Below are 72,089 nucleotides of genomic sequence, written 5' to 3' on the forward strand. Positions count from 1 at the left end.
AGTTGTTGAGAATGGTTAAATATAATGATTAATATTTGTAATCTCATTTTATTATCAATAAAAAAAAATAGAAATCATTTTCTGACTTGGTCAATCACCTTGCTCACATGTTTTATTTTCATGATTATTTGTTTAATATAAACTTCTATTAAATCCCGAGCATATGGCTAATCCTATTTATAGTGATGTAATCACAGTGGAATATAAATATGATTATATGTTCAAAATAAGTTAGTCCTAAGATTAGTCAGTGCATAGGATTTACACTGACTTGCCAATCTACGATATGATCTACTTACACATTGTAGTATTATGTTCTTTCCAGAACATTAGCAAAGTAGATAAGATCGTTTATATTTGTTACATCGGACTTGACCGATATTGACAGTTGATAAGATAAGTAAACATACTGTTATTATCTATTCTAGTCATATCATATAGTTGACCATAGGTCAATTCAATCTCAATTCTGAGTGGTTAGCATTCTAACTGATTGTATTATTTGAGTTCTTTGACTTGTTCGTTACCAGCTTACCCTACGGACTAGCCCATACTTACATCTTGGGAACTCGGTAGTATAATTGAGTGGGAGTGTTAATCATAGATATGAACATCTATAGCTTCTGATGAAGAAGTGAAACGATGGTTTCCTTTTAGTTTAGTTCAAGGTGTTAAATGATAGAGATCTCATTTCAGTAATTAAATTAGTTTACTGAAATATCATTTACAAGGAACTAAGTATTTTAAGGATAAAATACAATGAGGGGTAAAACGGTATTTTAGTCCCTTCTCATTGTAGACCTGATAACTCTACAAAATAGAGTTATTTTACCACATTTTATAAGCCAATTGTTGCTTAGTTCTTGAGTTTTTAATTAATTTATCAATTTTTTAAGTAATTTTGAATTTATTAGTTTTATTTTGATTTTATGTATTTTTATTTGTTTTTTGTATTTATTTTGTTTAATTATGTTGTTACTAATTTATGTGTGTTTAATTTCTTTATGTAGGTGTATTTGTTGGGAGCAAATGAATTGCTGATAAAATGTTGGTATAAAGAAATAAAGAAATCAAGCCCAAAATGAAAGGCCCAATCCAATTCTTGGCAATGCCATGTCATCAATCCATGTGCTTCTTTCTCCACCATTTGATTTGTAACTATAGGAAAATATGACTATTTTGAGCATGAATCCATGTGCTTTTTTTTAGACTAATAGGAGTGTTATTCTTTACCAAAGAATTTATCTATAAATAGGAGTCTCATTTCACAATTTCAAACACACCTTCTCTTACACCACTTCTTCCATCTCTCTATTCTCTCCTTCTTTTTCTTTTCTTAGATTAGTTTTTATGTATTTTTAGAGGAATAATTTGGAGGCTCCTCCTCCAAATTTTCCTATTTATGTTGTAATTTTTATTTTGTTTTTGATAGTTATGGGTTTCTAATCCACTTAAAATTATTAAGGTGGAGGATGAACCAAGATATAACTATATAGTGTTTATTTTATGTTGACCTCCCAAAATGAGCAATAAAGTTTATGATTTTTCTTCTTCTAAATATTTCTTTCATCTATAATATCATGTATTTTAGATTGTTAGAACATATTTTACTTGGTTCTTAATTGTGCAAAAATATAGTATTCTTTTATTAAGATGTGTCATTAAATTTTTCACATCCAATTCTTAGAACAAAAATACTATATTTTGCTTTAGAAATAACATTATTTGATTTTTTTTGTAGTTTCATTAAATTGATTCACAACTAATGCTTTGAAGTTATATTATTGAAGTGAAGGAAAATCTATATTTAAAGAGAGCTTAAAGGAAGTATAATGTTTTGGAAAAGGTAATTAGATTGATTTCAATTATCACTAAAAATTGGGAAGTCAACATATTAATAAATATTATTATTTATATTTTGTGGATCCTAAAATCTTAATAATTTTATAAATAACTATTAAAAACAAATCTTTTTAGTTTATTTTTTTTTTTTAGTATTTTCTTTCTTTATTTTAAAACAAAACACATCAATCTTTGGAACTAGGTTAGAAATTTATTTCACTTTGGTAAAAATAGTTTTCTCTTTTGATTTAAGTCAACTCCTTTGGGTTCGACCTCATGCTTACACGACACTATTCTATAAATACGATTCGTGCGCTTGCGAGTTATAAATATTTAAAACATGCCCGTTTTGGGTCCATCAAGACCGTCTATAGAAGATTGAGTGACAATTATGGTTGCAACAATGGTTAATTAATAGTGTATCTATATTTATTATAGTGCATTCTATGAATTCAAGAGTGCAATTCTGAATCTATAGTGGAGTCACGAGGAATTAATAAGTTAGTAAATTTATTTGTTAGATTTATGATAACTTATTGGAGCTTGATTTCATAGGCCCATAGTCCCCATTGTACCTTGGATAAAATCATCTAGATAGTCTCAATTAATTGATTTAATTATCAAAGTTGATCAGGTCAATTTTGGATAACTTCACAGTTATGTAATTTTGAGAAGAAAAGATAAATTAGGGCAGATTTATCAATTAAGATAAATTGGTATCTAAATTTAAAATAAGTTTAAATCAAGGTTCAAATTATTAATAATTATTTAATTAATTAAATCAATAGAAAATAATATAGGTCTTGATTTTAAGTCCAATGGGCTTATAATCAAATGGGAAATTTCACGGGCCTAAAGCCCATTATAATTTCAACCTAGGGCTTCAAATTGGCTATTATTTTATTGATTTTTTAATTAAATTAAATGGCCTAATTGAGTCTATAAAATGAGTACTTAGAGAGAAGTCAAAAAACAAGTTCATAAGTTCAGAAGTCAGATTTTCTGATAAGTTTTAGATTCTCTCTAAACACAAGTCATTTTTTAAGCCTCTTTGTTATTTTCTCTTGTTCTCACTGTATCTATCTCATGAGTTGAGAATTTCCCACTCCATTCTAGGTGATTCTAAGGATACTTTGGAAGATTGTGAAGATTATAGAAGATTGGTTTAGTTTCTTGATAATACTCTGCGACAGAAAAGATACAAGGGTTAGAGAAACTGAAGGAATGACTCATTCATTTTGCTGCGTATACTGTAAGTATTCTTATCATTGTTTCTCTTTGAATTCAATTTTAGAAATATGTTCTAGTTTATCTCATATTAATTTTTTTAATATTAGATCTACATGAAAATAAATAAAGAACTTGTATAAGTTTCCTAGCAAGAACATGAGATTGTGTAGTAGGCATCTAAAAGTGAATCTTATGGGTATAAAGTGACAAAAAGAGGTAACTAAATATTCTCAAAAAAAATTGGAGGCATTTGGATACATTATGGGGTCATGCTCAGGGCATTAAAATAGAGGCATCTGTGTTGCATCGCCTGTGGGAGGTGATGCATTGCCTAAAAGTGCGTAGGAGGAAAAACCCACAACAGGCGACAAATCGCCTCATACAGATGTGTGACTTAGCTCCAAATGATTTGTTTAAAAGCTCTAATCATATTGGTTGGACTTAATGATGATGCATACACTATGAATAAGGGCTATTAGAGTTGAAAAGAATTGATCACACTTTTCAACTCTCTCTTTAACCTCTCTCTCTATCTTTCAAATACCATAAGTTTTCTCAAAGAAACTTGTCAAGCATTACTTGACTTGCATGAGTTTCAAGACTTGTTAAATCCCAAATCTCATTCTACTTTGTTGAAGCTTCAAGCGATAAGGGAAGGCTCATAATAGATATTTTGGACAAAAATATTCTTATTGTGTATAAGCCTTAGATGTTCCCTAAGTTTGAAGATTCAAGTTGCTCAAAACAAAAGGTTGCATCTCTCTAAACCTTAACTTTGTATTTGTGTCATTCTATTGTGTTTATGTTGATATTATTGATGATTAAATATTTCAAAGTTTATCTTATAATCATTTAATAACTTAATCATTTATTTTCAAGAGTTGCATTCATATCATGAATATGGTTCTTTGATGATCAAGATTTGCATTCATACTTTAAATAAGTTCTTGATTAGCATCTAGGGTTTGTAATTTTGAACTATTTCTATCATGTATTGTTGATTAAGAAAGTGTAAAGCCATAAATTCTCAACAATAAAAATCTCTATTCTCTAATTACTTTCTTATTGTATTTTGCATAATCTACAATGAGGAAAATGTGTTCATCTTCTACAGCCTTCAAATCCTTGCTTTAGGATTTGTTTTGTATTGAACACAATACCACGAGACATCAAAGAGAATTCTATTTGGATATTCTCTACTTGAATGTGGATATGGATTCAAAGCCTTCATCAACAAAGGATGAGACAACTCAATGGGATTACATACTTAAGGAGATTGGCATCATCAAATTCCTTATTTCTAAATGTGTAGATTTCAAGAATTTGAATAAAATGTGTTTGCTACCATATTTTTGTGAGTTTGAGTTTATTGTTTATGTTAAGATTACATTGGTAAATGTTAATGAACAATTCAAGGGTTATTATTATACTTGTTTTTTTTTTATGTAAAATTATTGATCATCATGTAAGATATGGTAATTGTAAAATTAACCTTAATGAGATTAGGGTTAAGGTAATTGATGATAAGATCATTGCTCTTCTAAATGACTTTAAGTAAGTTACTTTAATTGATGATGAGATCTTTGTGACCCTAATTAAATCTAATGTATTCGATGAGGAATGCATTGTAACCTTATAGATTATAATGCATTCAATGAGGAATGTATAATAACTCTAAAGGATATTGACATTGTTTATGCATATAGTAATAAGACTAATGCAACCTTAAGAGAAGGTAAACATGTCAATGCAATTGATGTTGAGATCATTGCAACCTTGAGTGAAGTTAATGAAACCCAAGGAAAGGTTCAAGAATGGTGGTATGACACGTGTGCCACCATTCATGCAACCTATGATAAAAAAAAAATTAAAAACCTTTGAAAGTGCAAAGGTGGGACATGAAATCCAAATGGGAAATGAAAAGAAATCCAAGGTACTTGAAAGGGGCTACATTGATTTGTTCTTCAATAATGGAAAGAAAGTGACCCTAATTAACATTTTCTATGTTCATGATATGACTAGAAACATTAGAAGTGAAAGTCTATTGAGTAAATCTGGTCTCAAAATAGAGTTTGAATCCGGTAAACTTATTTTGACTAAATTATGCACTTTTGATGGAAGTGGTTATTCATGTGATGGGATGATCAAACTATGTACTCTTGATAATGACAACAATAATATGACATCTAATTCTTGTAATGTGATTCATTCTAGTTCTATTATATTGTGGAGTGATAGACTTGTTCATATAGGTTATAGCACAATTAAAAGAGTTGTTAAATGAAGATTAATAAATTGTGATGTGAATGAGCATGATAGATGTGAATTATGTGTTAAATCTAAAATGATTAATAAACCTTTTCCAAGTGTTGATAGATTTTCAAACTTGCTAGATTTAATACATAGTGATTTATGTGAATTAAATAGCATGTTCACTAGAAGAGGAAATAGATACTTCATGACTTTTATAGATGGCTGCTCTAGTTATACTTATGTGCATTTACTTTAGAGTAAAGATGAGGCATTTAATGCATTTAGAATCTATAAAGCTAAAGTATAAAATCAATTGGAAAGAAAAATAAAGACTCTTAGAAGTGATAGAGGTGGTGAATACTTTACAAATGATTTTAATGAGTTTTGTGAACAACATGGTATTATACATGAATGAACTGCACCATACAATCCACAAAAAAATGAAACAGCTGAAAGAAAGAATAAGACTTATCTTGAGATGATTAACTCTGTGCTTTTATATGCTAAATTGTGTAATAATTATGGGGTGAACCTTTGCTTGCTGCGTGTCATATATTGAATCGAATTCCTATGAAAAATAACAATGTATCTCCATATGAGTTATGGAGAGGAAAGAAGCCTAACCTAGGTTATCTTAAAGTGTGGGGGTGTCTTACTTCTTGCAAGAGCACAGAGCCTAAAAGGACCAAGTTGGGTCCAAGGGCTGTAAATTGTGCATTTGTTGGCTATGCCTCAAATAGCAAGGCCTATAGGCTATTAGACTTGGAATCTAATGTGATAATTTAATCAAGAGAAGTGGAGTTCTTTGATAATATGTTATATTGTGATAGAAACTCTTAAGAACCCACAAGTGTTGGAGAATCTCGTACAGAGAAATATCCAAAGGTTGATGAGCAACCTATATTTCCTCAGAGAAGCCAAGGGCTTAAAGAGTTGGAATCAATTGAGAAATGTTCTCAAGTAAAAATACTCTACCTAGTAGAGGGTAACCTTGAAGAAGTCACATGGAAATTTCCTATGGTTCTTCAAGTTAAGGATGATCCCGAAACATTCCAAGAAGCAATGTCTTGGAGAGACTCTGCTTTTTGGAAGGAGGCAATAATTAATGAGATTGATTCAATTATGTCAAACCACACATAGGAATTGGTAGGCCTTCCACAAGGTTCAAAACCAATTGGGTGCAAGTGGGTATTTCAGATGAAATATAACATTGATAATACCTTACAAACTTTCAAGGCTAGATTAGTAGCCAAAGGGTTTAAACAAAAGGAAAGAATCGATTATTTTGACACATATGCACTGGTTGCTAGGAAAGCCACTATAAGACTACTACTTGCCTTATCATCAATATATAACCTCTATGTTCATCAAATGGATGTCAAAAGGACATTCTTAAATGGAGATCTTGCTGAGGAGATCTATATGGAACAACCGGAAGGTTTTGTTCTAAGGAAAAATGAACATAAAGTGTGTAGGCTTGTTAAATCATTATATGGTTTAAAACAAGCACTAAAACAATGGCACGAGAAGTTTGATAAAGCCATAGTTTGAAAGGGTTTAGACATAAAAATGTGGAAAAGTTCTTATAATCTAAGATTTGTGATGGCTATGTCATCTTAGTGTGTCTATATGTTGATGATATGTTGATTTTGAGTAATAAGATGAAAGGCATAATAGAAACGAAGAGGTTTCTTTCTTCGACTTTCAAGATGAAAGACCTTGGAGAGATTGATATCATCTTGGGTATAAAAGTGAGAAGAAATTGTGGGGGTTATGCCTTAGGTGAAGCTCTCTGTGTTGAGAAAGTGTTTGACAAGTTTAGTCATCTCAAAATCAAAGAGGAAAATACAACATTTGATTCAAGCATAAAGCTTGAAAAGAATAATGGTAGAGCAGTGGCTCAACTTAAGTATACATGTGCATTAGGGAGTCTAATGTATGTCGTTCATTGTACAAGAGTGGATATTGCATATGTGGCTAGTAAAATAAGTAGGTTTACTAGCAATCCAAGTATGGAACATTGGAAAGTAATTGAGAGAGCTCTAGGGTACCTTAAGGTGACTAAGCAGCTAGGTCTCCAATATTCAAAGTTCTCGAAGATAATTGAAGGATATTTCAATGCAAGTTGGATATCGAGTGTAGGAGATAATTTCTCAACAACTGGTTGGGTGTTTATGCTCAGAGGAGAATCAATTTTTTAAGGTTCTAAGGAAAAAAATACATGTATTTCACACTCAACCATGGAGGCCGAGTTTATAGCTCTAGCGGCAACCGGCAAAGAGGCTGAGTGGCATAGTGTAACGTCCTCCTGATCTGGGACCATTACACTGGTACTTTAAATAGTGACAGACTTGCTAATCAAGTCCATTGGTTATAAACATGTAACTAAGGTTAGTGACAAGAGTTAGGGTTAAATTTTTTGGTTAAAAATGAATAACCATTTCATTAAAATATTTACGTTCGTACGTGGGATCCCAAAATAACGTTTAAAAGGTTAATACAGTTCAAAATATAAGCTAAGCTGACACAGGCGAAAAAATTAAGGGATACAACCCTAGTTCCTTCAAGATAACCCCGTCTATGGTGGTCGAGTAGTCACATATGTGCATGCCACCACCGAAGCTCTCCAACTCATGGCTAGTCCAACTTCCCTTTCCCTTTACTAGCACCACATAGCACCTGTGAGCCGAGGCTCAGCAAGAAAACTTAAACATGTGCATGAACAGTAAATACAAATTCCAGATGCATATCTAGCTTGCCCAGCAGTAATAACTTACTCATGCATGCATACAATTACAAATAATTGATTATATGATCATTATGGGGACCGCTACCCTGAATAGGTGACCATAGAGTCAACCTAGGGCCCTATGTCCTAGCTAAGTGACCATAGAGTCACCCAAGGCCCTTTGCCCTAACTCTAAGTAACTAGCCATAGAGCTAGCCAAGCGCTTTTATTTTCAAATGACCATAGGATCATCCAATGTAATAATACATCCCTGATTAGGCCTAAGCCTCTCGACCAATGCATAGCACGCTATTACCGTGCTTGACTAATAAAGTCGATGTCTTAACTAGATATTCAGACAACCAAATAAACAGATAACAAGATACAGACATGCATACTTCAGATCATACAAGTATGCACACATATTAATCATATATCTCAGCCAATTAAATACAAACTCAGTAATAACCATGTTCCTTAACGGTGCTGAGCCCTAATTACACAAATAATGCAAACAAGCGTATATCATTTAACAATTATCTAGATACAGAGCATTCAAGCATGCTTAATCAACGATCACAGGCATAATCTTAATCATGTTCATTCTCAGAGGCCCAAGCCCTATTCATAATTATATTTAACAATCGGGCCAAGTCCTAATCACATATATCACGTATTGGGTGCAGTTTTCTTACCTCAAGTCTAAGTGCAACGTATAATAAGAACGACCCTTGAGCACGATACTAAATCTGAGCCCATAACGGTAACATAGTCACAACCATAATATAGAATCCCATCAATAATGATTGAATAAAGTAACTGAGCCTAGCCTCCAGGACATCGATTTCTACTAAATCGGGTAGTAAAATCGATTTCGAGCCCCTAAGTCTGAGTTCCCGCACTCAAAACCTTCCCGAGGCTCAAAATCCCTTTAAGCGTCGTAGCCCAAGGAAAAAGAGCCATGGACTGCCCCTAGTCAGAGAGCCCAAGGGCTCTCCCCTGGACACACGCGTCGCAGCCCATCCCTACAAGCATCGCGGCTCAAAATGGAGATTCAACACCTCTTTCTCCCTTCGTTCAAGAGAGTCACGACGCCCCAAGAATAAGGTCGCGGCTCGACATGAAAATCCAATTTTCCCCCATTTTCTTCAAGCCAAAACTCACCAAAAACCCAACCAACACATAGCCAAATCCCAAAAACAACTTATCACTTCATAAGCCTCAAAACCATCCCCAAAAACCAACTTAAAACCGCTCACAAAACCAAGTTCAGATTTGAGTTTTCAAAACTCTAAAACTCAACTAAAACAAGAGAAAACATATAGAATTAAGGCTAGAAATCGATACATCTGCTCCCCAAAACAACGCTAAGTCTTTACCCAAGCAATCCCGAGCCTAAGCTAGCTTCGATTACCCTTAGATCGAAAGAAATTCCAAGGAATTGAGAGAGAGAGTGTGTGTGTGCACGAGTGAGATTTGGGAGAGCTGATATTGTTTTTTTCCCTTTGTTTTCTGTTTATGTGGAGGTTACTTAGAGTTCAAGTAACTCTAAACAAATCTCGAATGTAGAGTCCAAGAACTTTACTTAGCTAGTTAGATAGTAGTAATAATAGTAATAACTAGTAGTAGTTATAGTAGGTTTATTACTGTGGATATTGGTTCAAGCCGAGACTTAGTTGGACACTCATAGTAACACTTGTAGATTTTATAAGTTTAACCTATAGTTTAATAATATTAATTATAACCTAAGGTTTGATTAATATGACTGATTATGAAGATGATAATTATTATACTATAAGGTTTAGATAGACCCAATAAGATAATGACATTTTTCATGTGCATGTTTAATGTGAAATTAAGTATTTGAGGAATAGTTTATTAAGAGTAATATTTGAAAATCTCAGAGTCTGCCAGCAGCTTTGAAATCGTTATAGGACTCAGTCAAAGTTGTTTACTCAATTCAAATTAGGCTGAAAAAGTGTAATTACGTGTATAATATTTCAGCGTATGCCGATATATCGCAGCTCTAGGGGCGATATATCGCCACACGGGGATACGAAAAACACGTAACTTCGCACGACCACTTTGACGAGCCTTGGGAATATGAGCCCAGGCGATATATCGGCTCTAGGGCTGCATTTTCAAATGATTTTGAAACCGAGCTCATTTTATTCAATAAACCTCTTGATAAGCCAAAATATTTTTTACCGAGTCTTCAACCTCTGCTGAAAAATTATTCAAATATCTTTCAATTAAAAAGCCATTATTTTATTTAAGCTAAATGAAGATCTTTTCATTCTTGAACTCTATAAATAGGACATAGTACCCAGCCATTTCTTCATTCTTCAACCTGAGTTCAAAGCTTACAAGCTGCTATGTTTACTTTAGAGTGTTAAACACTTAAATTGGGGTTATAAGCTTTATCATTATAAGCTTATCAAACACTTGGGAAGTAAGATTTATAGTGTATTTCGGTTTTGATGTATAGTTCGGTTATAAAGCAATCAAAGGTATTCCTATTCCTAGTTCATCTCTGTATATTTCCTTAGTTTTTTTTTTTATATAGTTTTTCTTTACTCAAATCCTAACTCAGTATTCTTTATTCTTGGTTAGGCATCTAAGTTCTTTGAACTTGAGGTTCTTGTTGGTAAGTATCTTCTCAATGGTTTAGTTCATTCTTTTCATCTCTTTGCTTTTAGAATACTCACCTCTCTATTAATGGTTTTTATGAGTGTTCCAAAATCCCGACCTTGTTCTCACATCCCAGTATTTGGTAAGGAAAATAGGATAGTTCCTATGTGATATGTGCTATGTTTATATAATATGTTATGATTATGCTATAGTATGATTTATATGCTATGATATATGTATGTTTTGGGGCTTATAGTTGTTATATAACAAACCCTAACACTTTTATGTTTTGGGCTTATAGTTGGGATATAGCAAACCCCAACACTTTTATGTTTTTTTTTTTGGGCTTATAGTTGCTTAACTAGCAAACCTCATTGTAGTTTGAGGCTTATAGTTGCTTAGTTAGCAAACCCCAATAGTTACCATGTACATGGGTTAGAATTATGATATATGTTGATAGAATATGTTATATGTTTATAGCTTATGTTTATGTATATGATTCATGCTTGTAGTAGATTTTCCTTGCTAGGCGTTAGGCTCATTCCTTTGCTTTATATGTGCAGGAAAATAGTATGGTGATGGGAAGATTCTTGGCAGCTTGGGATTGTGTATTGAGGGAGAATGGAATCGGTGGACTACGCGAACGATTCGAGGATAAAGTTTTTTAAGTCTTTTAATTATGATTTATATGTATTTTTCCGCACTTTGTTTTGTAACGAATTTTAAGATTTAAGTCATGTTCTATTTTATTTTCAAAACAATGGGATCCTATATCCTACTCTGAATTTTATGTTAACCTTTGTTTTACAGTTTTAATAAAGTTATGGTTATTTCATATGTATGTTTTCTTAAGATTAGTGTCTCTGTATAGTAGTAGTTTTTAATGGTCTAAGGTCTAGAATAGTTGGGTCATTACATCGAAGCTCGGGGTACCAAAAATGTCCCTGAGGGTAAAATGGTTAATATTCTTGAAATTCCCTCCTAATCTCACTAACTCTGAATATGTCCTCAATCATTTATTCCCATTACTTGATATCCCAGTAATTTACTAAATACCAAAAATACCCCTTGACTCACCCTGAGTCGGGTATTTGGCCCCGTTTTGACTCTCCGGCTAACTTTCTCCCTAGGATTGCCTCGTGTCGAGTAACCCAAATATATCTACATAATAATGTGGTCTCACACATATCACATATATACACATATATTTCAAATATACCTATAATGGGCCAAATTACAAAAATTACACTTCTAATAAGAAACAGGCCCACATGCATATTTAATACACCGAAACATGCATATCTAGTCATATTATAATATAACTCACGTAATCATATAATGATACACATATATATCACATAAACGCATATTTCATAATTAAATCACATATATTCAAATAATTCCCCATAATTTTCCATCCTGGCCCCCTAATCAAGGCCCTAAGCCTTATTAGGTAATTTGGGACATTACCATTAGAGATCTCATGTTGGATATCTCAATTATCGCGGATGAGGTATCGATGATCTCGATATATTTTTATAATCAAGCCACGTTAGCTAGAGCATATAATGGCATATATTTCTAAGACATGAATATGTGAGACAATTGATTCAAGATGGAATCATATCAATCTCATATGTTAAGACAAGTGAGAACTTAGCGAATCCATTTACAAAAACTCTTGCGAAGAGGTTAGTAAGCTCCACTTCAAAAGAGATGGGACTGAAACTCCTAGAATAATATATTCATCAATGATGGCAACCCAACTCCAAACTTGTATGCATCAAGGGCAAGAATTCAATGGGTAAGAACAAGTCATTATGTGAATTGTTTCAACACTAACATAGTCGTGAGTTCCATCCAATAATGGTTAGTGTTGGTTGCTACCGAGTGGGGGTTAAGCCTAGGGCTTTTAATGAAGTTCAGTTGTGTACAACAAGCATCTCTAAAGGTAGCAAAAATATTGTAAGAACTTCACCTATGTGAACTTAGAGGTGGTTCCACCTCTCATTATGTAGCATCTTGAACTTCACCTATGTGAACTTAGAGGTGGTTCCACCTCTAGTAGTAGTAGTAGTAGTAGTAGTAGTAGTAGTAGTAGTAGTAGTAGTAGTAGTAGTATTTAAGCTTTTTTTATTATTGGTTCAAGTCGGGATTTATTTGGAAACTCATAGAAATAGTTATGTATTTTGTAAGTTTAACCTATTGTTTAGAAATATTAATTTTATCATAAGGTTTTATTAATATAGTTGGTCCTAGAAATATTATTTATTATAACCTAAGGTTTAGGTAGAATAATTAAGAACAAGACACTTGTCACATGCATGTTTATTAAGGATTTAAGGATTTTAGACAAATAAATTAATAAAAGATAGATCTAGAAGCTCTAGAACCTTCCAGCAGCTGCTAGGATCACATTTTACTCAGTCAAAGTTGTTTTACCTAACTTCAAGTGTGCTGAAAATGTGCAAAAACGTGTTTAAAATATCAGCATATGCCGATATATCGCAGCTATAGGGATTGATATGTCACCTAAGGTTGATATAGAAAACATGTCGACTTCGCACGAACGAACTACGAAGGCTCAGGAATATGGGGGAGCCGATATATCATCTATAGGGGGAGATATATCGGGTCCAAACACATATTTTGAAACTTTGTGGAATCGAATTAGAAACAGCCCTCAACAACCTAGATTTGCTCCTGAACGTTTTTGACCGAGTTCTGGGCATCTGTTGAACAAAAAATTCAAATTTATTCAATTTATATTCATTTATTTATTCTTTTTAAAAGGGGTTAGTTTCACTCCTTTAACTCTATAAATAGGACCTAGTACTCAGCCATTTCATTCATTATTCAAGCTATGTTCAGAGCCTTCAAGCTGCTAGGGTTACTATAGAGTGATACACTTGGGTTTGGGATAAAAGCTTTATCATCTCAAGCTTTATAAACACTTGGGAAGTGAGATATAGTGTGTTTTCAATATTGACGTGTAGATCAGTTCTAGTACATCCAAAGGTATTCATATTCTTAAGTTTATTTCTATATGGTTCTTTAGTTTTCTTTAGTTTTCTTTACTCAAATCCTAACTTGTTGTTTTCGATTCTTGGTTAGGTATTTAAGTTCTTTGAACTTAAGGTTTCTTTTCGGTAAGCTTCTTCTTGGTGGTTTAGTTCTCTTCTTTATCATCTCTTTTCTTTAGAAATACTCACCATTCTTATTATTGGTTTTAGGAGTGTTCCAAATCCCGTCCTTGTTCTCAAATATCCCGGTGTTGGTAAGGAAAATAGGATAGATTTTATGTTCTTTTATGTTTTGATATGTATATGTATGATATGTTTTTAGTCCTTGAGTATATGATTTTTTTAGATAACAAACATATAATTTGTTTAGATAACAAGCAAATAACTTGTTTAGATAACAAGCCCCAATAATATATTCCTTGGGCATATGATTGCCTAACTAGCATGCCCCAAGAAGAATGATGGCCATTGTAGTCCTACGTGATATATATGTTTTTTTTTTATAGTCATATGTTTTATAGTATATGTTTATGAAATAGTTTTATGCTTATATGTGTTAGTAGATTTTCCTTGCTGGGCATTAGGCTCACTCCTTTATTTTTAATGTGATGCAGGAAAATAGATATGGAGGCGGAAGGATTCTTGGTAGCTTGGCTTGTGTATTAAGGATGAAGGGATTCAATGGACTGCGTGACGATTCGAGGACAACATTATTTTTAGTCTCTTAAAATTATGCTTTTATGTATTTTCTGCATTTAGCTTTGTAAACAAATTCATTTAATTTAAAGTTATATTTTATTTTAAAACAATGGGATCCCATACCACTCATTTATGTATTTCAATATTTACTTTTGAGTTTTTAATAAAGTTATGAATATTCCTTATGTATGTTTTCTCAAAAATAGTGGCTATGTCTAGTAGTTTTAATGGTCCAAGGTTTTAGAAATAGTTGGGTCCTTACACCAACTTGACCTGGAAACAACAAAAGTTCAACTGGACAGATAAATGTCAAGAAAGCTTCCAGTTGCTCGAGGATAAATTATGCTCAGCACCAATACTTTGTGTATCAACACCCAATGACAAGTTTGTAGTATACTGTGATGTGTCGAAGCAAGGGGTAGGTTGTGTGCTGATGCAAAATGATAAAGTAATAGCCTACGCCTCAAGGTAGCTAAAGGAATACAAGCAACGCTATCCAATACACGATATGGAGTTGGTAGCGATGGTACATTGAAAAATCTGGCACCACTATCTTTATGGAGAACGGTGTGAGATTTATACGGACTACAAGAGCTTAAAATATTTTTTCACGCAGAAAGAGCTCAACATGAGGCAGCGCAGGTGGTTAGAATTAGTAAAGGATTATCACTGCGAAATCCTATACCACCCAGGAAAGGAAAATGTAGTTGCAGATGCGTTAAGTCGGAAGAGTTACAGAAATCTAGCAGCATTATCCGGAATAGAAAATCCGCTTCAGCAAGAGCTGATTAATACCGGAATAGAACTAGTCAGGGGTCAACTGGCTAACTTGTCCATCCAGTCAAGTCTACTAGAAGATATACGGATCGGGCAAGGGCATGATGACACGTTAGTATCACAAATGGTTGCATTCAAAGAAGGCAAGACTACGGATTTCCCCATATTAGGACAGAGGTTCTTGAGATATAAAGGACGAGTGTGCGTGCCGAATGATTATGGAATTAAGATGAAGCTTTTAGAAGAGGCATCCACTACCCCATACTCAGTTCACCAAGGATCGACCAAGATGACTCACGACCTTAAGGCACTATATTGATGGTCAAGAATGAAGAAAGATGTAGCAGAGTATGTGTCCAAATGCCTTATATGTTATATTATTTTATAATATAATGTTTTAGATTAAATAAATGTGACAAAGTGTGCCACATATTGTAACATATAATAGAGATTTACAATATTTAGATATATGAGATATATCCAAATAATGTAACATATTTGGTGTTACAAATTTGTAACCTCCAAATATTACCCTTTATTGTGTAAATTGTTGTTACATAATATTGAGATGAATTTCATAAAGCCATATGTGATATGGCTATTAGATATATGATTTTAACCCCAATAATGTGTTTTGGGAGTTACAAAATCATATGGGAGGGTTTGGAACCGTTTGGAAAAACAGCACAATTTTTTGTGCTGAAATTGGTCAGTGGCCGCGGCCTGTGAAACAGAGACCAGTGGCCGCGGCCACCATTGTCTTTGGTCGCGGCCACAGGCCAAAAAACTGACCAATTTTCAGTTTTTTCAATATTTGTTGAACGGCTCAAAAAACTCAAATAACTCCCAAATCTCTTTTTTAATTCCATATTAATCCAATTAAACATTGGTAACAACCATGGGGGTTGGTGGAATTTGAAATTCAAAGGGTGTCTCTAAACTCTATAAATAGGAGCCTATAGCTCACTTGTAAGACACAACTTTTCTATCCACTAGAGCACTTGGCTAGAAACACCTTGAGGCTTGATAATTCCAGAAAGCTTTTCCAATATCTGAGAGAGATCCCTTAGTGCTTGAGTTAGGGGGAAATAAGCTTTTGGACAAAGGTTTTAAACCTTGTTTAAGTTGGTGATCCCCAATCCTCTTCGCTTAGGTTGTGTAAGTGAGAGTTTGGTTGTGTTTCTATTCTTCTTTTTATTCTATTGCTTTTCTTCTTATTCTCTTGTTCTATTTACTTGTATATTTTGTTTAAGAGTTGTAATCTTTTCATTTGGTCTAAACACTTTATTTTACTTGTAATCTTTTGCTTAGAGTTGTATTCTCACTATTCTCTTCTTCATCATCATCTTCTTCTTTTCTTTAGTTTATTTGTATTTTCAGTTATAGAGTTGTAACTTTATTTAATCAATCTATATTTACTTGTAATATTATTTCATAGAGTTGTAATATTATAATCATTTCCATTGAGGCAAAACAATATTTTCCTAACATTATATGCCAGCAAGTGAAAGTGGAGCATCAGCGACCTACAGGCTTATTGCAACTACTTAGTATTCCAGAATGGAAGTGGGAAGACATAGCCATGGACTTCGTGACAGGATTTCCATGAACAAATAAGCAACATGACTCGGCTTGGGTTGTTGTAGACAGACTCACCAAGTCAGCTCACTTCCTGCCTGTCAAGACTATGTACACTACTGATCAGTACACAGACATCTATATTCGAGAAATAGTACGACTGCATGGAATCCCTAAGACCATAGTATCTGATAGAGGATTGGTGTTTACATCGAGATTTTGGGGAAGCTTGCAGCAAGCCATGGGTACCAAGCTAAGTCTCAGTACGAAATTTCATCCTCAGATCGACAGTCAGTCCGAGCGTACCATACAGATTTTAGAAGATATGTTGTGCACTTATGTACTAGACTTTAGAGGATCGTGGAGTAAGTATTTACCACTTATAGAGTTCTCCTACAATAATAGCTATCAGGAAACGATCGGTATGGCACCCTATGATTTACTTTATGGAAGGAAGTGTCAATTGCCGTTACATTGGGATGAGGTAGGAGAAAGACAACTTCTTGGACCCAAAGCTGTTAAAGAGGCTCAGGACGCAGTGGAGCTAATTAGAAAGCGTATGCTCACTGCTCAGAGTCAGCAAAAGAGTTATGCATATTCCAAGCGGCGAGATGTGAAATTCAAAGTCGGAGATCAAGTCTTTTTAAGAATATCTCATATGAAGGGAGTGAAGCGGTTTGGGAAGAAAGGCAAACTTAGTCCCTGATTTATAGGTCATTTGAGATATTGGACAAGGTGGGAATAGTAGCATATAGATTATCCCTACCGCCAGCTCTAGAAGATAGCCACAATGTGTTTCACATCTTGATGCTACGTAGATATGTGTCAGACCCATCTTACGTTCTAAAGTATGATATGTTAGCACTCCAGAAAGACCTGAGTTACGAGGAACGACCAGTTAGCATCCTAGAGAAAGGGATGAAGGAATTACGATCTAAGAGTATTTCGATAGTCAAGGTCCTATGGAGTAATAGTTTAGAACGGGAGGCAACGTGGGAGTTGGAGGAAGACATTTGAGCACGGTATCCGAAATTGTTTGGTAAGTAAATTTCGGGGACGAAATTCTTTTAAGTATGGGAGAATTGTAGCATCTCAAATTTTTGCTTAGTAGCTTGTAGTAATTTAGTTTTCATGATTATTGGTTCAAGCCAGGATTTAGTTGGAAACTCGTTGAAATGGTTATGGATTTGATAAGTTTAACCTATAGTTTAGATATATTAATTTTAACATAAGGTTTGATTAATATAGTTGGTCCTAGAAATATTATTTATTATAACCTAAGGTTTAGATGGAATAATTAAGAACAAGACACTTGTCACATGCATGTTTATTAAGGATTTAAGGATTTTAGACAAATAAATTAATAAAAGATAGATCTAGAAGCTCTAGAACCTTCCAGCAGCTGCTAGGATCACATTTTACTCAGTCAAAGTTGTTTTACCTAACTTCAAGTGTGCTGAAAATGTGCAAAAACGTGTTTAAAATATCAGCATATGCCGATATATCGCAGCTATAGGGATTGATATGTCACCTAAGGTTGATACGAAAAATACGTCAACTTCGCACGAACGAACTACGGAGGCTCGGGAATATGGGGGAGGCGATATATCGGCTCCACACACATATTTTGAAACTTTTTTTAATCGAATTAGAAACAACCCTCAACAACCTAGATTTTCTCCTTAACGTTTTTGACAAAGTTCTGGGCTTCTGTTGAACAGAAAATATATTCAATATATATTCATTTATTTATTCTTTTTAAAAGGGGTTAGTTTCACTCCTTGAACTCTATAAATAGGACCTAGTACTCAGCCCTTTCATTCATTATTCAAGCATTCTTCAGAGCCTCCAAGCTGCTAAGTTTATTCTAGAGAGAAAACACTAGGGTTTTGGGATTAAAAGCTTTTCAATCTAAGCTTTTCTAAACACTTGGGAAATAAGATAGAGTGGCATTTCAGTATTGAGGTGTAGATCAAATTTCTAGTCTATCCAAGGTATTCTTATCCTCGGGTTTAATTCATTATAGTTCTTTTATTTTCTTTCAGATCCTAACTCATTATTATGGCTTTTGGTTAGGTGTTTAAGTTTCTTGAAACTTAAGGTTTTTGATAAGTTTCTATCTTGGTGGTTTAGATCTCCTTTTCATCTTTATTTCTTTAGAAACTCATGATTTTTACTGTTGGTTTTAGGAGTTTTCCAATCCCATTCTTGCTCCAATACCCCGATTTTTGGTAAGGAAAATAGGTTAGATTATATGTGTATGATATGTTATGTTATAGTGCTATGTATATATGTATATGTTTCATGTTATAGTCACTTGGGTATTATAGTTGCTTGGATAGCAAATGAATCCCAAGATTTTTTATCATTTTCGTAGATTAGAGTTATGATTAAACCTACCTCGATTAGTAGACTGAGGACCTAGATGGTTTATCATATACTATTTAATGATCTAACCTACCTCGATTAGTAGACAGAGGACCTAGATGGTTTTATCACATACTACGATAATGAGTTAATGACCATTAATATTGTAGTCCTATGTTTATATGATATGCGTTTTTACGTTATATGTTTTATAGTATATGTTTTTAGTCTTATGATTTATGTTATGTTTTAGTAGATTTTCCTTGTTGTGCATTAAGCTCATTCCTTTTATTTTAGATGGTGTAGGAAAATAAGCTTGGAATGCGGGATGGATTCATGGAAACTTTAGCATGTGTATTGGGGATGGACTGTTGGAAGATCAAGGATGAAGTTTATATTTTTGAGTCTTTTCATTTATGTAATTATTTCTGCATTTAGTATTTGAACCAATAATTAAAGGTTTATGTTTTCTTTATGTTTTTATGTAATAACAATGGGATCCCGTACTTTGGATTTTTATAATAAATTTCTATTATTCCTTGAGTGTATTCCAAAATAATAGCTATGTCTTAGTAGTTTTAATGGTCCGGTGTCTTAGAATAAGTCGGGGCATTACACATTAGAGTTGGAGTTTCTCCCCAGAAAATTCATGAAATGGATGAGCACAAGGGCATGAAAAGTGCTAAGCGTGACAGTGGAAAAATGAATGGTCAAGTGAAGGTGTTTGAGGTGTTACTGGTCTTATCATTAAGGGTTACTTGGTTCAATCTTTAAGACATCAATGACTTCGATAAGACTTTGTAATACTTTCACTAAGGTAATGTTCAAATCGAAAGATAGTTTATTTTATGCACCAATAATGTATGAGCTAAGAAGATAGGATTATATTTAACCAAGTGGGGGAATGTTGAGATTGGTTAAATATAATGGTTAAGATGTTTATACGATGAGGTGCAAAACACTTAATAATTTTCACTTAAGTTGAAGTGAAAATATGAGATTGTGTAGTAGGCATCTAAAAGTGACTTTATGGGTCTAAAGTGACACAATGAGGTATCTTAATATTCCCAAAAAGTTTAGAGGCATTGAGACATTTTAGGGTCATGCCTGGGCCTTAAAACAAGGGCATCTGCGTTGCATCCCCGTGGGAGGCAATGCATCACCTAAAAGTGCCTAGGAGGAAAAACCTTCAGCAAGTGATGCATCGCTTGCTGGGTGGTGATGTATCGCCACCAAGCAAGCGACGCATTGCCTGGACAGTTTGTACAGGACTATACAGATGCGTGACTTAGCTCCAAATGATGTGTTTAAAAGCTCTAATCCTATTGGTTGGACTTAATGACGATGCCTACACTATAAATAAGGGTTACTAGAGTTGAAAAGCCTTGACCACACTTTTCAAATCTCTCTCTCTCTCTCTCTCTCTTTCAAATACCATACGTTTTCTCCAAGAAACACACCAAGCATTGCTTGACTTGCATGAGTTTCAAGGCTTGTTAAATCCCAAATCTCATTATACTTTGTTGAAGCTTCAAGCAATAAGGGAAGGCTTGGAATAGAGTTTTTGGACAACAATATTCTTATTGTGTATAAGCCTTAGATGTTCCCCAAGTTTGAAGATTCAAGTTGCTCAAAACTAAAAGTTGTATCTCTCGAAGCCTAAACTTTGTATTTGTGTCATTCTATTATATGTTGTTAGTATTGATGATTATATGTTTCTAAGTTCATCTAATAATCATTTAATCACTTAATCCTTTATTTTAAAGATTTGCATTCATATCATGAATATGGTTCTTTGATGATCAAGATTTGCATTCATACTTTGAATAGGGTTCTTGATTAGCATCTAGGGTTTGTAATATTGAACTATTCCTATTATGCATTGTTGATTAAGAAAGTGTAAAGCCATAAATTCCCAACATAATAAACATAATTAAAGGATGAAATGACAACAATTACAAAGTTAGGATTTTTGAGAGATACAACCTTTGTTTTGGAGACCTAGGCTTGCCACAATAAGTATATTGTTGTTAAAAATCTCTATTCCAAGCTTTCATAAAGTTGGTTGAAGCTTCACCAAGATGGAATGAGAAGTGAGATTAAACAAGCCTTTGATACTCACACAAGTCAAGAAATTCTTGGAGAAAACATATGATATTTAAGAGCTAGAGAGAGAAAGAGAAATTAGAGAGAGAGTCGAAAAGTGTGATCGAGAATTTCCAGCTCTAATAACCCTTATTTATAGTGTAGGCATTGTCATTAGTGTTAACCAATGGTTTTGGCACATTTAACTTGAGTTTTGGAGCCAAAAATACGTAATTGTAAGGACTCGTACAGACATGCTAGGCGATGCATCGCCTGACACTAGGAAACACACTACCTCACAGGTTACACATCGCCTAGTGACAGGGGATACATCACCTATTACTATTTCTCAATGGCTTTTAGCCCAGGCGATGTGCCGCCTCTAGGTTTTACCCACAAGCTCAAAATATGTCTTAAACACCTCCAAATGCTCCCAAACTTATTGGCCACCGTTAGGTGCCTGAAGTCATCACTTTAGACCCAAAAAGTCAATTGTAAATGCTTACAACAAAAACTCATTCACTTCAACTTAAGTGAAATCGTTGTTTTGCACCTTATTGTGTAAACATATTAACCATTATATTTAACCAATCTCAACAATATAAGTCTTAGACATGAGTATGAGAGACAATTGATTCAAGATGGAATCATTTTGATCTCTTATGTGAGAACTAGAGAGAACTTAGTGGATCCGTTCACCAAACCTCTTACTAGAGAATTGGTAAGTTCTACATCTAAAGGAATGAGACTGAAACTCGTAGAATAAGAGATTCACATCAAACTCAAGAGTTTAATGGGTAAGAACAAGTCAGTGATAAGTGGATAGTTTTCAACACTAAACAAATGTGAGTCCTATGTGAGATGGTTAATGTTGGTTGCTATTGGACATGAAGGTTAAGCCTAAGGCTTTTAATAAAATTCAGTTGAATGCAACAAGCATCTCTAGAGGTAGCGAAGATGTTGTAAGAATTTCACATATGTGAACGGTGATGTCGCCATTCATGGGAGTTGGAGTTTTTTTCCCGGAAAGTTCATGAATTGGATGAGCACATGGCCATAATAATGATAAGCAAGAAAGGCGAGAAAATGAATGGCCAAGTGGAGGTGTGTGAGGTGTTACCAGGCTTATCACTAGGAGTACTTGGTTCAATTTTTAAGACACCAATCACTTCGATAAGGATTTGTACTGCTTTAACTAAGGTAAAGCTAAATAGAAAGATACTTTACTTTATGCACCAATATTGTTTGAGTTCGAAAAGAAAGGATAATATTTAACCAAGTGGGGGAATGTTGAGATTGGTTAAATGTAATGGCTAAGTAGTCTTACACAAGGTGATGTAAAACACTTAACAATTTCACTTGAGTTGAAATGAAAATATGAGTTTTTGTTGTAGACATCTATAATTGACTTTTTGGGGTCTAAAATGATACAATGAGGTATCATAGCATCCCTTAAAAGTTTGAAGTCATTTGGAGGTGTTTAAGGGCGCTTTTGGACACCTTAGGCAGTGGGATGGCGACATGTCACCTGTTTCCGTCAAACCATTAATGGCTACAAGAGGTGACATGTCACCTAGCACTGAGAAATTAATGTGCATTTTGGCTCCAAAAATGTGTGTTTAAAAGTTGTTATCCTATTGGTTAGTCCTAATGATGGTGCCTACACTATAAAGAGGGGCCTTTTAGAGTTGTGAAATCTTGATCACACTGTTCAAATCTTGATCACACTGTTCAACTCTCTCTCCCTCTCTAACAAGAGGTGACATGTCACCTAGCATTGAGAAATTAATGTGCATTTTGGCTCCAAAAATGTGTGTTTAAAAGTTGTTATCCTATTAGTTAGTCCTAATGACGGTGCCTACACTATAAGGAGGGGCCTTTTAGAGTTGTGAAATCTTGATCACACTGTTCAACTCTCTAACCCCCCCTAAGTTTTCTAGGAACATTCACTTTCTCCAAGAAACTGACCAAAAATTGCTTGACTTGTGTGAGTTTGAAAGACTTGTTAAATCTTACTTCTCATTCCATCTTGGTGAAGCTTCAAACAACTTTGGGAATGTTTGAGATTTTGGCCAGCGATACTCCTCGTGTATAAGCTTTTGATGTTCCCCCAAGTTTAAAAACTCAATTGTTCAATTCAAAGGTTGTATTTCTCTAAAACCCTAACTATTTGAGATAGGATATTTTGATATTGCTTTTTATTTTCCTATTATATTTTTTGTTTTTACCATTGATAGTTCTATCATATTTTATGTGATGATTCCATTTATCTAGGTGGTGTAATCTCACTCTCATTTTTACATCATTTTTTAGATTTTGCCTTCATACTATGCACGTTACTCTTGATTAGTCTCTAGGGTTTGTATTATTGAGTTTATTACTATTAGTCATTGTTTATTTAGAGTTTGTAAGCCATAAATTCTCAACACTTTATACTTACATTTACTTTAAAATATAAATATATGATGATTTCACACAATTTTGTCACATTACTTTGGTTTTCTTCACAGACAGCTAATAGCAAGTAGCCTTATAATGTTTCATGTATGAGTATTGTAAAGGTGTCCAACACTACTTGATTCAGTATACATTTATTTATGCAAATTAATATCGAGTCCTACATATCTTATTTTGAATTAAAACTATGTAGAATTCGATTTGATTTGCACCAACAACAATATGTTGCATCAAGTGGTATTGAGCACTTTAAGGTACCAAATAGCAACTTCATGTAATGGTTTCTCAAATGAAAAAAATCCCATTTATACAATAATTGCCTCATCTATCTTCTTTATCAATCTCTCTTTCTTCTCATCTTCATCTCTCTTTTTTCCCCTCCGATCAACTGACCAAGTTTCTATAAACAAGCTTTTATCTCCCTTTTTTTTTTTAATTTATTCTCTCCCCATGGCGTTTCTCTTCACCCATTGTGCTTAAGTTGGGCACTTAGTCATAAAAAAAAAAATTGGAGATTAAGGCATGCTGTATTTCAGATTTCTCCAAAATTATTATTGACGAAATAATACTAACATTTTATATATTTTTTTAGAAGAATAAATTTTACAACTAGATACATTACAATTAAGTACGGAACATGTTAAATCCCAATTTCACAATAGTAGTCCCCAAGCCACGCACTACCCACCAATAAAGGTACTTCTGGCGACTGCATTTATGATATTTGCTCTACACAGTTGATAGTACATCTTTTAGCACATCTAGTGCTGAACAACTCCCAATAAAGGCGACGAAATACACCCACAAAAGGAGGCCACAAACATAACTCAACCCAACCCAAATACAATACAACACAATAACATACATACACAATATTATATACATATATAAATATACTTCCAAATGAGGGTGTAATATTTAATATGCTTATTTTTCACTTTCTCATTATAAAAGTAAATATTTCATGTAAAGAACCCAAAACAAAAGATGTTAATAAATCAAAATTAAAAGGACGACGAAAGAAATACTTCAAAAGTAATTATAGTAGCAGCGTAAGCTCACGATAATATAGTGAATAATAAAATGTTACAATTCAGTCGAGTTAAATTGAAACTTAAATTAGAACACTAAAACAGAGCAAACTACACAATTTTCGTAGGAAAGCCTATGAAAACGACTTGTGTAGGTTAATAATGATATAAGAACAATAAAAGACTTTACTCCTAATGAAGAATTCCTCGTATTATCATTGACAACATTCAATTAACGATTTAAACAACACTCACTGGAAAATATTCAAATTTTCAAAATTTCTATATACACTTTCATTTTTTTTTTTTGGGTGACATGACCAGTATAGTACTTTTTACTCTCACTAGAAAGGAAAAAAGAAAGAAAAAACAAAATAAAACTGTAGTTGGAACCAAAATTTTGAAAAACCTCACATCATATATTGCTCAGCTCTTACTCATTGTCATCCTTCCCAGTACTACATAGAGAACAAAAGATACAACATAAACTACAGATTAGGGGAATGTGGAGAAAAATGGCAAGTTTTTCCAAACATAGACTACAACAAATCTCCTCTCCCTATGCAGCTACACACAACTTCAATTTCTTGCACCGTATCTCACCATGGTGAAGAGCAACAATGCAAATGGGAAGGTTTTCTTTCTTTCTTTTTACTCCACTTGTTAGACACCGTCACAAAATAACTGATTTCCTTAGTTGACAAGACGATAAAGATAAGTTAAAAGGACTGCACTGATCATGCCAAATGTGGATTTCAAGCAAAAAGCTACCCCCAGCGGTTTGCAAACTTCTTTGTACTATGATCGCTCCTGCATTTTGGCTCTAGCGAAAAATACTCCAGCCAAAAGCCCTACAATTTGCAAATTAAGTTGGTAAATACTACAAAAGCAACTCAAGGTGTATCCTTTTTTAGTTTGTGAGAATTATACCACATTCCAAAGACTATTTATTGGAGAAACTTACCAAAGAAAATGCTGGCAGAATTCTCTAAACTGGTTGGGACTTTAAAAAGTAGGATACCAGCCACAGACAGGGGTATCTTATTTAGTGACCCAACAAGGCTGCAGATATTGATGAATTCAGGATTGTACATTATACACACATAAATAATCAGTTCAAAATAAATTAAAAGACAAAAAAAATCCTATACAACCAAGTTTTTAAAAAAAAAACAAAAAAAAAAGGGTCAAATTGCCACAAACATGTTAAATAAAATCAGAAACTAGCACAGTACTTCCCAGTAAATAGCCAGACATGAAAAAGCATAAATCAGACCCTCAACCTGTGAAATTATATTTAACATAAACCATAGTATCCAATTCAAGTTTCTTATTTGAACTATAGGGTTGGATAATTTAAAAATAAGCATCCATCCACATGTTCTTATGATGCTTTTCGACTGTTAAAGAAGGATTTTTTTAACTTAATTTGCATGCTTACCTTTCAGAAAAGAAAAACTTTCAAACTGAACCCAAATGACTCGATAAAAGTAGGATGGACGTTGAGAAATAATATAGGATACACTAATCTGTGTTACCTGTACGTGGTAGCACCCGTTTGATGAAGAAACCACATAGAAGTGAAACTGATTGCCAGACCCAGAAATCCACTGAGTGTCATTACCAACCAGAAAGTTGGTACCCTCAAAAGTGGTCTGCCATTAGGTTGAGAACTGTTAGATTCAAATTAATTTATACATGTGTCTCAACTTATGACCAGCACAGTTCAGAAACACCTAATGTATGACAAAAACGTTTATGAATCCCATCAATACTGTTTTTACAAAAGATAGGTTTTATGGATAGTACTAGAAAGTCAACTCTTTCATTAGGGAGTTTAAGGTTTCAAAAAAGCTTATTTCTTACCGTGCAAATATTTAAAGAATAATAACATACTATTTTCATCAAGAGAAGGTAAGGCTAGATAAGTTGAATGTCGAAGGCATCATGACCAAAAAAATGTATTGGAAGTGTGTAAATTAAGTTGGAAAAAATTAGCATCTAATGAAGGCACCTATATATCGTAACCTAGCAAGAAAAGTTCATGAATTCTGACTAGAAATACGAGTATGGGTGAATGTTTTAGCAGTGCAGCTTACTCATTATGATTATAAGGTACTTAGGTCACATTTGGACAGTGAGATTGGATTAATATTTTCAATATCCTCTCTAATTTGATAACAAAATTACACTATAAAAATTATCCAATCCTACTTTCCAAACGTGACCTTATAGAAAACAGAGAGATACGCACTTGAATGAAATTCTTTATTAATAAACTAAGGCTGGTCTTGTGACCAACCCTACAATTAACAATGTAAATTCAAGAGATCTCACTCTACCAAGTGAGAACCTTACTCCACAAAACTGCTCAAATTCATCCTTTCTCTTAGCCACCTATATATACAACTATTTCAGTGCCAACTCAGCACTAAACCAACCTGTAGAGACCCATAAACGAGCTAACTATCCCCTAACAAACATAAACCACACTTAGACACACCTTCACTTTGGTTTTTCATATCTCACATAGGAAAATGGATGGAGGGCCTATTAAATGACTACTAGTACCTATTAATATTTTCTCTAAGAAACTCATTCAGCCTGTATTCAAATATATGCAAGCAAAATCACTTCTGACGTGAATATCCAAGAGAGCTGAAGAAAGAGGAAAAACACAAATCAATAAGTTGACATATGTCTGCCTATTAACTTTGGGATTCATTATGTAGTTTTAAATCATGGACCATAGAGCCCAAAATCTAAAGCCAAATTTAGTTTATGTTTTAGGGAATTAAAGGATCAAGGGAATAACAAGAAGAAACAATCAAAAATTCTTTATGGCCATTATCATATAAAAAAAAAAAAAAAAAAGCTTCAATGAAAGCCTGCTACGCAGACTGATCATTATGTGTGAGAAGTTCGTTTTCTTGCTCTTACAAAAGCCTTAAAGGAGTGCAGTTTACCTCTCCAGCATTAATTAACGAAAATGGTCATTACAATGACCAAATCACAGTAACGCTGGAGAGGAAATTTTAAAAACTACAAGTGCTTGATGCTTCAAGAAAATAATTAGTTCCAAGAAGGTAATTTATATATTGATATAATATATATAATGTCAATTTTTTTTTTGTAGCAATAAAATGGCAATTATTTTATATCAACTTATATATCTTATTTCCTTTTTTTTTTTCTTTGAAACTAGGCTCAATCCTCAACATCAGTAAAATAATGTATCAAGCACAAGAGAGAGAGAGAGGGACCCACGTTTTTAAAAGATAATCCACCTCATTGAAAATGAATATAAGGAGAATCCCCAAAGGCAAAGAAAGTGTGTTATTTAGCATAACCATAGAAAATTCATTCAAGTTCCCAGATTTGGTGTATTGTTTTGCTGTGTCCATCACCCTACGTAGAGTCAGCTGCACAGATAAATATAGCATTAAACACTAACATTCTAAGCTAAATTAACACAAAGAAACCAACCTGAATGTCAGAGTATTCTTAGATGCATTCATAAAATGAATTAGACAAAATTACAAGCAATTACTGGTGAAGGAAAATACAAGGACCGGTTTGCGTTAATATCTTTCTCTCTTTGGGTTGTCGAGCTTGAACACCTACCCAAAGTTAAAATTTGTGTTTGTTCATTAAAATTTCTACAGGATCTAATGAAAGATTGACTACTCATCATTTTGAATGTAAAATCTTAACTTTACCATTCAACACCAAGGTCATTTCATAAACATATTTACGGTATTTACCACAAACAAGGAAAACTAAGGGTCAGCTGACTTATAACGTGTCTTTTAAAGTAAATAAAACTATCTACAAAAATAGATATTCTGGAAGTGTACAAAATTAAACAGTAACAACATCAAGACTATGAACTTACAGAATATGATGCAGTTAAAAAGCAGTTAGCAATCTGCCATGCATAGCCAACAGCATGAAACGTTAAATCGGTAACTCCTCCAGAAATTGCTGATATGATCTGCACAATGCAAAATCAGAATCATAAAAATGTATATATAAACAGTGCAGTGACAATTTCAAAGTAGTAATTGTGTGACTCGCAAAAATGCCTTCCAATAAATGGAGACTCAGAGTAGCTAATGTCACCCTAATAAATTAACAATATCAAGTGTTTATAAAATTTAAATTTTTTTTAGCACTTAGTCATTGGTCTCCGGGTTAACAGAAAATTTCTCCTTTTAATACCATATAAGAGTAAATCCCATTCCTAATGAATAATGGTTTGGTTTTAGGTCCTCTCATTAAGTTGTGCTCAGCTACATACATAGATAAAAGGAAAAAAAAAACAAGTACCACAATATTACTGAAACAGCCAATGTCTAACTAAACATTTAAGTGATAATAACTCAAAACTTAAGAAATAAATATAAGGGAGAAGTAAAGAGAATGAAGATGCTCTGCGAAAAAGGAAAAAAAAATGAATGAAAGGCAAATTGATTAAAATGTATTTTAATTAAAGGCAAATTCATAACAATAATAATTTTAATTAAAAAAAATGTATCTAAATCACATTTACATCTTAAAACATACCATCAAGAACAAAGCAGTCCACACTCTGCTCTCGTGATGCTTGTTAAATAAATACATTTCCCCAACAGCAGTTATCACATTGGTTACATTCTTTAGGACTGTGACCATGGCAACATTAATGTACTTCAAGCTGTAAACAAGAACAATTGATTTCAGAGAAGTACAATGTATTAGGTATAACTTATAATCAAGCTCTAGACTAGTACACTCTAAATAAGACAGATGACTAGTCCTCGGTCATGCTATCCATTAACAATTAGATGAATCCCATCCCTCTGACGGGACTCACCAGGCAGGACAAAGAACATTAATTTGGGCACATCTAATCCAAATGATACATTCATTTTTAAATCCTGGTAAATAAAATAAAGCATGTATACATTAACAATGGTATGGCTGAACTATTAATAACCAGGAGTACTTTTGCAATTGGTAATATTCTTTTAGAAATTAACTCCTATTAAATTGCTGGTGAGATGCTGTCAGAAAAAAAGCTAATCAAATATATACCAATAACTGGTATTTTAAATATCTTAACAAAATGGCCAAGTAAAGTGAAAGTAACACAAAGAAAGTCACTTCACATATGCAGTTTACATGGTAGAACAACCAGTTCAAAATTTTCAAATTTCTTGTCATCAAAGGCACTTTACAAATGCAGCACAATATAGCCACGCACTGTAAAATCTTCATACCTACATACCTAAACATGCTTGTAACAAGCATCCCAACAAATATAACGTTCACTGGCAACCAGACCTTAATCAATCTCCATGTCAGAGGTTCTGTTGATATGACACCCAGAAAATTCAATACAGACACTATAATTACTGAAATAAGATTCTGCATCCACAGAAAAGCAAAAACTAGTTAGCATATAAAAGCTGCCAATCAAATCAATTGCTCAAATGGCACTTGACTGAAAATCCAATATTTCATTTGTCATTACTGAGAACATATATACAATATACTTATCTTATGAAAAACCTCAGCGAAAGATAGGTTACCTGGTACAACATCAAAGATATCCCAGCATTAAAATCATAGCCAGATAGCACAAACTTGTTAACCAGTATCATGCTACAAGAAGAGATGCAATAGGCCAGGCCAGACAATAATGCCGGATTCTGTAATTTGACTCCCTTAGTACTACTACGTGTAGATCTGTTTCTTTCTTTCTCCATACCACTTTCCAAGTCAGTACCATTATTTTCGAAAGGCTTCATTGCAAAGTATCACCTACGTAAATGTGATAAGAAGTTAAGGAACAATACAAGCGTTTTACAGTGACAGTGACTAAGGAACAATACAGGCGTTTTACAGTGGCAGTGACAGCACTGTCCTTGTATCAGTTAATTAAAAATATTTTATCTACAGTACATAATGATCTTATTACCAATCCATATATTTAAGAAACATCATCATTACGAGTTGCATGCATATGCAGATACAACCTTTTCAAATAATTCCAATGTAATATTGAGCATTAACATACAGAACATTTAAATGCTCCCCTTTTATTACAAGCCTACCGCCCCATAACATCGAAGGAAATTCTAACAATGAGGAGAAAATTAGAGGAAAAAAAGACAAAATTTGAGAACCTTTCTTTTTCTTCTTCTTCTACTAGAATGTACATATTTCTCAAGATGTTCCAAGCCTAATTGGAAGTGTACTTTGAAGCAGAGGATTTTTGACATAAAAGGTCTTATAAAAAGGGTGTCTTTTTATGATATATATGGAGAACTTCCAAGCCTAGGCATAATGCAATAAAGTGATAAATGCATTCCAAAATAGGCCCATTATAGAGTTCAGGAAAGAAGAAATGAACATTTTCATTTGAATGTTGCCAACACTGTCTAAAAGCTTGATATTAGTCCTTTTGCTGACAAATCATCAAACCCAAAGTCCACAAACTAAACTTCAATAACCCCATCAATCTGCTGTTTAATCAAATACCAAGTCATCATCATTTGTCAAATTTTTTACTCTTCCATATTAAAGAGAGAAAAATAGAAATAAAAAAGCCCGGCATTCCACCATCAGCCACAAAAACATCCCAACTTTTCCAAAAAAGAATTCACCGCAGCAGCATTCATAACATAAGCAAATGTTTCTCATCTGTCTCATCCATGCAAGCAAAACTGTTCACATGCAGTGTTAAGTAATACCACTACACTATTGTGTGCGAAAGAATGCTCATACTAGAAAGAGCAAATGTCAACTACAGAAATGTGAATAAGAAAAAAGAATGCTTGGCAAGTGAAAACTAAATAGCATAGTACACGGAGCAATAAGTTGAAAGAAGACCTGCTAAATTAACTTCAGCTCTGTACGTCTTCTTTTTCTTGTACGGGTGTCCTTGATGAGGAAATTATCAGATCTACCAAGATATACAACTGCGCCTCTAATTTAGGCCCACTTCAGCAAATCTTGTTTCTGCATATTCAATGGACTCATCAAATGCCCAAACTACTATGAATTAGGAGGGACAAAAGAGTCCTTCAAAGAGAATTACAAATTCAAAATCAGCAAATAGTTTATCAATTCTTAGAACTACTACAACTAGGATAAAAAAATATACTTAATACAAGTTCATCGAAAGAACCTATGCTTAACCTTAGAGCTTCAGTGTACAGAAATTAATCCTTCAAAGCATTAACACCATGTAAATAGACCCATTGATGAAACATATTATCTAAACGTGGATTGAAATTAAGAAAATTTGAAGTTAAAAATATTAAACATATGCATAAAAAGATACCCCTTTTATTTGAATTTGAATTTGAAAAAAAAAAAAAAAAACTACTTTGGTTAGTGCCACTTAAAATGTACCATAGGAAAAAACTAACTACAAACTACTTCAAAATGAAGAATGTATTGGAAATAACATCAATTCCTTCCTAGTCTTAACAGTTTCTATCATGGTATGAAATAAAGACGGTCATGCCAAATGTGAGTAGATTATTTCAGGAGAGTTATATGACAAGTTCGTAAGACTATCACAAGAAAACAGAATTGAAGGAGATTTCACTTATTCCCAAATATAAGAAGTTTTACAGTATATATATATATATATAACAAGTTTGATGAAGATTTGTGCGAATAAAGCCCTAGCATACAAAAATATAATTGAACCCAGAAACTAAAGTTGCCAACTCAACAAAATAAATAAATAAAAATAATTTAACCCAAAACTAAAAATGTCAACTTAGCAAAAATTTATTAATATATAAAACAAGAAGTCACCCATTTGATACTTGATCAAAAGAACAGTTAAAGAGCTTAAAATCTAAATTATACAAGAATTAAACGAAAAGAATAGTAATTACCTTGAAGAATTCTCCAAAACTTCAACACCCCCTCATCGATCAAAGAAGACCCACAAAAATGGTCTGAGCAGCGACGACCTAAGAATTGGAAAAAAAAATCATGAAAAGGGTACAGAAAAAAAGACCCCTTTCTGATTTGAGCAAGAAAAAGGAGAGAAAGAAAGAATCTAAATGAGAAGAAAAGCGAAGGAGGAAAGGCTGGGTCGTCGTGTAATATAATGTGTATTACTATTATTATGATTCATATTTTTCAATTTTCAATATTCGCCGCTGTCCAGTGGGAGCACTATACCAATTTTTATTTTTTTTATTTTTTTTAACAATGATTTATTTATTTCTTTTTGAATTCCCTTGTGTGACGTTTTATGTACTTTTCTCTGCTATTATTTGAAAATATATATATATTAGTCATTCATTATTTTATGTCAGACAGTCTGTGATATTAGCAATTTTTTTAAATGAAAAAAATAATTACTTTTTATGTCTAGCTAAATTGAGAAATGTTAGAGAATCACCACATTTTACTCTACATTTTTTAAAAACTCCTAAATTTAGTGTGGTTTAACTATAAAAGTGGTTACATAATTCAAATTTTAAATGTCTTTATCACTAATTTTTGTTTGATTTATTATTAGATTAGATATGAAGCAAAAGGAGAATGCCGTCCTTGAGGACTGACCTTCCAAAATCGTAGTTGATAATACCAAAAAGGTTTTGACAAATCCAAAAGTGAAGGAAGGTAGCTACTCACTTGGGTTTTTTGTTTGCTTGTATTTTTTATTTATTTTTATGGGGGAGAAGAACCCAATTTGTGTTGATCAAACTCTCTGTTCATTGGGTACTGAAAGTGATTGGGATTTTCTTGCTAATTGTTTTATCTAAGTGTCACAATGTGCTATAATAACTAAGTTTTGATGTCTTTTTGGATAGAAAAGCAAAATAATGGATGTAATATTGTAAATGGAGTGACATCAAACAATTCAATTTTGTTCAGTTTTAATATTTTGAGTTTGTAAGCTAACTCATTTTTGGTTATTTTTCAAAAATAAAAAATAAAAAAATAGTCAACTTAGCTGTAGGGTTTGAGCAAATTGTAATCTTGCCTAACTACCACCCATAAAACAAGTAACCCCTTAAAAGGAAACATGGTGCTGACTGCCAATTATAACTTAAAACACCAATGCAATTTGTCAAGACCAACTTAAACAGACACAATATATCAATTCACACAAATAACAAGGGGAATTTGACAATTCTTGGAAATTGTGGATAATGCTCATATCCACTAGTCAATCCACATGTGATTCTTTTAATTGAATGAGTTGCATGTTGCAGTGCTTTTGGACCTAAAAGTTTCATCCAAGTGGGCAAACCATCACTTTGTAAGCCTGAAAAATGTCAGGAATAATACTTGGCAAACCCCCACTAACAATAGTGGCATAAAATGAATTTTCCATTTAAAATAGCATAGTGGAAATGAGATCAATATACGCTGCATGCGGTCCAAACTCGATACAGAAGGAAATTAAAGAAAGTCAAAAGTCAAAATTGTATATATCTATATGGTGCTGTCAGACTTCATCAACAAGTCAGATCTCAGTTTCATGTTAATTTTTGTTTGTTTTATATTTTTGAGTTCACAATTTTCAGTATCTTTTTATTTGTGTTCATAACAGCTGAAAACTCTACGCAACATGGCCAAAGCTTCAGCATCGTGTGAATACAAATTGAATCCAACCAATTGTTTAGCTCTTCCAGTAACTCAACTAAGTCATGTTTTTTATTGAATGCTTAATGGACTTGGTTTAACTAGGACATGAAAAGCAAGGAGTGACTTTTAGAGAACAAATTGATTTTATGTCAAATTTATAAAGAAAAGCAGTCATCAAGTCTTCCCTGACTTTAACCCTACAAAGAATGCTGATCTATGATCGACATGGCAGCGTTAAAACTAGTTACGCTAAGGTACACTTGCCCCACGTGATTCTCCAAACATGAAGACCTAGGGAAAGAAAAGCAGAAAACCAACAGCATGAAGAAAGAAATATATACCAGAACTATAGAGAATCTATAGTTATTCACAGAACTATAGAATGTCTATAAATATTTGCCAGAAAAATGACTTTAAATAGCAGGAGGGCCAAAAAGTTTATCAAGAATTGATTTGCTTGATATAAGCTGATTGCCTGCCTTTAATGAAATCCAAAATGGTTTTTGCAGCTCCATGCTTGACAACTCTCCCATTTTCCATATAGACTGCACCATCTGCATACTCAAGCTCCTCCAAGCGATGTGTCACCCATAATGCTGTAACATCTTCAGAACTATCTAAAGAGTTCCTTACTGCTTTAATTACACCAAGCTGGTTCCATGAAAATAATAATAATAATAATAAATAACACACATAAAAGTATACTTGATCTCTCTGAAATTTTATTGTTAAGTCAGAGTCACTAGAATATAAGAAGATTAAGACCATGTATGAATTGAGCACTAAACTGAGCTACCTGTTAACTAAGACCACAATATGGAGATATTATAACAAGCTATGGCACCCTACATTTTCCCTTTACCGTTTTAAAATGGATTTGGTGTTTCCTATTATTCACAATTGAGGTCCAAAACATCTCTTTCTTCCTACCACTGTAGAAACAACATAGATTTCTATCATATTCGTAGGAAAATATACCTGATCAGTTTCATCCAAAAATGTTGTAAGCTCATCCAACAAGAGAACTTTACATGCTTCAGCTAAAGCACCAGCAATAGCAACCCTTTGCTTCTGACCACCACTGAGAGTTTGAACTGACCGCTGAGATTTGCAATAAACTGAATAATAAATTTCATGCTACAGTTACTTAAAGATTCATGCAATTACATAATTTACCTGTTGGTAGCTTAGCATGCCGACAGCATCCAAAGCTTTTGACACCCTAAGTTTGACTTCATCACAGGTAAGGTCGAACTTACCTAGGCCAAATGCAACATCTGCTTCCACTGTAGGCATCACGACCTGCAGCAAGGTTATATTTCATCATGTAATCATGTAATTGGTTTATTGCAGATATCTGACCACAATGGTATCCAAAAATGTCTGTATTGGTATTTTAATTTGACTGGAACAATAAAATTAAATAAATTTACCAAGAAAATAACTTATCAAAAACACAATTGGTTTACAATAAAACATTAATTAATGATGTAACCAAAGAGCAACGGCAAGCCCAATCTAAATTAACTGAAAGGAAACATATATCCCCTGCAAAAGTGTACCATCAACTTCCCTAATCCAATCATTATATTGTTTTTATGCATGGTGCAAAGTTAAATTTTTATTTCAAAAAGAAGATTTAGTTCACTTATCTTTTCACTCTATGTTTTACATGGTGCAAAGTTGCCTAAAGCTGATGGCATCAAGTTTTTGTAAGTAGTTTCATTGGGATATGGCCTAATTAGGACTAACTTTGTAATGAAGATATCAATGAGTTTTTCTTTTTTTTTTTTTTTAACAAAAAGGAAAAATCTTTTGCATATACTTTTTGCTACAAATTGACAGTGTTAAAGCTCAGGAAGTCCCTACTATCCAGATTCTGGGAATGTTCTTAGTTTCTTAATTCAACATTGATGTTTGGAGACACTGGCTTGTGAACTAATCCTATGAATCTATGGTGTTCTCTTATGTGCACAGACACAATCAAACTATGAAATATAAGAAGTCAAATCCAAGTAGCAGAATTGGTTAACAAATATACTAAGTTCCTTGTTTTAGAAAAGAGGGATAATTAGTTTCCACGAAGAAAACAAAAATGAAGATCCATCCCTTTAATAAGACATGAAGATTGAGGTCGTAAACTTGTAATACAAAACCTACAGAACCCATAGTAAAATCTTTGTTAAAGTAATATTATGCTAAAAATCCATTTGAGCTAGCCAAGTGGCATCTATGCTGATTAATAGGAAAACGTAAAACTAACAAATAAATATAACTTCTCCTTTTCCTCTCATTATACTCTTAAATTCTCAGTTCTTCTTCATTCTTTCTTCTTTATTTGTTTACTTTTTTTTTTTTTTGGCTACCAGACATAGTACTCGGGGTCATGGAACAATGAAACATAAGACTCAAAGTATATAACAAATAATCTACCTGATGGTCTGGGTTTTGGAAAACATAACTCTTAGGCATTTCCACAAAGACAGCTCCTTTTGTTGGACTCAAAAGACCAGCCAAAATCTGCACAGTTGATGATGAAGTAAACAACTAAATCAAATTCTTATAAATCCCAGACTTCCGATATGTTATGTGAAATTGTATCTATGAATTGAACAACCTCTAAAAATTCAGAAATCAGCATCACTGTTAGCAACTAAACAAGACAAATCTATTAGGATTTGTAATGTACCTTAAGAAGAGTCGACTTTCCACACCCATTGGGACCAAGAAGCATCCAAAATTGCCCCAAGGGAATGCGAAGTGAGCAATCCTTTAGAATTGGCACGGTTTGACCTTGTTTGGTCGCGATAGAGAAGCTCAAGTTTCGTCCATCAATGGCGAGATTCTCAGTAACATTAGTCCTGTGAAGAAATACACGAAAAATGAAACCAACCTACATTGAGAGAATTACCAAGCGAAACGAACGCCAGAAATATAAATGAAGAACATAAACTGTTCGACGAAATGCCCAGCTGAAATAAATAAATAAATAAATGTGAAGAGAAGAAAGAACCTGGGGAGAGATGTGGCGTGAAGAGGAGGTAGAAAAGTCCCAGATAGAGTGGAGACGGTGGAGAGAGCCATGGGAGGGATCCTTAGACAAAGATTAATTAAGTTTTAAGTGCTTGCAATTTTGACAGTCATACAGTAACAATGGCCTATGACTCTCCACTTCACCCCGAAAAACTACAACGGCTCATGCTCAACGAAAGTCGACTCAAAATCCTTGTTAAAATTTTTGTACAAATCCTAAATAATACATGGAATGGAATGACTTCTTCATTTCCTATCCTATTAATTTAACCTTCTACCCCAATTTTTTAAAATGCTCCATCAAACTACACTTTTTTCTATTTTTCATATAAGTTTTACTATACATCAGCTTCTCTATATATTTCTCTACATCATTTAAATATTATATCTTTAAACATATTTTATTAATTAAAATAAAATAAAATAATAATAAATATAAACTAAATGGAGAGAGAAAACTTATAAAAAAATATTATATAAATATTATGTAAATATAGATATAGATTAATTAGAGTTTGTGCATAGCTATTATAAATATATATATAAAGAAACTGATGGAATATGTTTTTATAAGTTTTAGCTAAATATTATAGAGAAAGTGTATTACAAAATAGATCACCAAAACATACATTTTTATAATTTACCTCATAACTTTTACATTATACTATACATTTGCTTCTCTATTTTTTCTCTACATCATTTATATATTATATTTTTTAAAATATTTTATTCATTTTAAGAAATAAAATAATTAAATATAATAATATCACACTCATATATATACAAAAGTTTATAAAAAAATAATAAAATATTTATAGCTTGATTAATAGTATTTCACTACATATAGATAAATACTATTCATTTAGGTAAAAAAAATATAACTTTACATCATCTATTGGAAGACTACTTAACTATTTTTTCTCTATATTATAAAGAATAACACATTTTAGCTCATCCATTAGGAGTGCTCTAAATTGTATTTATTTCCAATTATGTTCCTTTTTTTTTTTCATTCCATTTCTTTCTTTGTTTTTTAGTTACAGCAGAGAGTATGCATAATCACCATGCATTGATCTTGTTTTGTTTGTTTGTTTGTTTTTTTTATATTTGCGGCGAAAATACCTAAGTTGCTAGTTTTATAACACTTAAATACCTAACTCTTTTTTTTTGCGGTGAAAATACCTTCCGTCAACAATCTTTGGCATCCGTTGGTACCTGACCGTCAAGTGCCATGTAGAGGTAAATCTGGTAATTTGTAATTGGTCCACGTAATTTTAAATATGACAGGTCACCTAAATCCTTTTTTTAAAAGAAGTTTACAATATATCTGATATAATAAATTAAAACTAATAAATAAAACTAAAAACTAATATAACTAAAAACTTAACCATCTGAATAAAAAAACTTAAAAATTATAAACTCCATCCTTCATGTACAATTTGAAGAAAACGAAGGTCTAGGGCATAAAAGTTTGAATGTGACCATGGAACAATGGAGCTGCAATTGTCGGCCATCAAAAACAGTTGTCATCAAGACTTCTTGGACCAACGATAATCCTGGAAGAAGATTCAAGTGCTGCCATAAGTATCGGGTGTGGTTAATTTGTAGTTTTTTTTTTTTTGAAAATTTTGGGTTTGTTCATCTCTTCTTAACTTCTACTGGTTTGATGATTTCTTTTGTGTTTACAGAGTAATGGTGGTTGTGGGTATTTCTGCTGGTTAGACCCTCATATGTGCGCCCGAAGCAAGGTGGTCATACCTGGGTTGTTGAGAAAAATTAAACAGTTGGAGGATGAACTTGTTTCTAGAAACACACATGCCGATTGGAGCACACAACTAGCTTTGAGTGATCTTTCTGTGGGAGAGGATATGATTTTTGTATCTGATGCTGATTGCAAGGATGGAGTACAGCATGAAGATGAAGTTAGGGTGGTAAAAAGTAATAAAAAATTATGGGTTGTAGCCATTGTAGTAGTTTTAATATGTATCAACAAATGGTTTTAAGTTATGGGATATCATTGTAATGTTTTGTTGTAAATTATGATCCAATTTGTTGGACCCTTTTGTAAGTATTATTTGTTTAAATTGAATTTGATGGTTTATTTTTAATCTGGTGGTTTTAAGTTTTATATTTGTATTGTGCAATTCCTAAAGTAAAAAAATAACAAGTGTACTTCATTAAGATGCAATACCAGAGTAAGAACCAAAACCAGATAGTATTGACATCAAGTTTAAAGGTCATGTTGTCCATAACTAGCAAACAAACTAAGATCTGATGCCTATTTGGTTTACATCAAGTGTAAAGGCCATGTTGCCCATAGCTATTAAAAAAATAAGATCTAGTGAAGTCAAGTATTCACAAAAACATCGAAAGTCCCTAACTAGACATAAATTAGTTCATTCTCTATCTTCAAAAGCTTTGTCAAAAGTGTGAACATTCTTCTAGCAGGTTGTCTAGGCATGTTGTGTGGACTTAGTCGAAGGACCACCTTGCTGAGAAAGGTTATGTTGTCTTGCTCGAGTTTTGGGACCCCTTGCTGAGAAAAGCTTTGTTTTTTCTTTGTCAATCATTCTTTTCTTTTCTTTGTTGCTTCAGTGGGATTTGCAACCGGTGGCCTACCCCTTTTCTTTTGAGCAGGAACCTAACAAATAAAAAATTCATGAAGTTAATCTGGTGTAATCTTTCATCAAAAGACATGACCATTTGTTATAATAATGCATTACCTGAGCATTTGTTGGGTTGGGGCATGTTTTGCTTGTGTGGCCTGGCTGTTTGCACTTTTTGCACAAGTGGATCTGACCAAACCTTCGAGTTTTTGTTGAACTTGGGGGTGGTTCATCAGACTCTCTTCTTCTGGCCTTTTTTGGTCTCCCTGGCAGATTAGTTTCAAAAGGTGGGTATATAGGGTTCAAACCAGTCTCTGGCCACTGCTCTGGGCTTGACATAGGGTATATGATTCCTGCATAAGCTTTCCGAAATGTCTCTTTCTTATAACATTCATGGATATAGTCCATTATCTCTGCCCCACTTGTCCATATGGCAGCCAGTGCGTGACCACACGGGATACCAGTGAGTTGAAATCTTCGGCAACTGCAAGTCCTTTTTTGCAAATCAACATCAAATGACTCATTATTTGGGCAATCAACTTGAAATTGATAAGTTGCAGCCCTAATAGTCAGACAATTCTTGGCAATACTCTTGTTCTTCTCCACAATTTGCAATATTATTTTCCCCACAAGATGTATCCACTTCTTCAGACTTTCCCTCTTATTGAAAAACCGACTCATTAGCCAATAACGAATCTTTTCTAGCAAAGTAATTATCGACTTGTCTCTAGCATCAACTATTGCAGCATTAAAAGATTCGCAAAGGTTGTTTAACAACATATCACATTTCACCATTTCACTAAAATGTGACCTAGACCACTCGGATGGAGTCTTTAGTGCCAACCAGTTGTAAGCATTTTCACTAGTTTCCCTTAACTCTCTCATCCTCTTTTGAAACTCTGGAATAGTGGTTGTCTTTGCTGCTGCCCATAGTTGTTGCTTCAATAACAAACCTGGGTGGTCTTTCTTGAAGTTGGAATGCAAGTGCCTAACACAATTTCTCACCTCTGCACCCTCAAAAACAGAAGCAATAGCATTCTCCAACCCTTTCTGCTTATCGCTCATCATAACAAACTGAGAAGGTCTGTCAATATCTAGATCTTCCTTCAACAATTTTAAAAACCAAGACCAAGTGTTAGTGTTTTCTTTCTCACAAACTGCACAAGCAATAGGATACATTGAGTTTGTTGCATCTATTCCTACTGCAGCCAAAAGCAATCCTTTACAATACCCTTTGAGGAAGCACCCATCAAGACTAATGAGTGGTCTACAGCCAGATCTGAAACCTTCATTACAAGCTTTTAAGCAAATGTATACCCTCTCAAATATCCTTTTTCCTTCTACCATATTTGATTTGATGATGGCAATGCTACCTGGGTTTGTAGCCAATATCATTTTGTAGTAGTCTTCCAAGATAGCATACTTCTCAGAGACACTACCTCAAGCAATATTTTTGCTTTGGCCTTTGCCCTATAGAATATCCAATTAGAAACATGTGAGTACTTGGTTTTAGTTGTCATCTCTCTAAAAGTCTTATACTTCATATCTGGATTGATTCTGAATTGCTCTAAAAAATACGTAGACAACCAGGGAGAAACGGCATGACTACTATTAAGGACCAAACCATAGTTGTGGTTATCTACTAAAGTCTGCACTTTGAAAGTAGTGTTGTCAGCTCTTGAAACACTTGCATACAACAACCAAGGACATTGTTTAGCTTTGCATTTGACCCTAATTCTTCTCATGTCATTGCTTACATATTTAAACTCTCTATTACTTTCAATAAAGTACTCTTTAATAGCAGTCCTCAGTAGTTTTGCAAACCCAAATTCCATTCCCAATACAAATTTGAAATCCTTAAAGTTGGACCTAGGATTGTAATCTTTTTTTGACTTCCTAGGCCCAACCTCTTCACCATCACTTCCAAGACTTTGCAAGTCCTCTTCAGTGTCCACCCCATCTGACTCATCTCCCTGAACACCTTGGCTGCACAAATTTGTCACACTGCCCCACCATTTAGTTGGATCAGATGTCCTACCCATCTCTTTTTCTGCCTCAACCTCTTGCTCATACTCCTCATCATTTAACTCAAAGTCTTCCTCTTGCAGACACCCTCTTGACTGCCTTTGATTAGAACTTTCAGGCATCTCATGTCTTGCATCATTCACTTCATCTGGCAAGACCTCCTCATTTTGTGTGTCAGCTTGAGGTATGGGTGCATCATCCCCAGCATCCATTTCAACAGCTGCTTCCTCACTATCCGAAGCAAAATGGACATAAAAATCATCCTCATCCCCATCCTCATTCCCATTCCCTTGTTCTACCTCATCATCATCACCATACTCATCACCATACTCAGTTTTCTCACTATCTGATGACAGTTCCACCACAGGTATACCCACCACATCAGGCACCACATCAATATCGGATGGTAACTCCTCAATCACACATCTCTTTAATATTTTAGGGGGAGGGTCAGGTATATGGGGTACTGCAGTAGGGTCTTCCTTCCATTCCAAACCAAATGTAGCCTCAGGTAGGACCAAATACACTTCAACCTCTGATATTCTCTTGACATCCAGTTCATTAAGTATTTCTGAAGCTTCCTTAGGCCCAACAACCATCTTCCCAGCATTAAGATGCTTCCCATGTGGCTTATATAGAAACCCGAAAGGCATAGAATAACCTAATTTGCTAGCAATATCCTCTAGCACAAGCCTGTTGAATTTTCTCTTCGAAACATTGTCAAAGTAGTCTATTTGCCCTTTCTCATATCTTTTATTACCAAAGGGCGTGAATCAATGCCCCCTATGATGCAATTTGACTGTAAACTTCCCAAAATTTTCACCTGTGTAAATTAAAGTACAATATACACCAAAACAGCAGTACACAGGGGAAGCAAACCAAGTCAAAAGTAGTACTAGTGAATAAAATAGTCAACAAAGAATCAGATGCACTATTTTACTCCACAAAAAATGTCAAAACCCCAAAATGGTCACATAGAGATTCCCACAAAAATCCATACGTATGGACCCCACTTTTTATTCTTAAATATGCTTTAAAGCATCTCCACCAACTAGAACCCCAACAAAATTGATATAAAAAATGTAAAAAAAAATTAACTCATTTAGAACCCCCAAAACACAGACAAAAAATTTGAAATGGGTTCTAGCAAACTTACCGTATGCTGGTGGTGGGTCATTAGGTCCCCTACGTTTCGCCATAATGATCGTCGTCAACGTCTGCAACTTGGTTCGTCTTCCTCCTTCGTTCGAATGCTTGAAATCGTTTCTTCACGTTTCCTTCTTCCTCATTCAGAAGAATGCTTTTCGTCTTCAACTTTGTTTTTCCAGTTGTTAGTTTTTATTCAGATGGTTAAGTTTTTTAATCAGATGGTTAAGTTTTTAGTTATATTAGTTTTTAGTTTTATTTATTAGTTTTAATTTATTATATCAGATATATTGTAAACTTTTTTTTAAAAAAGGATTTAGGTGACCTGTCATATTTAAAATTACGTGGACCAATTACAAATTGCCAAATTTACCTCTACATGGCACTTGACGGTCAGGTACCAACGGATGCCAATGATTGTTGATGGAAGGTATTTTCACAGCAAAAAAAAAGAGTTAGGTATTTAAGTGTTATAAAACTAACAACTTAGGTATTTTCGCCGCAAATATCCCTTTTTTTTAGTAAAACTTGGCCACATTAAAAAACCATCTTGAGCAAAAACTCAAGAAGGGAAAAAAGTGTCAAGAGTATTATTAATCAAATGCATCAGCATAACAGAATCAATACAATGGAAGTGACCAGGCCACCAGACATGATACATAGCCATAAATAAAGCTAATTTAGTTAAAGAGTGAACCAGACTATTAGCATTTCTCAAACAATGGCTAAAAGATACCTCAAAAAAGTCATTACAAATAACAATAATGTCACTAACAATTTAGCCTAAGTAGGATGGGATGACCCACTTATTCTTGATAGCGTTTGTCACCTGAAGACAATCTGACTCAACAATGATATTTCGATAACCCAAATTTTTGCATAGGGTTAGCCAAAGCTTCAAAAATCTGGGGGAGGTAGGAGGTAGGAACTAGCGAAGGGCCAACTAGCAGAAATAATGGTTCGCTTTTTGGCAGTCTCTCATAATTATGACATATCCCACCTTGTTTTGGTGCTTGCTTAAAGCCACATCAACATTCACTTTGTATATTGTATTTGGAGGAGTTTTCCATTGAGGCGAAGTGGTAGGCCCCTGATCTCCAACTTGGTTCCTTCCTTTGTGAGTAGACATGTTGGCTTCTTTGTAACATTGGGCATAGTCAAGAGCCCAATTAATGTGTGATGCATTCTCCAGGTGAATGCCTTCATGAATAAATTTATTTCTTTTGAACCAATTTTGCCACATGACAGTAATAATGTTTTCCAACTCCTGAAAGACTCAAGATAAAATCATAAAAATCAGTATGATGCGCATGAGAGTCTTTAACCAAGTGTTGAAAGCCCTTCCTGACAAACTTAAGAGTGGAACAGTTGCAGAGAGCATGCTGCATTTGTCTCATGGCCCTGTGAACCTAAAGGGAAGCTATCATTTGTGGGTATCCCACAGTGAATAATAGAGGACAAAGTAGGTAACCAGTTGTGAGATGCCTTCCAAATAAATACTTTAATATTGGGGGGAAGACACAAGGCCCAAAGTTTTCGCCACCAAGGAGAATGACCAATGGAAGACTCACACTAAGCAAGTCCCTGTTCTCTGATTGCAACCCAATAACCACTACGAACTGAATAGATTCCTGACTCTTCATGATGCCAAACCAAGCAGTCGTCAGTTCGGGTGGATGATAACATAATGGATAAAATTGCATCAGCTTCTTCCTTAATGAAGGAAGATTGGATGAGGGGTATATTCCACTCCCCTTATTCAAACCGTAAGAAGGCTACAATGTCATTAGGTTCAACACTCTGGGAGAATAAGATCGATTAGTGTTGCCACGCGGTATCCATCTATCATAATAAACAGAGATGTTTTTGTTGGGAAAACTTATTTAGGATCTTAATTATTTTCATGTAAATCATATACTAAACACATTAATATAAGACAACCTAGAACATGTTTCTACAATTGAATTTAAACAAAGATAATGATAAGAACACTTACATTATTGTGCAGCGGAATGATTGAATCATTCCTTCAGTTTCTCTAACCCTTGTATCATTTCTGTCGCAGGGTATCACCAAGAAACTAAACTGATCTTCAATTTTCTTCACAGCCTTCCAAAGTATCCTTAGTTACACATAGACTATAGTGGACAATTCTCAACACATGAAATAGATACAAAGAGAAGAAGAAGATAAGAGAAGAGAATGTTGAGGCTTAGAAAATGACTTATGCTATAGAGAGAATCTAAAACCTAGAGCATCAAGAATAAATCTTCTGATCTTCTCAAAACAAGTGATTCAAAAAAATATGATTTCATCTCTCACTTAGCATTCTTTTTATAGGCTCAATTAGGTCATTTATTTTAATTAAAAAATCAATAAAATAATAGATAATTATCAACCCTAGGTCGAAATTCACATGGGTCATAGACTCGTGAAATTTCCCTTTTAATTATTAGCCTATTGGTCTTAAAATCAAGGCCCTTATTATTTTCTATTGATTATTTAATTAAATAATTATTTAAATCCTTTATCAAATTAATTGTTTATAATTTAAAACTTGATTTAAACTTATGTATTAATTTAGACACCAATTTTTCTTAATTAATAAATCTGCCTTAAAATATCTTTTCTTCTCTAAATTACACAACTCTGTGAAACTATCCAAAATTGACATGGTCAACTTTGATACTTCTAATTAATAATTAAATCAACTAATTGAGACTATCTATATGATTTTATTCAAGGTACCATGGGGACTATGGGCCTATAAAATCAAGTTCCAATAAGTTATCATAAATCTAACAAATAAATTTACTAACTTATTATTTCCTCATGACTCTACTAAAGACTCAGAATTGCACTCTTGAATTCATAGAACACTCTATAAGCAATATAAATACGTTATTAATTATCAGTTGTTACAACCATAATTGTCACTCAATCCTCTATAGACGGTCTACAATGAGATGAGACTAAAATATCGTTTTACCCCTCATTGTATTTTATCCTTAAAATACTTAGTTCCTTGTAAATGATATTTCAGTAAGCTAATATTAAATACTGAAATGAGATATCTATCATTTAGCACCTTGAACCAAACTAAAAGGAAAACATTGTTTCACTTCTTCATCAGAAGCTATAGATGTTCATATCTATGATTGACACTCCCATTCAATTATACTACCGAGTTCCCAAGATGTAAGTATGGGCTAGTCTGTCGGGTAAGCTGGTAACGAACAAGTCAATGAACTCAAATAATACAATCAGTTAGAATACTAACCGCTCAGAATTGAGATTGAATTGACCTATGGTAAACTATATGATATGACTAGAATAGATAATAATGGTATGCTTACTTATCTTATCTATTGTCAATATCGTTCCAGTCCGATGTAACAAATACATCCGTTCTTATCTACTTTGCTAATGTTCTGGAAAGAACATAACACTGCGATGTGTAAGTAGATCATATCGTAGATTGGCAAGTCAGTGGAAATCTTGTGCACTGTCTAATCTTAGGACTAACTTATTTTAAACATATAATCATATTTATATTCCACTGTGATTGCATCACCATAAATAAAATTAGCTATATGCTCGGGATTTAATAGAAGTTTATATTAAACAAATAATCATGAAAATAAAACATGTGAACAAAGTAATTGACCAAGTCAAAAAATGATATCTATTCTTTTATTGATAATAAAATGAGGTTACAAAGAAATTGGGTTTTGATTAGGGCATAAAACCCAACAGTTTTCACCATTTTCCACATTCCATCTTGACCCCAACATAGCCAATTCTCTGCCCCAAATAATGCTACGCCAAATATATGAAGAGACATTTGGAGTAGTGGCCAGTGAAAAAGAGCTAGAGGGATAGTAAAATCCTTGCATGACCCTAGCAACAAGAGGCGTTGGGTGATTATGATGTCTCCATGCTTGTTTGCCCAAAAAGGCTTGGTTGAAAAGGAAGAGGACCCTAAAGCCAAGACCCTCAGAATTCTTATGCAACATAACTTATCCTAGGAGCACCAATGTATTTTCCTTTTTGTGTCATCCCCTCCCCACCAGAAACAAGCACAAAGCTTGTGGATCTCCTGAATCAAAGATGATGGGAGCCTAAAGAGATTCATAGAGTACATTAGGATAGATTGGATCACGACCTTGATAAGCACCTATATACCACCCACTGAGAATAGTTTAGCTTTCCAACTGTAGAGTTTATTCCAGATGTAGTCCCTGATAGATTGAAATAACCCTTTCTTAGTCCTCCTAGCGAAACTAGGCAACCCCAGGTATTTCTCATGACAAGGCACCATATTAACCCCCAAAACACCTGTCATTGAGAGCATGTCTGAGTTTGAGATTTTTTTAACTAAAACAAACTTCAAACTTGGTAAAATTAACTAGCTGGCCCGAGGCCTGACTATACCAACCCAGAATCTGTGTAAAGTGATAGCAAGCTGCAACATAAGCTTTAAAGAAGAACAAGATATAATTAGCGAAAAAAAATTGGGAGATAGATGCTCCTGTACGACCGCAGGATATACCTGAGAGAATGCCTGCCTAATAATCTCGTCACATAAGTGCGGAGAGACCTTCAACACAAAGAAGGAACAAAAAATGAGATAAGGGATCTCCTTGGCGTAGACCCTGTTGAGGGTTAATATCTCCAATGATCTCACCATTGACAATAACTGAGTAGTGAACAACAGAGATGCAAGATTTTTTTTCTTCTAATCCAATCCTTATGAAATCCCAACTTTTCCATAATTCCACGAAGGAAATGCCATTCAACACGGTTATAGGCTTTCGACATGTCAAGTTTAATGACTAAAGCTCCTTGGTTGTCTGATACACGCCGCTTTAGTGCATTTACTGTAATGACCCAAATTTCCTAATAAGGTTTAGGACCTTGATTAGGAGGCCGGAAGGGCCATAATTGATTTATTGTGCAATTATATGATTATATTCATGATTATGTGGGTCATATTATTATATGATGATAAAGGCATGCATGGGGATATATATTCTGTTGTGAGGGTATTTTGGTAATTTGGCTCGTTGAGAGCGTAATTACATATTTGTGTGTATATTGGTAGGCTAATGTTGAGACCACATTATTATGTGGATATGTTTTTAGCTTGTGACTCAATGCGATCCTAACAAGCGGTTTAGCGAGAAAGTCACAGCGGAGATTTATACCTGGCTCGAGGTGAGCCTGGGGATGTATCTGAGAATTTGGAGAATATATTGGAAATTATCTGATAATAAGGAAAAATAGTTGGTGAATAATTAGATGATGGGAACTAAGTGGTAAATATTTAGGACACTTGAGGAAGTAGTGGGAATTGGGAGTAATGACTAAAATGCCCTTAGGATGTTTAAAAGCTTGGTTAATTGGGAGGGCAATATGGTCATTTGACTATAAGGGATAAGTAACATCTGCCTTTATGCCTTAGTGGAATTGTTAGAAAGTGTGAGAAGCTGAAGGAAAAGGAAAGAAGGAAATAAAGAAGAAAAAATAGGGACTTTTCTTCTCCATTCGGTTTGTTCTCTTCCTCATCATTTCATGTAAGTTTTGGAGCTGGGATTTTAGAGAAAGTTCAGACTGGAGTTTGGGGCTAGAGACCTTGGTGAAGCTAAGGAGTTAACAAGGATTGGTTACTCAATTGAGGTAAGGTTTAAAGGGTTCTGTTGAGTTTTCTGAATTTTGCTAGAATAGATTTCTAACTTGAGGCTTTGGATGGAACTTAAGGGAATTGAGCTTTGGGGATTGAGGAGATAAGGACTGGAGGGATATTAGAGACAACCTAAGTTGGGCTCTCCATAAAAGGGTAAGGATTTCTGGGTTTTGTCATCTTGAATTGCTTGGTAGTTGCTGGTTTTAAGATGAGTTCTTGAGTTTTTGAGTTCAACGTTTGTCTTCTTAGCTTGATGATGCATGTGGCTAAGTTTTGGGTTGTTGGACTATTTGGGATGAGATATAGGTGATGGTGGACTCAATTTGGTGTGTAGTTGAGGTTTGGAAGGGTTCCAAGGGGTTTTGGTTCGAGAAAAATCGAAGAAGGCAAAAACAGAGTGTTGCTGGTCTGTGACTAGCGTTGTAGCGCTGGCCTTTGGGCACTACAGCGCTAGGCTTGGGCTTTCTGGGAATTTTTGGTTATGTTTGTAGCGCTATAGCGCCCTCCATAGAGCGCTGTAGTGCTACCCTGTCTCCAGAAAGGGGTTTTTGAGTTATTCCTTAGGGTTTTTGCCCGGGGGCTCGGGGTTTGATTCCACCACCCCGTTTGGTGGAATTAGGGCTTCCCGGGGACTTGGGATTGGTCTCGAGGCTAGGTTTTGGATTTGAGGTTTGGTGATGATTCTGATCTATGGCTGTGACTAGGTGCGCGCTAAGGTTCAGACGGGATCGTGCTTGAGGATCAAACTGAACGAGCTAGCGAAATCTAAAGGTAAGAAAGCTGCACCCGGTTATGTGGTTAGGTTGGGACTAAGTGTTCCCTATGTTTGTGTGCATTATTATGTAAATGTGATTAACCATGTGAACATGATGGGACTAAGAGCTCCCTATAGTTGTATATCATGTCATGAGATGGTATTATGCCATGGGACATGTGATAACCGACCTAAGAGTGTCAGAATCAATATTTGCGCACAGGGCGCGGCTCAGCCACTGGTAGCTGAGGCAGCTTATTAATCACTGAGCTCGATTAAGCTGGCCAGAGTCAGTGGGTATAACACTGGGGGCGGCCTAAGTGAGCCGAAGACAGTGGGTTAAATAGAGGGTGCGACCTAAGGGCGCTGACCCTGAATATCATTTGATGGTTGTGATAAACTATTGATTATGAATGTGAATGCTGTATTAGGAATATGATTTGTTGATTGTCTGGATGACAAATTGTTAATTTGTTGAGTGTTATCACTGATTAGGTGAATGTTATGAATTGTCGAATTCTTGGTTATGCGTTGTGGAATATTTGGTTGTTGATGTTGATCTTGCTATGATATCATGCTTTCTTGCTGGGCCTCGGCTCACGGGTGCTACGTGGTGCAGGTAAGGGCAAGGGCATGTTGGATTAACCATGAGTTGGAGAGCTCTGGGAGCGATGTGTACATTGTCAGCTACTCGGCCGCCACGGTCGAGGGATTGTACAGGGACAGAAACCTAAAATGTGTATTTTGCCATTAGAGTGGCCCGAATTACTTATAACTTATGGAATTTATTGTAATTCAGTCATCTAAATCCTGTTTTGAGTTTCCATGTAGTAAATTGTCATTTTTAATGAAAATAACTCGTTTATGACCAAAATCTTTTATTCCTAATCCGTTGATGACGTTAGATTCACATTTTGTTTAAATGACTTGATTATCAAGTCTTGCACTATTTTAAACACACAGTGTAATGGTCTTGGTTACCCAGGGCGTTACAACTTGGTATCAGAGCGGTCTAGGTTTATGGGTTCCTGAAGACTGGCTGGACATGTACACTTGCCGCTAAAGACAAGCTCGACTCAAGGGTTTGTAATTGAATACATGAAATTGTATGCTTAAGTGCTTGAATGAAATATGAGTGCATTAATTGGTGTGATCAATAGGGAGCATGAGATACTGATAGGGCCTGGCCCTTGACTGTTGTGTGATGATATTAAGGCATGCTGGTTAGCATTGCTCTTGCATGTGGATGAATATTTGGATAATGATTGGTATATGAATTGCAGGTGATTATATGTATAAATTGAATTTATATGCTATACCTATTTATTGGCATATGGAGTGCATCGTATGTATGCATCTAATGGTAATGAAATTTGGTAATTTATGCATGGTATTGTAAATTGGTGTTTGGTATGCTTTATATGTGCATGATTACTATGGTTGTTCGGATCTACTCTTGGGATGGTTCTGGGTATAATTCGGATCTACTCTTGGGATGGTTCTGGGTATGAACATCAGGGTTAAGAGGTTTAGTCGGTGAAGATAGATTAATTCAGGTTGTATGTGCTGAGAATGCTTAATTGGACCCAGTTTTGGTTTTAGTAAGGGTAGCAGATGACAGTTGGGGTTGGAATCCTCCACCTGCCCCTGAGATTCGCAGCAGATGTTTGCTGATATATGAGTCAGGCTGTGGGGTCTGATAGAGGGGATTAGATGGATGAAAAAGCAGGTTACTGAGAGGGAACATATAAGAATCATTGTATGGAAGGCCTTGGAAGTATTATCCTCTAGTTTTGAGGAAGGTTTGGGTTTGTTTAGGAATCAGTTAGTGAATAGGTGTGGCTAATCCCGTTCTTGGTAATATGAGAAGGACAAATTGGGACAGAGTAGCCGTATTAGGCATTTGTGGCAGAAGGATGTCGAAAGTGGTAAGATAGCGACATTATATGTTAACAAGTTTAGTGGATTGATCAATCCACTGTGGATTATGGTACAAATGGATGTAGCCGGAGATGATAAGTCATTTGTGAGTTAAACTCTGAGATGGTTATCTGTGCTTGGACAGTAGAGAGAGGGCCTCATTATCTAAGACGTAAGGAATACAGGTGATGATATTTTTGTTCATGGAATTTAGTAAGAGTGGCTACTCAGTGATAGGGAAAAAATGAGAACCTTTGGTGGTTTTATGGCTCCTGGTTTTGACAGGAAGGGGGATTTAGTTTACAGGTTGGCCATCAAGACAGGGAAGACTGGGATATTTTATTCATTTAGAGCCCAAGGCTAGTTCCTCGGAAGCGACCAGTGGATTGGATAGTTTTTGCTCTGGTTAGAAAAATAACTGAAAAAGCTTGGTGTTGTGTGTCTCCTAGGAAAGATTCAGATATGAGTACTTGTTGAGGAAAGCTAATGTGTTACATAAGGGACAACCCTGGACTGTCATGGACATCTCTTGAAGTATATTGATTAGACTGAATGGAAATTAAATTGGTCAGTAAGGATGCAGCTGAGTATGCTAGGAGCTTTTGGGTACAGTTCAGAACATGGGAATGGGTGGATTTAGTAGCAGTGATGTTATGAAGAATGATATTGGTTTGGTTTAAGGAATCACTGGTTCACCTGAAGAAGTATGTGACCTAGAAGTGGATTGGACAGAACATTGTATCATGGGACTCATTGATATCGCCTACTAGGGATAAAGAGTTTAAATGCCCCGTTACAAGACAGGACAATGTCTTCAGGAGTTGATCATCGATCTGGTTATCACCAGATAGGAATCAAGGAAAGAGACATTTCAGGAATTATTACTTGTACTAAGTGGGGTGTGATGGATTAAGGGTAAGGGTTCCTAACCGTTTTATACTTCAATGACATGGGTAAGTCCGACAAACAGAGAATATAGAAACGACATGAATGGGTTATATTCTGGTTCATTAGCGATGTGTTCAACTACTCCCCAGCTAGAATTAGAATGTGAACGACTACTACACTGATGATGTTACGACTGAAGCAGCAGAGTCATAGGTAAGGTTTCAAAAGGTATTAACTTCGTTCTTCAAAGGTATTCAAGGTTAAGATACAGGAAGGGAAGAGATCAGGTACGAAGAGATTTGATCAGAAGCACACTAAGACTGGTGAACATATCAGCTACTACTTAAAGTATCTTCGAAGACAACTACAACGTAAGGACTTTGAATATGGAATAGTTAGTCAGATATGGGGGACGGTGATGGATTACAAGGAAGGAAAAGTAATTCTTGAGTCTAAAAAGGAGAAACCCTTGCATTAATTGGTGCTGTATATATGGAATTTGTATTCAGAATTGGAGATCTACTGCAGGGGGATGTTTAGGACCTTAGCTAGTGTGTTTGATACTACCTAGGTTGTACCAGTGGGATCAAGATAGACTGGGTTGGTCTGTGAGTTCCTGAATAAGTTTCGAAGGAATTTGTCAAGGGTACATCTGCACAAGAGATAAAATGGTGATTGTACTGGTGCCAGGGATGGAATCAGATCTAGGGCGTTGTGTCGAACGGTTTCTTCAAAGCTGTAAGTGTTATCCCCATTTCCTGTCGTGGGCCCGGGACGATGGCCCAGGCCCATGGTCTGGGGCGTTCGGATGATTGGCCCGGCCTAAGCCCGCTTGGTATAGGAGCAACCGAGGGCCACGACCCTAGTGTGATTTTGGACCCAGATTGTGTCCAGGATGGTGATCCAGGAAAGTCGTCCGGGAGACGACAAATGGTTCGGATCGTAATAGAAGCACACGTAAAATGATCCCAGAGCCAGGTAACGGTCCGGACTCGTGGTAAACGAAGAGGGACAAAGGTAAATGAACCTGGATCAAGTCCTCCCGCTGGGCAAGGAAAAGCATCCGTGATCCTGAAGCCGCCCCACAACGCGTGGGGGTTGTCCCCACTTTTCACCTACGGAAAAGGCCACCTCGGGATTGCACGCTGCTGTTTCAGATCTGCACTGCCAAGTACTCTGACTGGTCTTGTCCCCTGAATCTGCCTCGTAACTCGAAGTGCCCAGACCAAAAGCACCGTTTTGTTGGGCGAAATATAGTCCTTGGGCCACCCTATTGGACCTTAATTAGTCTTGAATCTATGTATGTTTTATCTTTTGTATTGGGCTTCCACCAGAGAAGCCGAGAGTGTCCATATCTCTGATGGGCTCGGGTCATACCCGGCCCAGACCCAGTGTTCCTATGAGCTTATAAATACAGGCGATAGAACACTAGGAAAAGGATCTCCCTTCGACTTATATATAGTTACTCTGTCAAAACATAGAGAGAGACTCCATTGTAAAAGACTTTCCAAGCTCTAATACAACTGACTCGTGGACTAAGGCTCATTAACGCCCCAACCACGTAAAAATCTTGTGTTAATCTTCTACTTTTCATACATTATTCTTAACTAATATCCATTAGTGTGGTTTCCGAAAATCTCAGTAAACATTTTGGTGCTTTCATTGAGAGCTGAAGAAAGCTAGTGATAACACCAAGCCTTTACTACAATGGTGAACACACGACACACAACGTTCGACCCTAGTAATCTAGAGCAGGGCAATGGAGATCCGTTGCCTTCCCAGCATCTTCCTCAGAATCTGCCTGAGAACGCTCCTCCCCAAACTTCTCACCATGACGAGTCACAAGACTATGAGGGTGGGACAGAATACGAAGAGGAGAACGAGGAAGAATATTATGATGAGGAAAATGAGGGGGAGTACCACGGCGAAGCGGTGGATCCCAAGATCCCCGAAGGAGAGCCCAACCAGCAGGACCTGGAGGTGACTAGACTGAGGCAGCAAGTCCTGGACCAGGAGGCCAGGATCGCTGAGCAAGCGGAGGCGCATCGACGGATGCAAGAGTCCCTCTAAGCCCTGCAGGCATTCATAGCCGCGCAGGGTCTAGCAACCAATCCTACAACTGGCCCACTCCCAAGAGCCCAGTAGCCCGCTCCACAAGCCCGAGCTGGGGCCCCCGAAGAAGCAAGGCAGACCCCTCCCCCGGAGCAGTTTCCTGAGCCAGCCCAAGGAAACCCGGATAGGGAGAAAAAGAAGGCTGGTGGAAAAACCCGAGAAAAGAACACCCCCATCATGAAAGCCGGGACCCATTCCCGCCCGCTCCCTAAGAAAGAGAAGGTGCGCCTCGTCCCAGGACGAGGCCATCCGATCGATCCGCAGGGGACGCGGCCGTGGAACGCACGACCCCGGCACGCCCCAGGGCGAGACGAACGAGAAAGGTCTTTGCACCCAAGTGCCTCGGTTAGCAAAAACCATCAAGAGCGGTCGTGCAGTGAGGAGCGACATGCCCTTAGTTCAGGGGACGATACGTCCCGGATAGACCTACACGACGGACTGAACGCTCGGAAAGAGCGGGCCCGTAAGGAGAAGATTCTCCCCCGAGGTGGCGACCTCAAAAACAACATCAACAACAAGAGGAACAAAAGAACCCCCCTTGAGGACGGCACGGCCAGGCAGCTCATGGAGCAGTTAGCCGCTTTGAAAAAGGTCACGGATTGCTTGTTCCGCAAGCAGGAAGGAGCGGATACCGACTCCGACGAGGAAGATAAAGAGCCCTACGCGAGGCACATCCTGGACGCTGTACTCCCCAAGGGATTCAAGATGCCAAGCCTCACCGCCTATACTGGAAATACTGACCCCAGGGACCATCTGTCTTGATACAACCGACTCATGACAGTGGCCCACGTTAGTGACGACGGCAAGTGCCTCTGTTTCTCGATCACTCTAAGTGGTCCCGTCGAGGAGTGGTGGAAGAGACTTAAGTCGGGATCCATCCAGTCCTGGTCCGGACTGCAGTCAATGTTTCGCAAGCAGTTCATGGCCGCCATGAGGATGGACATGCAGATCAGCGCCCTCGCAAATATCAAGCAGCTCCCCACGGAGACACTGAGGGCCTGCATCCAGCGCTTAACTGAGGAAGCCTCCAAAACAAAGGTGGACGACGGACAACGCCTGGTGGCTTTGCAGTCTGGGATCCGGGTGGGGTCCCCTCTTTGGGATGACATGCAGCGTACCAAGGCAGCTACCTTGGAAGAGTTCATCAGGAGGGCCCAAGGATTCATCAATTGGGAAGAGGCCCAGATCTAGGCCTTCGGGTGGCCCCTGGCGCCACAGCCCAGCGCTCAATCGTTCCCAGGGTACGGGGTGCAGTTCCCGGCATAGTCCTATGTCGCGCCCTCAATCGCCCCGGGACCGGCCGTTACGCCTAGAATCACCTACACCCCTACGGTGTATGGTCCTGTCACTTCGGGATATGCCCCGACCCAATCCACCCACTTCTCTAGATTTGGAGCCGCGCCGGCAGGGCACAGCGTCGGCCCTGTCGGGGCCCAACAGTCACAGGCGAGAGTGACAGAAGCAAGCGTGAACCCCTCCCGGGGGAAGCGATCTGGCAAAGGCCAGAACCGGCCCGAGCCGAACAAGAAGGGAAAAAGGGGCTATGAGCCCCAATACTCAGAATAAACCAATCTGGTGGACACTAGGGAGAACATCTACCTAGCCACCAAAAGGGCGGTTCACTACCGGAAGCCTAGCCCCATGTTCAAAGGAGGAAGGAATCCGAGGGATACCAACAAGAGGTGCTCCCATCATAAGGATGTAGGCCACACTACCGAAGAATGTCGACAGCTCAAGGATTAGATCGAAAATCTCATCAAGTTAGGGCATCTCCAACAGTGGGTCAGGATGCCCGTGGGAGTCTTGGGCCTGTCAGCGGGACCGACGGCGTAGGCCCCTCAGGGGGGCCCCGTCGTGCAAGCTCCTGCCCCCGGAATTCCTTACCCATCTGGGGCCGCACCCCCTCGAGTGGATGGGCATGTGGCCACCATCTCGGGCGGACCTCACCTGGGAGGACCGTCCAGGAACGACCAAAAGCGCTACCTAAGCGAACTAGACCATGATCAGGAAGTATGCGCCCTTGTCCAGGCACCGACTCAGCGCCTGAAGTTGATAAACCTCCCCATTACCTTCACGGAGGATGACGCCCGCAATGTCCACTTCCCACACCATGACCCGCTGGTCATGGATGCGTAAATCGTCAACAAGTTGGTGTCTCGCGTGTTGGTGGATGACAGGAGCTCCGTCAACCTTTGTTCAAACCTGCCTTCACCGCCATTGGCTTGAACGAAGCGGATCTGGCATCGTACTCGACCCAGATCTATGGCTTCAACGGGGACGCATTACTCCCCATGGGGAAGATCCAATTGCCTGTTATGTTGGGAAGCGAGTTGCAGCACTCCTTCAAGTTCTGCACCTTCGTAGTGGTGGACTGCCCCACTGCCTATAACGTCATTTTCGGCCGGGCCGCATTAGTAGAATTTGGGGCCATCACCTCTATCCGACATCTTTGCATGAAGTTCCCTTGCGACAACGGAGGGATGGGTACTATCCGGGGAGATCAGAAGAGTGCTTGGAAGTGCTACCACATGTCAGCCCAGCCAATCTATATGGTCCGGGACGAGCCAATTGGGGACTTCATCGACCCGATTCCTCCCCCACCTGCTGAGAGGGTGGTCCGGGAAGAGGATGACCTGGACCCAAGGATAGGGGACGACCGCATCATAGAACCAATGGACGAGATAGAGGAGGTGTGCATCAGCGACACCGATCCGACCTGGGTCATCCAAGTCGGGAAAAATCTACTGGCGGATGTTCGGACCGCCATCATCGCCCAAGTTAAGGAGAATTAGGATATCCTAGCCTCGTCTCACTCGGACATGACGGGGATCGACCGCAACATCATCTGCCACGCGTTGAGTATTGACTCGAACGCGACCCCGGTCCACCAGAAACGCAGGCCTTTGGGGATGGAGAGGGCCAAGGCCCTTAAGCTGGAAGTTGAGAAGCTGTCTTCAATCAACTTCATACGCGAGGCTGTGTACCCCGTGTGGCTGGACAATCCCGTCTTTGTGCCGAAACCAAACGGGACATGGAGAACGTGCATCGACTTCACGAATCTCAACAAAGCCTGTCCGAAGGACTGTTTCCCGCTGCCCCGGATCGACCAAATGGTGGATGCTACGTCCGGGTACGAGATCTTAAGCTTCATGGATGCTTACTCCGGCTACAATCAGATCTCTATGCATGTGGCAGACCAGGAGCATACTAGTTTCCAAACCGACAAAGGAATATACTGCTACATAGTCATGCCCTTCGGACTAAAAAATGCTGAGGCAACCTATAAAAGGCTCGTCAATCGGATGTTCCGGGCCCAGCTAGGGCGAAACATGGAAGTCTACATCGATGACATGCTGGTCAAGTCCAAAACTTCCGGGAAGCATGTGGATGACCTGGCTGAAGCTTTCGCAGTCATTCGGAAGTACGGGATGAAACTGAATCCTAAGAAGTGCACTTTTGGCGTGGCCTCCAGGAAGTTCCTGGGCTTTATAGTGAGCTTCCGAGGAATAGAGGCCAATCCGGATAAGATCAAGGCATTGATTGACATGCCCTCTCCCCGAAAGCAAAAGGACGTGTGGAGCCTGACCGGGAGGATAGCCGCCTTGAGCCGTTTCGTCTCCAAGGCCACGGATAAGTGCATCCTGTTCTTTAACGTCCTTCGGGGAAGCCATCGGTTTGAATGGTCGGTCGAGTGCGAAGAAGCCTTTCAGAGACTGAAAGAACACCTGGCCCAAGCTCCGATCTTTGCAAAACCGGTGGATGGGGAACCTCTATACCTATATCTGGCAGTGACCGAGCACGCGATCAGCGCCGCGTTGGTACGAGAGGAGAAAAGGACGCAACTCCTGGTGTACTACGTAAGTAAGCGAGTATTGGATGCTGAGTCTCGGTATCCATTAATCGAAAAGCTAACCTTTTGCCTGCTGATGGCATCCCAGAAGCTCCGACCTTACTTCCAGGCCCACACCATAAAGGTCCTGACCAACCACCCCCTGCGGCAAGTGTTACAAAAGCCCGAGTCATCAGGAAGACTCCTGAAGTGGGCCATGGAGCTAAGTCAGTTCGATATATCCTACGTCCTTAGAGTGTCCATCAAGGGGCAAGCCATGGCCGATTTCATCGTTGAATGTTCCGAGGTATCTCAGGAAGACAATGATCCCGAGGTCACCGCAGCGCCCGTATGGAAGGTCTTCGTGGACGGGGCCTTGAATGAGAACGGGGCCGGGGCCGAGATCATCCTGGTGTCACCTCAGGGACACCAGCTACAAAATGCTCTTCGTTTCCAGTTCAAGGCATCGAATAATGAAGCGGAGCACGAAGTTGTCCTCGCCGGGCTGCGTTTGGCCCGGGAGGTAGGGGCAGCGAACTTGGAAATCTACAGCGATTCCCAGCTGGTTGTCAGGAAAATCTCGGGGGAATATCAGACTAAAGGAGAGAGAATGGCGGCTTACGTAACTCAGACAAGGGAGATGTTGCAGGCGTTCAAAAAGCACTCCATCCACCAGATTCCCAGAGAGCAAAATGTCTTCGCGGACACACTAGCAAAGCTGGCCACCGACGCCGAAGCAGAACTGGCTGGGCTAGTCCCCGTCGACCACCTCCCTGTCCCCAGCATCAGGACCCCTGCGGTCCACACCATCGATCACTCCTAGTCATGGATGGGACCGCTTATCCGCTGTCTGACAACCGGGGAGGTACCAGCCGACAGGGCCGCAGCCAGGAAGCTTCAGTACCAAGTCCACCGATATGTCATGATGGATGAAAAACTCTATCACTGGGGGTTATCCATGCCTTACCTCAGGTGTGTGTCCAGGACGGAACTAAGCGCCATCATGCATGAAGTGCACGAAGGCTTTTGCGGAGATCATACAGCCGGGCCCAGTCTGTCCAAGAAGATCCTGTGCCAAGGATACTTCTGGGCGACCATGAAGAAAGATTGTATTGATTACGTCCGCAGATGCGAATAGTGCCAGAGGTACGCAAAGGTTCCGCGGGCCCCCTCGACAGAAATAACCTTGATGACTAGCCCCTGGCCCTTCGCGGTGTGGGGGATCGATCTGGTGGGATCGCTCCCAACCGGGAAGGGAGGGGTGAAGTATGCCATCGTGGCCATGGACTACTACACCAAGTGGGTTGAGGCGGAGCCCATGAACACAAACACTTCCAAGAAGGCATTGGATTTGATCATTAACAACATAGTGTGTCGGTACGGCCTCCCCTACAAAATTGTATCTGATAACGGGAAGCAGTTCGACAGCGCCCACTTCACGGATTTTTGCGAAAGACACGACATCATCAAGAGCTTCTCCGTAGTCGCCAGGCCCCAGGAAAATGGGCAGGTAGAAGCCGTGAACAAAATCCTGAAAAGGACGCTGAAGAAAAAGCTCCAGGCCTGCAAGAGCAAATGGCCCGAGGAGCTGCCCCGCATATTGTGGGCTTACCGGACGACCGAGTGGACATCAATCAGCCACACTCCTTACTGCATGGTCTATGGATGCGAAGCCATCATCTCCATTGAGACGACCATTCCATCTCATCGAAGAGACACGTATGACCCCGCCCAGAACCACGCCTTACTCCAAGAATCACTAGATCTCATCGAGGAGATCTGGGAGGAATCACAGGTGCAGCTAAAGATGTACCAAGGCAAGATCGCACGGCATTTCAACTCCAAAGTCAAAAGCCGAAAGTTTGGAACCGACGACTTGGTCTTGCGAAGAGTCTTCCTTGCTACTCAAGATCCGGTAGTGGGGGTTCTGAGCTCAAATTGGGAGGGGCCGTACAAGATCCAACACAAAGTGTGTCCCGGGACATACCGCTTAAAGCGGCTCAATGGCTCGGAAGTCCCGCGAGCCTGGAATGGGGAACATCTCCGTAAATACTATCAGTAGTCGGGAGAGCGTGTTACAATCTAGTATTTTCATTGTAAACAGTGTACGCCTCAGGGCGATCCCCTTTGAATAATAAAAATGGCGTGTACAAAACGTCATAAAGAAATGTTGTCGAACAATGAGAATCTATTAGAATTGACCCCAGACCAGTCTCCGCTCACTTACGAGGGGTATCTCGGGTATAGGCAAATACCTGGCGGGGCGCAAGCTCAGGCTAGTCCCGGCTCGGACTAGCGATGTCCAGGTGAAACAAACCCCGTGGGATTGAGGCTAAGGCCGGTCCCACCCCGGACTAACGATATTCGGGGGATATAAATTAAAGGGTACCGAGCCTAAGGCTAGTACCACCCCGGACTAACGATGTCCGGGGGATATCAATTAAAGAGGACCGAGCCTAAGGCCGATCCCACCCCGGACCCCGGACTAACGATGTTCGGGCGGTATAAATTAAAGAGGACCAAGCCCAAGGCTGGTCCCGCCCCAGACTAACGATGTATGGGGGTTATAAATTAAAGAGGACCAAGCCTAATGCTAGTCCTGCCCCGGACTAACGATTTCCGAGGGATATAAATTAAAGAGGACCGAGCCTAAGGCTGGTCCCGCCCCGGACTAACGATGTACGGGGGATATAAATTAAAGAGGACCGAGGCTAAGGCCGGTCCCACCCCGGACTAACGATGTTCGGGGGATATAAATTAAAGAAGACCGAGGCTAAGGCCGGTCCCACCCCGGACTAACGACGTCCGAGGGATATAAATTAAAGAGGACCGAGCCTAAGGCTGGTCCCACCCCGGACTAATGATGTCTGGGGGATATAAATTAAAGAGGACAGAGCCTAAGGCCGGTCCCACCCTGGACCCCGGACTAACGATGTCCGGGGGGTATAAATTAAAGAGGACGAAGCCCAAGGCTGGTCCTGCCCCGGACTAACGATGTCCGGGGGTTATAAATTAAAGAGGACCAAGCCTAAGGCCGGTCCCGCCCCGGACTAACGATGTCTCGGGGATATAAATTAAAGAGGACTGAGGCTAAGGCCGGTCCCACCCCGGACTAACGATGTCCGGGGGATATAAATTAAAGAGGACCGAGGCTAAGGCCGGTCCCACCCCAGACTAACGATGTCCAGGGGATATAAATTAAAGAGGACCGAGGCTAAGGCCAGTCTCACCCGAGACTAACGATGTCTGGGGGATATAAATTAAAGAGGACCGAGCCTAAGGCTGGTCCCACCCCGGACTAACGATGTCCGGGGGATATAAATTAAAGAGGACCGAGCCTAAGGCTGGTCCCACCCCGGACTAACGATGTCCGGGGGATATAAATTAAAGAGGACCAAGCCTAAGGCCGGTCCCGCCCTGGACTAAAGATGTCCGGGGGATATAAATTAAAGAGGACTGAGGCTAAGGACGGTTCCACCTCGGACGAGCGACGTCCGGGGGTATAAATTAAAAAGGACCAAGCCCAACGCGGGTCCCACCCCGGACGAGCGATGTCTGGGGGTATACATTAGAAAGGACCGAGCCCAATGCTCGTCCCACTTCGAACGAGTGATGTCTGGGAGAGAAAAGCACCCGGTGTGCCCCAGGGCAAAGTCGTGGCCTACAACTGATAAAGGGAGAACAAGGTTCCAAAATAAACTCAGCCACGTTGGCCCTGGCCATTGGAGCCGGGATTAAAAACTTGGTGGTTAGGTCTGAAAACTCGACAAGCTAGTCAGTTGGTATAGTCCAGGCCGTTGGAACCAGGACCAAACCCTCAGAATCAATCAAGCGCGGCAGTAAAATGAAATCTATACTCGGAATAACAAAAAGAAATATATATGTGAAAACCAGAGAAAATAACATAGTGTTTTGAACGCGTACGCATCCGAACAAGTTACAAAATTACAAAGGAAAAAGAGACAAGGCCAGGATTTGGGCCTAGGCTTCATCCGGCAGGAGCTCCGCGTCTTCCTTCTCCTTGGCCTCGAACTCAGCCCGCTTTGATTCCGGATCGGGGAAAACCAGGAGGTTCATACTCTTGTCCTTGCACAAGGCCATGTAAATGGCCTCCTCAAAGGTGACCTCCAGCATGCCCTCTGCCTCCTCATTCTCGCGACGGGATGCTTCGTGCGCCGCCTTCTCCTCGAGAAGAGAATCGCCCAATTCGCAGACCCGGGCCTTCAGGGTCTGGATCTTCTCCTTGTCCCGGACGGACTGAGCCGCGGCCGCCTCCAGGAGTGTTGCCCTCTCATCGGCCTCTTTTCCCTTCCGGGAAAAAGCCTCTTTCAGTCCGGCCTTGACACGGTCGAACTCCTCACGATCCACCCGGGCCTGGGTCGTCTCCCAGACAAGGGCCTCCTTGGCGGCCTCCCTCTAATTCACGGCCGCCTCCAGCTCCAACTTGGCCATCTCCATCTTCATGGCCAGCTCGGCCACCAGATCGACACTCCGATGGGACAATAGATCAACCTAGAGCAAAGAAAAGTTAGAAGAAATCCTTATTAACAAGTAAGAAGGGGGAAGAAAAAGACAAGTAAAACTTACTGTGGTAGCTTGATGGCGGAGTGCCTGGGAAATGAACAGCACGTCCGGGTTGGCTATCGTGGCGTACCGCTTGAGTTGGAGGTTGGACATGGTGTTCCCCACCTGGTCCAACAGGTCCGCCACCAGGGGGGTCGTGTCCTGCCCGAGCTTAGGGCGAAAGCCCGTTTCATCGGCTGGCCGATCCACGATCGGCTGAGGAGCGCTGAACATCGCCGGACGCTCCGCAAATTCTACTTGACGGCGGATCATCAGGGCCCTGTATGTATCATCCCTCCAGCCTCGACCATTTTCCCAGGTCCAGTTGATCAGCCGGGACTGCTCATCCCGCAAAACTGCCTCCCCCTCCTCGAGAAGAGTCGGACGTATGGGAAGAACTGGCGGGGCAGGGATCTCTTTCGCGGCAAGCCGACTCTCGCCGTGCGATTCGTCGGCCGAGCCAGCCCGCCTCATCCGGGCCTCTTCCCGGCGTTGGCCTCTTCGGCGCCTGCCTCCAAGCCCCTTTTCCCAGAGTTTTGATTGGCCGCTATGCCCGCCTCCAAGTCTATCACCGGGTGTTGGGCGGGGACGGAGACTGTAGCCGGCTCAACGGCTTGAATGGGGACCGCGGCAAGGGCTCCTTCACCGGGACGAAGCTCTGTCTCGGACGCATCCTTGTTGAGGCTGGGCTTCGGGCCCTTCGCCTCGTTTGCTTTCCTAGCCGCCCTATCCTTGAGGAGCTGCCTCATTTCGCTGGCGGGAGTAGACATGCCGGAGCCTCCTGCAAAAGCACAGAAAAGGGAATTAGTATGGCAACCCAGACAAAAAAGAAAAAGAAAAATAAATATCAACATCAAAATTGATAATGACCCGGGACGAACCCTCATCTATGCCCCGGGCGCGACTCAACCCCTCTAAAGCGAAGGAATGGACTCGGTCCCCCATGTCGTCCGGGTTCAGGAAATTCCCGTACTGAAGGAACCCGGATAAAAACATAAGGACCTCCGAGCCTACGGGGACGGGAGTCGAAGGTCTCGTCTCCCCGTCAGCCCCAAACGCGGGGCCTCGGAGTACTAGCCTACCCTAGCTAAGTCCCTGACTTGGGGAGCATAAGTCAAGATTAAAGGGGAGTTACGTCGCCCCGATACGCTAGCCCCAGGAGTCCCCGTGTTCGGTAGGGCGTCCTCGAAGAGCTCTTCCAGCTCCTCCGAAGAGGCCGCCTCCGTCTGGGCCTGGCCCTTCTTTCGCTGGGCCGCATCAGCTCGCGCCGCCTTCTCCACTTCTGCAATGTGGTCCAAGGCCAGTTGTTGCCAGACAGTGACGTTCTTCTCGCAGGCGATGCCCCAAAGGTTCAGGATGACAATGGTTTGGGTGGTCGTGAGCATCCCGACCACTCGGAGGTTGTCCGTGTTAACGTAGCCACCTACGTCCAGGTCATCCGCGCTCAGCCCGGAGTAAAACTTCCTCCGTTCCATGATGAACTTGGTGAGGGGACTTTGACTGAAAGGTCCTGCCACCTGGAGGAACATGATGAGAAATGGAGAAAAAGAGAATAAAAACAAAGAGAAAAAGGATCGGGAAAGCACTTACCCACTCGCTGGAAGTCCAGTAGTAGTGTAGGGTTCTTCTCCACGAGGAACCCGGACGTCATAAACCAGTAATGACGGACGTCCGAGGGATGCTTCCAGGAGCAGGTGGGAGCGGGGTAGCTACCTCACGGCTTCAGTCTGTAGAAGCCATCCAAGGTCTTGTCCTTGACGTTGACCTGCGACTCCATCTTGTAGAAGTACAAGATTTTCGCAGGAGTCGGCTCCGCGATCTCCTTCGCGATGCAGAACACTCGCCATCCTACGAGTAGCCGGTACGCTTGCGGCAGGACCTGGAACGGCGCGATCCCCGCATACGTCAGGAATCGCACAAAGTAATCGTGAAGCGGGAGCGTGGCTGGCACTCCAGGCCCCGAACCCCTCTACGGATGTGTGTGCCCGCTCCTCGATCCTGGCCATGCAGTTGTGGAAGAGTCCGGGAGTGGATTCGATGCCCAGACGCTTCTCTAGGAGGTACATCATCCGGTAATTCTGGAACAGGTTGGGTACCACGTCCATTTCCCACCTGTTACCCTTGGGTGTCTGGGACTCAGCGATGACGACAAGGGCTTGTTGTCATAGTTGATGATCTGGGAACAAAGAAAGAAAGCCAAGTAGTCAGTACCTAAACCCAAGAAAGTCGATTAAGGTACGGGGGGTCTCCTAAGGACTGCTTGGAGCCCCTTCGGATCGGGTCCGGGATCACCAAGGAACCACGAGACCCTGATCGGGAACGAAAAAAGAGCTACTAAGGCTCTGCCATCTGTCTGGGAAGCATCTAGATACAGAGCAACCCGATCCAGGCGGCCTTCCTAACAACTCCTAAACGTAATCAGATTCTAGCAGCCTAAACATGCCAATTAAAAGAACAGCCTAAGTTCATATATTCATCAAGAAGGTCAGAAGGACTTACTGTGAGTTGTTGGCCGTAGAAGATGGTGGTTGTCCGACGGTAAGAACGGCAAAACTTTGTTCTTGAAATGGTGAAGCTGGTTCAGCAATTCATCGATAGGACCAACACAGGACGAGTTCTTAGGCAGATAGGCAGACGCTAGGGCCATAGGGAATAGACGACGGCGTAGAGTTAGCAAGCAATGGTGGATGTCGCCGGCGATATCGGACATGCAAAGCTTAGGTAAAGCTTATCAGTTCTTGAAATGGCTCGAGAGTGTAAAAATGTCAAATGAGCGTCTGTGGGGTATTTATAAAGGCCCAAATCCTGGCCTCTGATCCTACGGACAGGTATCTCCCCATCGAACGGTCCAAATTCGTGCAGGGGCATTTATGAGCCCTCTCAGGGTGGATCCTCACCATCTCAGATCTAACGGCCCAGGAGGGGCGGATGCCAAAGGTCGCCCCATCCTACGGTCCACATCCACCCAGAAGTATTAATGAAGGACCCCAGTGCAGATGGGACACTTCGAAATCTGTGCTGACACACTAGCCTAGGCCAAGCAACCCTTGAGATGGCTAGGGGACCTTTCAAGGTAGAGATCCATCCATGCTGCAGTCACCTGGCGACATGTGTCCCCCTGCCACGAAGCGGGACTCAGGTAAACGTACCCGGACACTGGTAAATGGTCTGGGCCCAGTATACGGCCAGCGTCACTGCCCTTTGTCACGGACCCACGATTCCAGGCAGGAATTGGGGAAGGCAACCATTGAGAATCCAGGAACAAGGCAAGCCTCCTCCTGGTGGCCCCAGGCGAAGGCTTGGGGGGTAAATATTATCCCCGTTTCCTGTCGTGGGCCCGGGACGATGGCCCAGGTCCATGGTCTGGGGCGTTCGGATGATTGGCCCGGCCCAAGCCCGCTTGGTACAGGAGCAACCGAGGGCCACGGCCCTAGTGTGATTCTGGACCCGGATTGTGGCCGGGATGGTGATCCAAGATAGTCGTGCGGGAGACGACAGATGGTTCGGATCATAATAGAAGCACACGTAAAATGATCCTGGAGCCTGGTAACGGTCCGGACCCATGGTAAACGAAGAGGGACAAAGGTAAATGAACCCAGATCAGGTCCTCCCGCTGGGTAAGGAAAAGCATCCGTGATCCTGAAGCCGCCCCACGACGCGTGGGGGTTGTCCCCACTTTTCACCTGTGGAAAAGGCCACCTTGGGATTGCACGCCGCTGTTTCAGATCTGCACTGCCAAGTACTCTGACTGGTCTTGTCCCCTGAATCTGCCTCGTAACTCGAAGTGCTCAGACCAAAAGCACCGTTTTGTCGGGTGAAATATAGTCCTTGGGCCACTCTATTGGGCCTTAATTAGTCTTGAATCTATGTATGTTTTATCTTTTGTATTGGGCTTTCGCCAGAGAAGCCGAGAGTGTCCATATCTCTGATGGGCCCAGGTCATACCCGGCCCAGACCTAGTGTTCCTATGAGCTTATAAATACAGGTGATAGAACACTGGGAAAAGGATCTCCCTTCGACTTTTATACAGTTACTCTGTCAAAACATAGAGAGAAACTCCATTGTAAAAGACTTTCCAAGCTCTAATACAACTGACTCATGGACTAAGGCTCATTAACGCCCCAACCACGTAAAAATCCCGTGTTAATCTTCTACTTTCCATATCATTATTCTTAACTAATATCCATTAGTGTGGTTTCCGAAAATCTCGGTAAACAGTAAGGATTAAAGGCTCAATTGTTGAGAGGGATGATGTTCTTCAAGGGAGATCTTTGATCTGGTTATTACCCGCCAGGATCCGGGATAGCTAGAGATCTTTGATCTGGTTATTACCAGCTAGAGATCAGGGAGAAGGATAGACAGAAGATTGTTATTATAACAGACAAGGGCACTGGGGATACTGAGTTAAGTGTTGAGGATTTTGTCAATGCCGATATGTTTTGTGAAAGGGGCGAATGGAGTATTCAAAGATTATCTTAATTGGATTTGTGATTATCTTGATCGACGGTATTGTAATGTATTCTTGGTTGGAAATTTGTCGAGGTTAAGGAACGCCTCAGGAGTAGGAATTTCCTTAGGTGGACTTGGTGGTACATGTATTTCAGGTTGAGTTCTACGTCTTCTACGGGTCAGAATCAGATTGTGAGTTGTTATGACACCTCAGTAGCAAGAAAAAGGGTGATTGTCTATGCATGATGTCGGTTAAAGGGTCCGACTTTCTAGTGAGGTAGGTAGCCAGTTTGATACTTGGAACTATTATCTCATAAAGGATCAAATCTAGACTCTGATGGACACCGGAATTACATGGAAATTTTGGATGAATCTCGTACTACCCTCTTGGTCTTTTCATCCAGACATCAGGAAAAAGGTACCATAATATGAAGGTTTTATATTGGAGGCCTAGGTGGAGAGGAACATAATGGAATAAAGGACAAAGCTCTTAACCTGTTAGCATGTCAGAACAAGGTGTCAGAAACTAGTAGGGATATTACAGCCTCTGAGTATTTTATAATGGGAATAAGGGAACATTGCGATAGGTATCGTAGCGAGTTGCCAAGACGGTGGGTCAGCATGGGATGATTGGGTCATTATGGACCAGTATTTGGAGTGAATTTACTTTTATCCAGTAAGGACAGGGTACACAACTGATCAGTATTCGGAACTCTATGTGAAATAGATAGTATGCCTTCATGGAATTCAAGGTCTACTTTATTGGATAAGGACTTTGTTTTACTTCCAGGTCTTGGAAGGGGTAAGGAAGACGATAAGTATATAATTAGAATTTGGTACGGTTGCTAATTTTCAGACTGATGGTAAATCAGAGATGGAGAGAGAGAGTTACTTAGTTGCCCCCTCTATCACTTGATGAAATAAGGCATCACCCATTCGTTGGAATGAGATAAGTAAGATGTTATATTTGGATCTCGAAATAGTTCAGGGGATCGTTAAGATTATTAAAAGGTTAGAGCTTGGAGGCTCACTTTTTGGAATAAATGGTAAAGCTTTACTGAATTGGAAAACAAGAATATGGGTTCCAAGTGGAATATTGTATCTTCCTTAGGATATCACCAAGGAAAAAGGGGTGAGAAGATAAGGACGAGTTGGGCCTGGATTATTAAGACCATTTGAATCCTGAAAAGGACCAATGAGGTTGCATTTAAATTGATAACAGTTTTGGCACTGTCAACTGTATACAGTGTACATATATATCCCATGTTGGGGACATGGGTCAGAGAAACTCATGTGTTGAGTTATGGGGATCTGCAGCTAAAGATAGGTTATCCTATGTGAAGTGGCCAGATCAGTTATGGGATAGAAAGAATAAGGTTCTGAGGAACCAGATTGTACCTTAAGTTAAGGTAACGTTCCAGAAACAGTAAGGTCAAGAAATGACCTGGGTAACTGGAATCAGTTGTGTGGAATTTATATTCCGGGCAGCATAGATAAAATTTCGAGGACGAAATTCCTGTAAGGAGGGGATAGTTGTAACGACCCAAATTTCCTAATACGGTTTAGGACCTTGATTAGGAGGCCGGGAGGGCCATAATTGATTTATTGTGCTATTATATGATTATATGCATGATTATGTGGGTCATATTATTATATGATGATAAAGGCATGCACGGGGATATATATTCTGTTGTGAGGGTATTTTGGTAATTTGGCTCGTTGAGAGCGTAATTGCATATTTGTGTGTATATTGGTAGGCTAATGTTGAGACCACATTATTATGAGGATATGTTTGTAGCTTGTGACTCGAGGCGATCCTAACAAGCGGTTTAGCGGAAAAGTCACAGCGGAGATTTATACCCGGCTCGGGTTGAGCCTGGGGATGTATCTGAGAATTTGGAGAATATATTGGAAATTATCTGATAATAAGGAAAAATAGTTGGTGAATAATTAGACTATGGGAACTAAGTGGTAAATATTTAGGAGACTTGAGGAAGTAGTGGGAATTAGGAGTAATGACTAAAATGCCCTTAGGATGTTTAAAAGCTTGGTTAATTGGGAGGGCAATATGGTCATTTGACTATAAGGGATAAGTAACATCTGCCTTTATGCCTTAGTGGAATTGTTAGAAAGTGTGAGAAGCTGAAGGAAAGGGAAAGAAGGAAAGAAAGAAGAAAAAATAGGGACGAATTCTTCTCCATTCGGTTTGTTCTCTTCCTCATCATTCCATGTAAGTTTTGGAGCTGGGATTTTAGAGAAAGTTCAGACTGGAGTTTGGGGCTAAAGACCTTGGTGAAGCTAAGGAGTTAACAAGGATTGGTTACTCAATTGAGGTAAGGTTTAAAGGGTTCTGTTGAGTTTTCTGAATTTTGCTAGAATAGATTTCTAACTTGAGGCTTTGGATGGAACTTAAGGGAATTGAGCTTTGGGGATTGAGGAGCTAAGGACTGGAGGGATATTAGAGACAACCTAAGTTGGGCTCTCCATAAAAGGGTAAGGATTTCTGGGTTTTGTTATCTTGAATTGCTTGGTAGTTGCTGGTTTTCAGATGAGTTCTTGAGTTTTTGAGTTCAACGTTTGTCTTCTTAGCTTGATGATGCATGTGGCTAAGTTTTGGGTTGTTGGGCTATTTGGGATGAGATATAGGTGATGGTGGACTCAATTTGGTGTGTAGTTGAGGTTTGGAAGGGTTCCAAGGGGTTTTGGTTCGAGAAAAATCAAAGAAGGCAAAAACAGAGTGTTGCTGGTCTGTGACTAGCACTGTAGCGCTAGCCTTTGGGCTACAGCGCTAGGCTTGGGCTTTCTGGGCATTTTTGGTTCTGTTTGTAGCGCTATAGTGCCCTCCTTAGAGCACTGTAGTGCTACCCTGTCTCTAGAAAGGGGTTTTTGAGTTATTCCTTAGGGTTTTTGCTCGGGGGCTCGGGGTTTGATTCCACCACCCCATTTGGTGGAATTAGGGCTTCCCGGGGACTCGAGATTGGTCCCGAGGCTAGGTTTTGGATTTGAGGTTTGGTGATGATTCTGATCTAGGGCTGTGACTAGGTGCGCGCTAAGGTTCAGACGGGATCGTGCTTGAGGATCAAACTGAACGAGCTAGCGAAATCTAAAGGTAAGAAAGCTGCACCCAGTTATGTGGTTAGGTTGGGACTAAGTGTTCCCTATGTTTGTGTGCATTATTATGTAAATGTGATTAACCATGTGAACATGATGGGACTAAGAGCTCCCTATAGTTGTATATCATGTCATGAGATGGTATTATGCCATGGGACATGTGATAACCGACCTAAGAGTGTCAGAATCAATATTTGCGCACAGGGCGCGGCTCAGCCAGTGGTAGCTGAGGCAGCTTATTAATCACTGAGCTCGATTAAGCTGGTCGGAGTCAGTGGGTATAACACTAGGGGCGGCCTAAGTGAGCCGAAGACAGTGGGTTAAATAGAGGGTGCGACCTAAGGGCGCTGACCCTGAATATCATTTGATGGTTGTGATAAACTGTTGATTATGAATGTGAATGTTGTATTAGGAATATGATTTGTTGATTGTCTGGATGACAAATTGTTAATTTGTTGAGTGTTATCATTGATTAGGTGAATGTTATGAATTGTCGAATTCTTGGTTATGCGTTGTGGAATATTTGGTTGTTGATGTTGATCTTGCTATGATATCATGATTTCTTGCTGGGCCTCGGCTCACGGGTGCTACGTGGTGCAGGTAAGGGCAAGGGCATGTTGGATTAACCATGAGTTGGAGAGCTCTGGGGGCGAGGTGTACATTGTCAACTGCTCGGCCGCCACAGTCGAGGGATTGTATAGGGACAGAAACCTAAAATGTGTATTTTGCCATTAGAGTGGCCTTAATTACTTATAACTTCTGGAATTTGTTGTAATTAAGTCATCTAAATCCTGTTTTGAGTTTCCATGTAGTAAATTGTCATTTTTAATGAAAATAACTCATTTATGACCAAAATCTTTTATTCCTAATCCGTTGATGATGTTAGATTCACATTTTGTTTAAATGACTTGATTAACAAGTCTTGCACTATTTTAAACACACAGTGTAATGGTCTTGGTTACCCAGGGCGTTACATTTACACACTCAAAGCCAATCATAGAATTATCAGTTATCAGATGCCCAGGCAAGTAAGCACTTTGTTCCTCAGAGATTACTTCCCCGAGTATCTCTCTAAGGCGGTTGGTCATGGCTTTCGCATTGAATTTTTACAAGACATTGCCAAGACTGATAGGCCGAATCAGTGGCCTTGTCTGGTTCAGCAACTTTGAGGATGAGAGCAATAATAGTCTTGTTGATACTACAAATACAACAATCAACATTTTGGAAGGAAAGGCAGACATCAGAAACTTCCCTTCCTACAATATTCCAGAACCTCTGGAAGAAACCAGCACTCAAACCATCCACTCCTGGACCTTTGTTGGGATCCATCTGGAATAAAGCATACTTGATATCTTTTACAGTATGTAGGGCTGAATAAGTTGTGCATTCGTAGAGTGGGAAACACAACAAGGGACTGCATTGAAAACTCTATCCATAGATGCAGTTGTAGGTGAATCCGAGGAGAATAGATTCTAAAAATAATCTTTGAAAACCATTGATAATTAAGCTTGGCCTTCCACATGACAACCATTTAAGTTGAGGAGACCACTAATTGAGTTTTTTCGCTCACGATTTGTGGCACTTCTGTGAAAGAAAGTAGTATTGCAATCCCCCAACTTTAACCAACTATTTTTTTTGATCTAGAAGACTAATATTT

The 72,089-nt window shown here is 38.7% G+C and overlaps 3 protein-coding genes across 6 annotated transcripts; all 3 read right to left on the minus strand.

Annotated features, from left to right (window-relative positions):
* Positions 1-25,099: 25,099 nt before the first annotated feature.
* Positions 25,100-32,915, minus strand: LOC133802226 (GDP-mannose transporter GONST1). Of its 4 annotated transcripts, none has more exons than XM_062240501.1 (10): positions 32,600-32,915; positions 31,578-31,706; positions 30,275-30,506; positions 29,971-30,110; positions 29,268-29,397; positions 28,597-28,695; positions 27,969-28,123; positions 26,240-26,356; positions 25,666-25,763; positions 25,100-25,552 (listed from the first exon to the last, which is right to left on the minus strand). In XM_062240501.1, exons 3-10 carry the CDS (start codon positions 30,491-30,493, stop codon positions 25,500-25,502), a joined length of 1,011 nt encoding a protein of 336 aa, XP_062096485.1. In that variant the 5' UTR covers positions 30,494-30,506; positions 31,578-31,706; positions 32,600-32,915; the 3' UTR covers positions 25,100-25,499. The 4 variants fall into 4 exon arrangements, with proteins under 4 accessions (XP_062096485.1, XP_062096491.1, XP_062096501.1 ...); XM_062240507.1 differs by having other exon boundaries at positions 31,578-31,739; XM_062240517.1 differs by lacking the exons at positions 30,275-30,506; positions 31,578-31,706; positions 32,600-32,915 and having other exon boundaries at positions 30,027-30,110.
* A 1,717-nt stretch (positions 32,916-34,632) lies between these two features.
* Positions 34,633-37,568, minus strand: LOC133802254 (ABC transporter I family member 10). Its single transcript, XM_062240525.1, has 6 exons — positions 37,324-37,568; positions 37,000-37,171; positions 36,744-36,830; positions 35,487-35,612; positions 35,289-35,411; positions 34,633-34,961 (listed from the first exon to the last, which is right to left on the minus strand). The coding sequence occupies exons 1-6, from the start codon at positions 37,392-37,394 to the stop codon at positions 34,752-34,754; spliced, it is 789 nt and encodes a 262-aa protein (XP_062096509.1). The 5' UTR covers positions 37,395-37,568; the 3' UTR covers positions 34,633-34,751.
* A 2,341-nt stretch (positions 37,569-39,909) lies between these two features.
* Positions 39,910-41,296, minus strand: LOC133826431 (uncharacterized). The gene is made up of 2 exons (XM_062258799.1): positions 40,067-41,296; positions 39,910-39,984 (listed from the first exon to the last, which is right to left on the minus strand). Exons 1-2 carry the CDS (start codon positions 41,294-41,296, stop codon positions 39,910-39,912), a joined length of 1,305 nt encoding a protein of 434 aa, XP_062114783.1.
* Between the last annotated feature and the right edge of the window lie 30,793 nt (positions 41,297-72,089).

This window comes from Humulus lupulus, chromosome 1 (assembly GCF_963169125.1).
Source record: "Humulus lupulus chromosome 1, drHumLupu1.1, whole genome shotgun sequence".
NCBI lineage: Eukaryota > Viridiplantae > Streptophyta > Magnoliopsida > Rosales > Cannabaceae > Humulus > Humulus lupulus.

Excerpts from the sequence above, each read along its gene's own strand:
- LOC133802226 (XM_062240501.1), bottom strand. The coding sequence starts at position 30,493 with ATGAAGCCTTTCGAAAATAATGGTACTGACTTGGAAAGTGGTATGGAG. Across the intron at positions 29,398-29,970 it reads CTTGTTACAAGCATGTTTAG|CTTGAAGTACATTAATGTTG; the intron begins GTATGTAGGTAT and ends TCTTGTTTACAG. Across the intron at positions 28,696-29,267 it reads GGACTGCTTTGTTCTTGATG|ATCATATCAGCAATTTCTGG; the intron begins GTATGTTTTAAG and ends TGCATTGTGCAG.
- LOC133802254 (XM_062240525.1), bottom strand. The coding sequence starts at position 37,394 with ATGGCTCTCTCCACCGTCTCCACTCTATCTGGGACTTTTCTACCTCCT. Across the intron at positions 35,412-35,486 it reads GCATGCTAAGCTACCAACAG|CGGTCAGTTCAAACTCTCAG; the intron begins GTAAATTATGTA and ends TGCAAATCTCAG. Across the intron at positions 34,962-35,288 it reads TTTTGGATGAAACTGATCAG|CTTGGTGTAATTAAAGCAGT; the intron begins GTATATTTTCCT and ends TCATGGAACCAG.
- LOC133826431 (XM_062258799.1), bottom strand. The coding sequence starts at position 41,296 with ATGGTAGAAGGAAAAAGGATATTTGAGAGGGTATACATTTGCTTAAAA. Across the intron at positions 39,985-40,066 it reads CCAACCCAACAAATGCTCAG|GTTCCTGCTCAAAAGAAAAG; the intron begins GTAATGCATTAT and ends TTTATTTGTTAG.